Source organism: Lolium rigidum, chromosome 3 (assembly GCF_022539505.1).
Source record: "Lolium rigidum isolate FL_2022 chromosome 3, APGP_CSIRO_Lrig_0.1, whole genome shotgun sequence".
Classification (NCBI taxonomy): Eukaryota; Viridiplantae; Streptophyta; class Magnoliopsida; order Poales; family Poaceae; genus Lolium; species Lolium rigidum.
In genome coordinates, this window is record NC_061510.1 from 47029343 (window position 1) to 47090587 (window position 61245).

A 61245-nucleotide genomic window follows, 5' to 3' on the forward strand; every position below is an offset into this window, starting at 1 on the left:
AAGTAGGCATTGATACATATCAGCCATGCCCCGTCCAATAAATTGATCCGCGTCACAGTAATGAGTAATTATACTGGCGACTACTTTGACAGATCTGTGGCTGAAGAAAGTAGCACACATGCACAATCAATAAACAACAGGTAGGCTGTAGGCATATAATATAGGAAGTTTGGTTCTCTCGGTTGCCTGTAAGCACAGACCAGTATGGCAGTATCAACAATCTTGCTCTTAACATAGCACATTGTCATGTAAACAACAGATACGGGCAGATCGGGCAAGGAATTTGTACCTGTAAAACCTGGCAATTCTCCAATGTGCTCTTCCCACCCTGTCAATTCAAAGGGATCAGTAATATAACTCACTTCACTTGAAACGGGAGAACACGCATGAACGGTAGACCTAGTATGAAGCAAACAGTATTCATGAGCGGGGTCTTCTGGATTTGGAATTGGAATCCGGACCTTGGAGTAGGGGAGGATGTGGTCGTAGTCGTGGCAGAGGCAGCCGGGGCAGCCGACGAGCTTGCGGAAGACGATGTTGCCGAGCGCGTCGCGGCGCCACCTCTCCGGGTCGCGCCCGGGCACCTTCTCCGCCTTCTCCCAGCACTGCTGCTTCACCGCGTACGGGAAGCTCCGGGGCTCCGACGCGGACGGCGGCGGGGCTGTGAGGAGGTCGTCCAGGTCAGCGACGGCGGAGGCAGAGGTGGAGGAGCGGGGGGAGGTCGGCCGGCCCGTTGCGCCGAAGGACTGCGGTGGCGGGTTGTCGGCACGGCGCCGGCGGCGCATCGGCTTCCGGCCCACCATTATCTCCCTATCTCGACGAGTCCCTGTGTGGGTGCGGGGATTTCTGGGGTTTATTTCGTGCTGTTGATTTCTGGGAGACTTCCAGGTGGGGCCTCTCCGTAAAATATGGGAAAAGCTCAGGTAAACAGTTTTTTTTTTTTTGTTCTCTTTGCGAATTCACTTTGGGACACGAGCGATCCGATCTGAGTTCTTCAATCCTGAAGCCAACTCCTAACCCTAAACGGCTAAACCTTTGCGGCTTTGTCCGCCGGCGGCTCCTAACACCAAACGCTAAACCTTTGCGGCTTTGCCCGCCACCGGCTCTCAACCCCGGCCGTAAGCTCGATCGCCTTCTTTCGAGCGCCGACGACATACCGTAGAGATGGCGGGATGGTTGGACGCCTCCTACTTCCATCCACCCCCGGTCGCTACCGCCCCCTCCTGGGTTCTCCTCGACAACAAGGCCCGCTACAGCAACCGTGACAAACTGACAACAACACCACCGCCTACGCCATCACGAGCGCCGGCCACACCATCAAGGTCACCTTCTGCTTCGAATCCCCACCGTCCGTCTCTCACGTGTTCGTTCACTAAACTGACTCGGGGCTTCAAGACTTATGTTCAGTGTGAGCCGAGGTTAGCTCCTCCGCCAAGGATCTCATCCTCCTCTGCTTTAGCACCCAGCAAGAGCCTTGTGACGCCGAGTACTTCGTCTACCACGCCGCCACTAGCTCAGAGCGGTCCGGCGCATGCCGATTACCAAGCAGAGGGCGCTGCATATCAGCTCCAAGATTACACCACCGTCACTCTGCGTCACCCTCTTGCCCTTCGACGGCGGCGGGGCGAGGAGTTCCTCCTTGCATATCTCACCATGGTAAACCACCCAGTGGCCTACGACCTCCACGTCTTCTCGTCCAAGACATATGAGTGTAGGGGAGGCATCATCGCCTGCGACGTGCTCGACGAGGATCCCGCCAGCACCCGATTCATCCCGCTGCCCTAGTCCGATTTCTACAAGCGCCCGGACCGCCGTTCCTGGGCTCACCGGGATGTCGCATGCTAAAACGATGGTATCGTTGTGCTCGTCGACTTCGATCTACATTTCCGCTATGTTGCTCTTGATAGGGACGATGAGAAGAAGCCCGTGATCAAGGGGATCAAGGATCTCGAACACGTGAGCGCCATCCTCGACTCCGAGCTCATCTGCAACATTTTACAGAATATTTCCTAGGACTACTGGTGCACGGGGCAGATTGTTGATGTTGATGACATCACAGTCTACGACCCAAGGCATTGCACGTTGTTGTCTGAGCTGTGGGACGGCGATGCTGGAAGATGGACCTTGAGAAAATTGAAAGCAAAACGCCCAACCCTGAGCATGCAGGGCGACGACGTGGTGTATCTTACCCTCGTGTCTAAAAAGGGACATAATGGTAGACAGAGTGGCAAAGTAGATAAACAGAGGTTGACGATTGGTATTGACCTTGGGAAGAAGACGGTGGAGATGCTTGAACCTTATAATTACGACGGTGATGTCCACCCTTTTACATTGTCTCAACATGTGTACCCGAGCAAAAGATGTGGAACACAGATGGCGACTATAATAAAATCTTATATGCATACGCTGATGTTGTACATGCAGGTTTTTTTTTCGATAAAGGGAATATATTAATATCAAGAAGATACCAATTACACCCAGCCTCTGCAACAACGCACCACCCTAATGGCACTACGGATGCACACAGCCAAAAAAAGGAAAAGAAAACTAAGAAACAAAAGTCCCGCTACGAGTATCTCGGGCCTAACAACAGACAGTACATCCACCGCCAAGACAACACCCGAATTACGGACTCTCCAAAAACGACGCCTCCAAGAAGGGAACGAGTGCTCAAACACCATCGTCGCCCGATCAAAGATCTTAGGTTTTCACCACTGAAGATAGTCCCCGCTCTCAAAACAATGCCTCCACCAAGGCCATTGCCGGGCACAACCGAGTTAAGGCTAGACCTTGGGTTTTCACCACGAAAGGTAGGACTCGCGCTTCACTCGTGTTGTCGCCCCCACATTCATACCGCTGCTTTGTGAAGCCCGGAACACCAAGCCGGTCTCCGAACAGCGCGGAGACTTGAACCTCCCTTAGCTAGTCCTCCTCCGGCCTTCATGAAATTCTCTTCTTCCGACTTTCATCATGGATCCATAGTCACTTGATGTCAACACGGAAAAAGAACTTCGCGCCGCTCCCTCCGGAACCAATCGGTTGGAATAAAAGCATGGGTGCGCACGACCGAATACCTCCGATCCGGCAAACTCCGAGCAAAGCATCTGTTACATTTGCCTGGCGGAGCCTTCCGGAACTCAACCCTGCGGCCGGATCACGAGTCCAGGCCTCCGGTAGGTCCTCCTCTTCACGCAAGAGAGGCCCTAGGACCGCCTCCTTTATAAAGGTCGGACCCCCACGTCGGCGACCATCCCGGGCTGGCCAATCCAGCCCTCCACCGGCGACACCATCGCCGGCTTCCATGCTCCTCCATCTCGCCGCCGGATCGCGGTGATAGATCAAAAGATTCACCACCACCAACCGCAGGCCGACCCTCTCCGGCGCAGAAGAGAGCCACCTCCTCCGTCGAACCCAAGGTTGCTGCCCCGAGCGCCCTCGTGACGCGGAAGAAGCCCGAGATCGCATCCACGACCGACAAGAGGCGGGGGGGGTGGGCATGGCGCAGACCGAGGGCCTGGCCGCCGCCCACCACCAGCCCCTGCCGGTGTGCTGCGGATGGAAGCCTACGGGAGGGGAGGGGGGACCGCAGCGCAAGAGCCGCCGCCGCCCCATCACCATCCGCGCCGGCCGCCGCCACGAGCATCGAGGAAGGGAGAGCCCGTCCGCCGTCCCCCACGCCGGCGAGGAAAGGCCCCCGCCGCCGCCACGCCCCGTGGGTCTTTGCCCTGGCGGCACTACCGGCGGCGGCGGTGGCGGTTAGGGTTGGGGAGGGGTCGGGAGAGGAGGGGATTGGGGAGGGGTCCTGTACATGCAGGTTATGGCTAGGACAGCTGCAAACATCCACTCCTATGGTCACCTAGTGTGCCATAACATTTCAGTCCAAGTTTGAACACATTAGAATCTGGTAATAACACTGACAAAGCTTGTGATATTACATTGTCCTTTTCACTTTTTAAACAAATTATCAAACTTTAAATCTTTGAAATCTTGTTAAAAGCAAAAATGTATATATGCATAATTATTTTTCTATACATAATAATAGTTATCTGGCTCTCTTACTAATGTTTGATACAACTCGTGGAGAGAGTGCATGTTCCGGTGATGAATTTGGCTCATGATATCCACGCGAGGCTACTCTGGAAGCCCCCAAAGCGCTCGAGGCTATCCAAACTTACGTCGAGGGAAAAGTTCCCTCCACAGTTAAGTTAAATCTTGTCAAGCCTTGCAACAGATGCCGAGGTGTTGACATTTAAATATCAAGCTTGCTTATGATTACGCAATATGTATGTACAATAAAATAATTTTAGATGGCTTGTGCTTTTTTCCACCTGTACAGTGTTAGCCCTGTAGGGTCACACGTTTTTTTTTATAAAGGATGCTTTATTACTTTTGGAAAAGCAATTACATCCAGGCTCTGCATAACCAGGATGTACACAGCCGTTCAAAGTAGTCTGGAACCAAAAAAAATAAAAACTAGGCGAAGTACATATCGAAACGATGAATCATAAAACGCCTATGGTGTGGGTGGTGCTGCAATCCGTAGACTATGCTGCCACCCATGTAGGGAAAAAGTATCCCTCGCTGTAGCCTCCAACCGTGTACAGACCTCCGTAAATAGGTCTCGGTTCTCCATCCGTTGAAGAGGTAACCACAAACGGAGAATACCTGTACATCTGTAGATGACCTGCAACAAAGAACAATTTTTATCGTTAAAAATCTTTTCATTTCTACTTAGCCGAGTGCCCGGATAATCGCTAGCGCCCCCACCCTAAGAAGCAACTTAAACCTTGAATCGATACCGTGGAGCCAGTTGCTAAAGACATTGGCTACACTAGTCGGGGGATACAGGGTAGATGCAACTTGGATGACTGACCAAATAGATCTCGCAAAATGGCACTGGAAAAAAAGGTGTTTAATAGTTTCGTCCTGTTGACAAAAAACACACCTAGCGCTTCCATGCCAATTCCGCTTGACAAGATTATCTTTGGTAAGAATAACTCCGCGACGAAGATACCATCCAATTTTTTTTATTTTTAATGGTATTTTCATCTTCCAGATTTTCTTATTATTATCAACCGGTATATCAGAATAAAGAATCGCATTGTATAAAGATTTGACTGAGAAAGAGCCATCTACATGAAGATTCCATCTAAATTCATCCGGTTCAGTTGATAATTGTATATCTCCCAACCGTTGAATTAAAGCATTCCATGCCAAAAGCCTTTGTCCAAGTAAAACCCGTCTGAACGTCACATTCGGGGGGTGAGGTAGCCATTACTGTGGCAATGGTATCACCTTTGCGACGAACAATACTATACAAGGCAGGATACTGCTCACTCAAGGAAGCATTGTCTAACCAGACATCTTCCCAGAATCGTATCTGTTCTCCATTCTTAATAGAGAAAGTACCATGGCGAAAGAATACATTCTTTGTCGCCATGAGACCAGCCCAAAAGTGAGAATCCCCAGGTTTCCAAACCACTTGGGATAGCGCCTTCGAGCCAATATACTTTCTACGAAGGATAGTTTGCCAAATCCCATCCTCAGTAAGAAACTTAAAAAGCCATTTACCCAGCAGAGCTGAGTTCTTGACCTCTAGGTCATGAACTCCCAGACCGCCTTGATCTTTGGGACTACAAACTATGCTCCATTTAACCAGTCGATATTTCTTTTTCTCGCTGTCCCCTTGCCAAAAGAATCTGGATCGATAATAATCGAGTTTATGCAGAATTCCTTTTGGCAGCAGGAAGAATGATAACATATACGGTACCATATTTGTCGATCTTGAATTAATGAGAACCAATCTCCCTCCAAGGGACAACAATTTACCCTTCCAACTACTAAGGCGTTTTTGTAATCTTTCTTCCACAATTTTCCATTCAGCAATTGTAAGTCTCCGATAATGAATCGGAATACCCAAATAGCGAATAGGAAATTGGCATTGCCCGCAACCAAACAACTCTGTATATAGAGTCATATCGTTTTGGGCATCACCGAAACAGAACAATTAACTTTTATGGAAATTGATTTTCAATCCCGACAAATGCTCAAAAGCCGCCAAAATTAATTTGAGATTGCGAGCTTTTTCGAGATCATGATCCATAAAAAGAATTGTATCGTCGGCATATTGAAGGATAGATAAACCCCCATCAACCAAATGTGGGATCACACCTTCAATCTGGCCATCAGACTTGGCCCGCTCTATGAGTATCGCCAACATATCCGCTACAATGTTAAACAACATCGGTGATAACGGATCCCCTTGGTGTAACCCTTTTCGTGTTTGGAAATAGTGGCCCGTATCATCATTAACCCGGATAGCCACACTACCTCCATACACAAAATCATAAATTAGAGCGCGCCACTCTGGAGAAAAACCTTTCATCCTAAGTGTCTGCTGCAGAAAATACCACTTGACCTTGTCATACGCCTTTTCGAAATCTAATTTTAAAATAACCACATTTAATTTCTTAGAATGCATCTCATGTACCGTCTCGTGCAACACTGCCACTCCATCAAGGATATTCCTTCCATCTTGTTCGTTCCTATTTCGGACGTTCTTCTGCCTGGTGGATCTCTGGGTTTTTTAGCCCGAACCTAGTGGCTAAATGTAGTTAGTATCTATAAACAGTGTTCAGTAATGTGATCATCATGGTTCTAATACAATACGATGTGCTGGATCGAGATGCGCTGATCCTGCGGGGATGGACGGATCCACGGCGACCTGGGAGACGCCGCCGGCGCGTCGGCCGCGGCGGAGGCTACTCCTACCGCCCATCTGCCCCGTGTTGACGCCGGTGGTGTCTTCCCTCGGATCTGGTTTGCGTTTTGGAGTGCTAGAGGAGGAGGAAGGTGAGGTTTCGTTGGCGGAGGAGGTGGCGTTATGTGGAATGGATGATGTTCCTCGTGTGCTACCCATTGGCCAAAAGGATGATCGCAGCAATGGCGAGCTGCTCGACGAGTTCTGGTCCAAGATTGGGTTTCCCACGGCGGACTCGCGGTCATGGGAACGCAAGACTACGGTGGCGGGATCGGCTGAAGACCCGGCAGAGGTGAGGCCAAGATCTTTGTCGCCGGAGCGCTCGGAGATGCTCTCGGTTCGTGCGAGACCGGCGTCGGCCTCACCGCCTGGACTCCGGCTGCCCAAACCTCAGATACGGATGAAGGGGTGGAAGGGGCCTCTCCCTCAGAGACGGGTCACGCCGCCGGCGGTCTTCGCGGACTTCGTCGATGCGGCGTGGAGGAGATCGGCTGGTCACGTGCACGTGGATGCCGTCGAGGAGCCGAGGCAGCAGGCCGAGCGGTCCGCGGTGCCGACGCTGGAGACGACGATCGGGGAGCAGACGCGTCCGCGTTTCGAAATCATCGGCACGGGATTAGCGGCTCGTCCGCAGTGGGCCGGGTTCGGCCATGCTGTCCTGGGCCTTCAGCTTGCGACACGGCCCAATCGCCTCTGTGAACGTATGTGTAAGGCTGGACACGATTACGCGATTGATCGATCAACCCATCACGTGATACGTACCTCTTCCACAAGCTCTGCAGATCATCATCGTCACGCCGCCGCCGGACCTCATCACTTCGTCGATCACGTTGCTTCATCGCCGCTTGCGTCTGCGACATCTTCGCGCCCTGACTCTCGTCCCACGTTCCTTCAAGTCCTTGTCGGGAGAAGCTCGGGGGAGGAGATGACCGGGCCCTCGCGCCCGTCTGCGCCGCCTGGTGCGCCGATGGCTGCCCCTTCACCTGTGCCGGCCGCGCCAGGAGCGGGTCCACCCGCGGCTGCGGCTACTGCTGCTACCGGACCCCCGTACTTGGGTCCCCCGGGGTTTCAAGGATGGCCGACGGGGACTCCTATGCCGCATCCTACACCTACTGCTCCTAGGCCGGCTGCGCCGTCTGCGAGACCGCCGTCGGGGTATCGCCCGCCTATGCGTATGCCGGTGCCTCCGATGCAGTTCGTACCGCAGCAACAGTATCATCAGTACCAAGTTCCTTACCAGTACCCGGTGCTTGGGCAACAGAATATGGCTCAGCCGCCCGTGCAACAGGTTATGCATCAACAGCCACCGCCACAACCTGGACAGGTCAAGAAGAGAAGGAAGAAGAAGAGTGCTAACGCCGGGGGGCAGACTGTGACTCCTATGGGGCAACCTGCGCGGCCTATGGGACATACCGTGCCGCCTATGGGGCAGGCCGCGCCGATGCCTATGGGACAGCCGACCTTAGTGGCCAATTCTGAGTCTACTCTGATTCCTTTGCAGGCGCCTATGGTTGTCCCTGTTCCTGAGGCACCAGTGGTGAAGCAGAAGAAGGTGGGACGCTGTTGGAAATGCGCTGTGAATACTCATGCTACGAAAGACTGTAAGGTTCCTCATTACTGTTTGGTTTGCGATTCGGGGGCACACCCGACCATTCGGTGCCCAGTTCTGAAGTTGCCGAGACCCACGAGTTTTTTTGTTGGCTGTGGGAATGACGCCACGCTTGATCTTCAGCTTCCGGACTCAGTTTATAAGCCTCAGGCCATAGCTTCGGGAGCACCTACGGCTTTGGTGCAGGTTTACGGAGAGGGAGCCATCCTCTGCGGAGGATATTCAAAGTCTGATGGCCCGTATGTGTCCAGGCAATCCTACTTGGAAGTGGGCAGCGGTATCTCATGGTGCTAATTCTTTTCTTGTTGGGATCCCTACAGCTGAGGACTTATTGAGGATAGATGGCATGCAGATGAGTGTACCCAAGATTAATGCACAGGCTCTCGTTTCTTCATGGGTACATCAGGATGTTCTTCCGGAGTTTGTGATGAAGCCAGTTTGGGTACATGTAGACGGTGTTCCGGACTCTGTGAGACATTTTCTGGGTCTATGGGCAGTGGGATCTCTTATTGGTACTACTATGGATGTTGATTTGTTTGCCCTCAGGAACCAAGGGCTTATTCGTGTTCTTGTCGCCATGCGAGACCCTACAGTGCTGGAGAAAGATAAAGGCTGCCTTGAGGTCATAGCTTTGCTGCAGCTGAATGGTTATAGGTTTCGCTTTCGTCGAGAGGTAGAGGGGTATAAGGCAGACCCGCGCTTCAGTCCTTTTTTTTGGAAGGACGAAGAGGGGGATGACGGCTCCCACGGCTTTGAGGAGGAGGGATTTCGTGATGACACAGCGGATGCGGCGCCGGAGACAGCTAATATGGATGTTGATGGTCAGGCGCCTTCTCACTCTGCTGGTGTTTCTGCGGTGCCGGTTGCTCAGGTGGCTTTGACACCTTTCAACCATTCACCGCGAGCCGATAGGGGAGGGAGATAGTGGCTCGTGCTAGGACGGTGTCACCTCACTTGGTGGCTTCTCCTCCGGTAGCTGCTCGGTCTTCTTCTCCGTCACGAGTCCGCACCTTCATGCAAGGGCGTACTCGACCCGCTCCTTCACGCTCCGCTACTTCGACTACGCAGCAGGTGACACCGGTTCCGTCTCCTACTTCGACTCAGACGGGATCGGAGCTTCGGCAAGGGGCGACGCTGCCTATGGCGCCGCTGGTTCTCCCATCGTTGACACGGCAGGAGGCCGAGTCGACGGTGTCGCAGCGGTCAGTTACGGGTCTGACCACGCCGACGTTGGGGCTGGCTACACAGCCGCTGCAGCCGGCGTCGCCGGCTTTGCAGCTGCAGCAGCAGCATGCACTGGCCACGGTGGGCATGCAGCAGCAGCCGGGTTCGGCCCGCGCGACGGGGCAGCTACAGCCGGCCTCGCCGAGGGCGCAGGTGCAGCAGCCGGACACGCTGCTCGCGGCGCAGCAGCAGCCGGGCGCGCTGATACGTCTCCGACGTATCGATAATTTCTTATGTTCTATGCCATATTATTGATGATACCTACATGTTTTATGCACACTTTATGTCATATTCGTGCATTTTCTGGAACTAACCTATTAACAAGATGCCGAAGTGCCGGTTCTCGTTTTACTGCTGTTTTTGGTTTCAGAAATCCTAGTAACGAAATATTCTCGGAATTGGACGAAACGAAGACCCGGGGGCCTATTTCGCCACGAACCTTCCGGAAGACCGAAGAGCATACGAAGTGGGGCCACGAGGTGGCCAAACCACATGGCGGCGCGGCCAAGGGGGGCCCGCGCCGCCACGTGGTGTGGGCCCTCGTCGGGCCCCGACTCCGCCCTTCCGCCTACTTAAAGCCTCCGTCGTGAAACCCACGATGCGAAAAACCACGATACGGAAAACCTTCCCGGAGACGCCGCCGCCGCCGATCCCATCTCGGGGGATTACGGAGATCTCCTCCGGCACCCTGCCGGAGAGGGATTCATCTCCCGGAGGACTCTACACCGCCATGGTCGCCTCCGGAGTGATGAGTGAGTAGTTCACCCCTGGACTATGGGTCCATAGCGGTAGCTAGATGGTTGTCTTCTCCTCATTGTGCTTCATTGTTGGATCTTGTGAGCTGCCTAACATGATCAAGATCATCTATCTGTAATACTCTATGTTGTGTTTGTCGGGATCCGATGGATAGAGAATACCATGTTATGTTAATTATCAAGTTATTACATATGTGTTGTTTATGATCTTGCATGCTCTTTGTTACTAGTAGAGGCTCTGGCCAAGTTTTTGCTTTTAACTCCAAGAGGGAGTATTTATGCTCGATAGTGGGTTCATGCCTGCATTGACACCTGGGACGATGATGAGAAAGTTCTAAGGTTGTGTTGTCTTGTTGCCACTAGGGATAAAACATTGGCACTATGTCCGAGGATGTAGTTGTTGATTACATTACGCACCATACTTAATGCAATTGTCCGTTGCTTTGCAACTTAATGCTTGGAAGGGGTTCGGACGATAACTCTGAAGGTGGACTTTTTAGGCATAGATGCGGTTGGATGGCGGTCTATGTACTTTGTCGTAATGCCCAATTAAATCTCACTATACTTATCATGCCATGTATGTGCATTGTTATGCCCTCTCTATTTGTCAATTGCCCGATTGTAATTTGTTCACCCAACATGCTTTTATCTTATGGGAGAGACACCTCTAGTGAGCTGTGGACCCCGGTCCATTCTTTTAATACTTGAAATACAAATCTGCTTGCAATACTTGTTTTCTTGTTTTCTCTGCAAACAATCATCTTCCACACAATACGGTTAACCCTTTGTTACGGCAAGCCGGTGAGATTGACAACCTCACTCTGTTTCGTTGGGGCAAAGTACTTTGGTTGTGTTGTGCGAGGTTCCACGTTGGCGCCGGAATCTGCGGTGTTGCGCCGCACTACATCCCGCCGCCATCAACCTTCAACGTGCTTCTTGACTCCTACTTGGTTCGATTAAACCTTGGTTTCTAAGCGAGGGAAACTTGCCGGCTGTGCGCATCACACCTTCCTCTTGGGGTTCCCAACGGACGTGTCAACTACACGCATCAAGCAAATTTCTGGCGCCGTTGCCGGGGAACGAAAAGCTTCTACACAGGGATTTCCTCCCTCGTCAACCACGCGCAGTTGTGGACAGCAAGCACTTTTCTGGCGCCGTTGCCGGGGAGATCAAGACACGCTGCAAGGGGAGTCTCCACTTCTCAATCTCTTTACTTTGTTTTTGTCTTGCTTTATTTTTATTTACTACTTTGTTTGCTGCACTTATATCAAAACACAAAAAAATTAGTTGCTAGTTTTACTTTATTTACTGTCTTGTTTGCTATATCAAAAACACAAAAAAATTAGTTACTTGCATTTACTTTATCTAATTTGCTTTATTTACTATTGCTAAAATGGCCAACCCTGAAAATACTAAGTTGTGTAACTTCACTAGCACAAATAATAATGATTTCCTATGCACACCTATTGCTCCACCTGCTACTACAGCAGAATTCTTTGAAATTAAACCTGCTTTACTTAATCTTGTCATGAGAGAGCAATTTTACGGTGTTAGTTACGATGATCTCTGCTGCCCATCTCAATAATTTTGTTGAATTATGTGAAATGCAAAAGTATAAAGATGTAGATGGTGACATTATAAAATTAAAATTGTTTCCTTTCTCATTAAGAGGAAGAGCTAAAGATTGGTTGTTATCTCTGCCTAAGAATAGTATTAATTTCTGGACTAAATGCAAGGATGCTTTTATTGGTAGATATTATCCCCCTGCTAAAATTATATCTTTGAGGAGTAGCATAATGAATTTTAAACAATTGGATAATGAACATGTTGCTCAAGCTTGGGAAAGAATGAAATCTTTGGTTAAAAATTGCCCAACCCATGGATGACTACTTGGATGATCATCCAAACCTTCTATGCGGGACTAAATTTTTCTTCGCGGAATTTATTGGATTCAGCTGCTGGAGGTACCTTTATGTCCATCACTCTTGGTGAAGCAACAAAGCTTCTTGATAATATGATGGTTAATTACTCCGAATGGCACACGGAAAGAGCTCCACAAGGTAAGAAGGTAAATTACTGTTGAAGAATCCTCTTCCTTGAGTGATAAGATTGATGCTATTATGTCTATGCTTGCGAATGATAGGACTAATGTTGATCCTAATAATGTTCCATTAGCTTCATTGGTTTCCCAAGAAGAACATGTTGATGTAAACTTCATTAAAAATAATAATTTCAACAACAATGCTTATCGGAACAATTCTAGTAATAACTATAGGCCATATCCTTATAATAATGGTAACGGTTATGCTAATTCTTATGGGAATTCTTACAACAATAATAGGAATACACCCCCTGGACTTGAAGCCATGCTTAAAGAATTTATTAGTACACAAAGCTGCCTTTAACAAATCTGTTGAGGAAAAGCTCAATAAAATTGATATTCTTGTTTCTAGAGTTGATAGTCTTGCCTCCGATGTTGATCTTTTGAAATCGAAAGTTATGCATAATAGGGATATTGAAAATAAAATTGTTACTACAGCAAATGCCATCCAAGTTAGAATTAATGAGAATATAAGATTAATGGCTGAACTGCGTGCTAGGTGGGATAGAGAAGAAAATGAAAAACTAGCTAAAGAGAAAAATGTAGCTAAAGTTTGGACTATTACCACCACTAGCAATGCTAATGATTCATATGTTGCTGCACCTCCTACTATCAATGGTAAAATAATTGGTGTTGGCAATGCTTCTACTCCTAGTGCAAAGCGCGCAAAATTACTCAAGCTGCTAAAGCTGCTTGAAGCTGCTTGTGATAAAGCTGCTGAAATTTTTTCCAACCTTGGGGATGATAATCCCATTGCTTTAGATTGTAATGATTTAGATTTTGATGATTACCACATCTCTGAAGTTATAAAGTTCTTGCAAAAACTTGCTAAAAGTCCCAATGCTAGTGCTATAAACTTGGCTTTCACAAAACATATTACAAATGCTCTCATAAAAGCTAGAGAAGAGAAACTAAAACTTGAAACTTCTATTCCTAGAAAGCTAGAGGATGGTTGGGAGCCCATCATTAAAATGAGAGTCAAAGATTTTGATTGTAATGCTTTATGTGATCTTGGTGCAAGTATTTAGGTTATGCCTAAAAAAGTCTATGATATGCTTGACTTGCCACCATTGAAAAATTGTTATCTGGATGTTAATCTCGCTGATAATGCTAGAAAGAAACCTTTGGGGAAAGTTGATAATGTTCATATTATGGTTAACAATAACCTCGTCCCCGTTGATTTTGTTGTCTTGGATATTGAATGCAATGCATCTTGCCCCATTATATTGGGAAGACCTTTTCTTCGAACCGTTGGTGCCACTATTGATATGAAGGAAGGTAATATTAAATATCAATTTCCTCTTAAGAAAGGTATGGAACATTTCCCTAGAAAGAGAATGAAGTTACCTTATGATTCTATTATTAGAACAAATTATGATGTTGATGCTTCGTCTCTTGATAATACTTGAGATACACTTTCTGCGCCTAGCTGAAAGGCGTTAAAGAAAAGCGCTTATGGGAGACAACCCATGTTTTTACTACAGTACTTTGTTTTATATTTGTGTCTTGGAAGTTGTTTACTACTGTAGCAACCTCTCCTTATCTTAGTTTTGAGTTTTGTTGTGCCAAGTAAAGTCTTTGATAGAAAAGTAAGTACTAGATTTGGATTACTTGCGCAGTTCCAGATTTCTTTGCTTGTCACGAATCTGGGTCTATCTCCCTGTAGGTAGCTCAGAAAATTAAGCCAATTTACGAGCATGATCCTCAGATATGTACGCAACTTTCATTCAATTTGAGCATTTTCGTTTGAGCAAGTCTGGTGGCCTAATAAAATCCATCTTTACGGACTGTTCTGTTTTGACAGATTCTGTCTTTTATTTCGCATTGCCTCTTTTGCTATGTTGGATGAATTACTTTGATCCATTAATGTCCAGTAGCTTTATGCAATGTCCAGAAGTGTTAAGAATGATTGTGTCACCTCTGAACATGTGAATTTTTATTATGCACTAACCCTCTAATGAGTTGTTTCGAGTTTGGTGTGGAGGAAGTTTTCAAGGATCAAGAGAGGAGTATGATGCAATATGATCAAGGAGAGTGAAAGCTCTAAGCTTGGGGATGCCCCGGTGGTTCACCCCTGCATATTATAAGAAGACTCAAGCGTCTAAGCTTGGGGATGCCCAAGGCATCCCCTTCTTCATCGACAACATTATCAGGTTCCTCCCCTGAAACTATATTTTTATTCCGTCACATCTTATGTACTTTGCTTGGAGCATCGGTTTGTTTTTGTTTTTGTTTTGTTTGAATAAAATGGATCCTAGCATTCACTTTGTGGGAGAGAGACACGCTCCGCTGTAGCATATGGACAAATATGTCCTTAGGCTCTACTCATAGTATTCATGGCGAAGTTTCTTCTTCGTTAAATTGTTATATGGTTGGAATTGGAAAATGCTACATGTAGTAACTCTAAAATGTCTTGGATAATTTGATACTTGGCAATTGTTGTGCTCATGTTTAAGCTCTTGCATCATATACTTTGCACCCATTAATGAAGAAATACTTAGAGCTTGCTAATTTGGTTTGCATATTTGGTTTCTCTAGAGTCTAGATAACATCTAGTATTGAGTTTTGAACAACAAGGAAGACGAGTATGGAGTCTTATAATGTTTACCATATGTCTTTTATGTGAGTTTTGCTGTACCGTTCATCCTTGTGTTTGTTTCAAATAACCTTGCTAGCCTAAACCTTGTATCGAGAGGGAATACTTCTCATGCATCCAAAATACTTGAGCCAACCGCTATGCCATTTGTGTCCACCATACCTACCTACTACATGGTATTTCTCCGCCATTCCAAAGTAAATTGCTTGAGTGCTACCTTTAAAATTCCATCATTCACCTTTGCAATATATAGCTCATGGGACAAATAGCTTAAAAACTATTGTGGTATTGAATATGTACTTATGCACTTTATCTCTTATTAAGTTGCTTGTTGTGCGATAACCATGTTTCGGGGACGCCATCAACTATTCTTTGTTGAATATCATGTGAGTTGCTATGCATGTCCGTCTTGTCCGAAGTAAGAGAGATCTACCACCTTTATGGTTGGAGCATGCATATTGTTAGAGAAGAACTTTGGGCCGCTAACTAAAGCCATGATTCATGGTGGAAGTTTCAGTTTTGGACACATATCCTCAATCTCATATGAGAATAATAATTGTTGCCACATGCTTATGCATTAAAGAGGAGTCCATTATCTGTTGTCCATGTTGTCCCGGTATGGATGTCTAAGTTGAGAATAATCAAAAGCGAGAAATCCGAAATGCGAGCTTTCTCCTTAGACCTTTGTACAGGCGGCATGGAGGTACCCCATTGTGACACTTGGTTAAAACATGTGCATTGCAAAGATCCGGTAGTCCAAGCTAATTAGGACAAGGTGCGGGCACTATTAGTATACTATGCATGAGGCTTGCGACTTGTAAGATATAATTTTCATAACTCATATGCTCTATTACTACCGTTGACAAAATTGTTTCATGTTTTCAAAATAAAAGCTCTAGCACAAATATAGCAATCGATGCTTTCCTCTTTGAAGGACCATTCTTTTACTTTTGTGTTGAGTCAGTTCACCTATCTCTCTCCACCTCAAGAAGCAAACACTTGTGTGAACTTTGCATTGATTCCTACATACTTGCATATTGTACTTGTTATATTACTCTATGTTGACAATTATCCATGAGATATACAAGTTACAAGTTGAAAGCAACCGCTGAAACTTAATCTTCCTTTGTGTTGCTTCAATACCTTTACTTTGATTTATTGCTTTATGAGTTAACTCTTATGCAAGACTTAGTAATACTTGTCTTGAAGTACTATTTATGAAAAGTCTTTGCTTTATGATTCAGTTGTTTACTCATGTCATTACCATTGTTTTGATCGCTGCATTCACTACATATGTTTACAAATAGTATGATCAAGGTTATGATGGCATATCACTTCGAAATTATCTTTGTTATCGTTTTACCTGCTCGGGACGAGCGAGAACTAAGCTTGGGGATGCTTGATACGTCTCCGACGTATCGATAATTTCTTATGTTCTATGCCATATTATTGATGATACCTACATGTTTTATGCACACTTTATGTCATATTCGTGCATTTTCCGGAACTAACCTATTAACAAGATGCCGAAGTGCCGGTTCTCGTTTTCTGCTGTTTTTGGTTTCGAAATCCTAGTAACGAAATATTCTCGGAATTGGACGAAACGAAGACCCGGGGGCCTATTTCGCCACGAACCTTCCGGAAGACCGAAGAGCATACGAAGTGGGGCCACGAGGTGGCCAAACCACATGGCGGCGCGGCCAAGGGGGGCCCGCGCCGCCCTGTGGTGTGGGCCCCTCGTCTGGCCCCCGACTCTGCCCTTCCGCCTACTTAAAGCCTCCGTCGCGAAACCCCTGATGCGAAAAACCACGATACGGAAAACCTTCCAGAGACGCCGCCGCCGCCGATCCCATCTCGGGGGATTACGGAGATCTCCTCCGGCACCCTGCCGGAGAGGGGATTCATCTCCCGGAGGACTCTACACCGCCATGGTCGCCTCCGGAGTGATGAGTGAGTAGTTCACCCCTGGACTATGGGTCCATAGCGGTAGCTAGATGGTTGTCTTCTCCTCATTGTGCTTCATTGTTGGATCTTGTGAGCTGCCTAACATGATCAAGATCATCTATCTGTAATACTCTATGTTGTGTTTGTCGGGATCCGATGGATAGAGAATACCATGTTATGTTAATTATCAAGTTATTACATATGTGTTGTTTATGATCTTGCATGCTCTCTGTTACTAGTAGAGGCTGCGGCCAAGTTTTTGCTTTTAACTCCAAGAGGGAGTATTTATGCTCGATAGTGGGTTCATGCCTGCATTGACACCGGGACGAGTGACGGAAAGTTCTAAGGTTGTGTTGTGCTTGTTGCCACTAGGGATAAAACATTGGCGCTATGTCCGAGGATGTAGTTGTTGATTACATTACGCACCATACTTAATGCAATTGTCCGTTGCTTTGCAACTTAATGCTGGAAGGGGTTCGGACGATAACCTGAAGGTGGACTTTTTAGGCATAGATGCGGTTGGATGGCGGTCTATGTACTTTGTCGTAATGCCCAATTAAATCTCACTATACTTATCATGCCATGTATGTGCATTGTTATGCCCTCTCTATTTGTCAATTGCCCGACTGTAATTTGTTCACCCAACATGCTTTTATCTTATGGGAGAGACACCTCTAGTGAACTGTGGACCCCGGTCCATTCTTTTAATACTGAAATACAAATCTGCTGCAATACTTGTTTTACTTTTTTCTCTGCAAACAATCATCTTCCACACAATACGGTTAACCCTTTGTTACAGCAAGCCGGCGAGATTGACAACCTCACTGTTTCGTTGGGGCAAAGTACTTTGGTTGTGTTGTGCGGGTTCCACGTTGGCGCCGGAATCTCCGGTGTTGCGCCGCACTACATCCCGCCGCCATCAACCTTCAACGTGCTTCTTGACTCCTACTGGTTCGATTAAACCTTGGTTTCTAACTGAGGGAAACTTGCCGCTGTGCGCATCACACCTTCCTCTTGGGGTTCCCAACGGACGTGTCAACTACACGCATCATGCGCCGCCATCGGACGCGATGCAGCCGGCCTCGCCGCGTGAGGAGCAGCACCAGCCAGCCCCGACGTCCGCACCACCGCAGCAGTCTTCTTCGACACGCTTGGAGACGACGTCGGAGGAGGGGTCTCCTTGCATGTCGTTGGCTACGCCCACGCCTACAGGGACTTCTCCACCGCGGTCCGGATCGTTGCAGGGGGCTACACCGCCTCCTACCCCTGCATCGATTGACTCGGTGCCCGCCTCCTCAGCGTCTTCTCCGCCCTCGAGTTCACCATCGCCGGTCCCCGCCTTGCAGCAGCCTCGTCCCACTAGTATCCCACCTGTTGTTCAGCCGACGGTGCGGAGGAGTGGGAGGTATGCGCTTGCAGAGGATGGGACCGGGGTCACGGATGAGGATGTCATGCAGAGGGCCATGCGAAGAAAGGCGGAGATTAACCTCGACACGGCAGGTACTAAGCATACGACCAAGTCTTTTACTTCTTTTTCTAATTCGCGTATTTCTTCTAATTTGAGTACCCTTGGGGTCTCTTTGGGTAATACATCCGATGAGATCTCGGTTTCGGTTAATGTGTTGAGACAGACGGAACTTGACCGTCTAACGGTTGTTCCGAACGTCTCCACGGGGCCTGAAACGTCCGTGATAGTAGATGATGAAGAGGATGACATCCTAGATGGTCAGCTTCTCTCGGCTATCATTGGAAATATCTCAGAAGTTGACTTAGAACACTCGGATCTTAGTTCAGTCTATGATCTAAAAGCTTCGGCACGAGGTTCTCGGTCTTCAGCTGGAAAGAAGTCTCGTAGATTTTGCAAGGGTTCTAAATCTAAAATAGTTTCTCAATGAATGTCATGTTTCGGAATAGCAGAGGTCTTGGAGACTTGGCTAAGCATTCTCACATCGCCGACGGTTGTAGAGATTATGATTTAGATTTTATTGCAATATCCGAGACGGGTAGGCGGAATTTCTCACAGAGTTTCCTCGACCGTTTATCAGGCGGGATTAACTTTCAGTGGTTTTCTCGCCCCCCTCGTGGTAGGTCTGGTGGCATTTTACTTGGCGTCCGCATAGACACCATGACTGTTCTAGCTAGTTCTGATGGAGAGTATCACATTAAGCTCGACATCCAGAATAAAGCTGATGGTTTCATGTGGAGTCTGGTTGCCGTGTATGGTGCTGCCCAAGACGCTTTTAAGGCTGACTTTTTACGTGAGTTGGTAAATCTTACTAAAGATAATCCCTATCCGATTTTGATCGGAGGTGATTTCAATTTACTAAGATTTCCTCATGAAAAAAGTAAAGGTCTTTTTGATGGACATTGGCCTTTCTTGTTTAATGCTGTCATTGATAGCCTTGACTTGAGAGAGGTGTTTATGTCCGGTCGACAGTTTACTTGGGCCAACAGTTTGCTCGAACCCACATACGAAAAGCTAGATCGCGTGTTGATGGATACCGAATGGGAAGATAAATACCCTATGGTGTCTGTCCGTGCACTAGAACGTATTGAAAAATTGTCTGACCATGCTCCTATCCTCCTAACTACTGGTAACCCCCGATCTGTTTGTAAGAGGCCGTTCAAATTTGAACTTGGCTGGTTACATAGAGAAGGGTTCCATGAAATGGTTAAGACGGTTTGGGAAAGACCGGTTGGTGGTATCACTCCTATCTTGAGATGGAAAAATAAAATGCGCGCAATGCGCAGACATCTCTCTGGTTGGGCGGCCCATATGGCTGGTATTCTTAAGAAAGAGAAGACTCGCTTATCAACTTTGATTGATGAGCTAGAGGCGCTGGCTGAGGTGAGACCGTTGTCTCCGCATGAGATTGAACTTAAGAATCAGTCCAATGCGCAGATAGCGAGTCTCCTTCGCGAAGAGGAACTCAAATGGTATCAACGTTCCAAAGCCAAGTTCATATTGGAAGGAGACTCAAATACGCGATATTTCCATGGCATAGCCAATGGGAGACATCGGAAAAAACGTATTCACTCTCTTATTCAAGATGAAGGGTTGATTGAAGGCCATGAGCAACTCAAATCTTATATTACAAATTATTATAAAGGCTTGTTTGGTCCTCCGGATGAAAGTTCACTTTCTCTAAACGAGGACTTAACAGCTGATATACCCCAAGTTTATATAGAAGAAAATGGCTTACTCACTGCACCTTATTCCGAGGAAGAAGTGCAGAAGGCTATTTTCCAAATGGAATGCAACAAAGCACCGGGTCCTGATGGCTTTCCGAGCGGAGTTTTATCAAACTTTACGGGACACTATTAAAGTGGATCTTCTAGATTTGTTCCGTGCTCGCATATGGGACAACTATAATTATTTCGTCTAAATTTTGGTGAAGTAATTTTGTTACCGAAAGTTAATGAGGCGGAAAGGATTCAACAATGTAGACCTATTTGCCTCTTAAACGTAAGTTTCAAGATTTTCACGAAAGTGGCCACCATTAGACTAAATACGGTTGCGGATCATGTCGTTCAGCCATCACAAACCGCTTTCATGCAAGGAAGAAATATTCTTGATGGAGTGGCGGTTTTACATGAGACGGTACATGAGATGCATACTAAGAAATTAAATGGGGTTATTTTGAAATTAGATTTTGAAAAGGCTTATGACAAGGTCAAGTGGTCTTTCCTACAACAGACACTCAGGATGAAAGGTTTTTCTCCTGAATGGCGTGCTTTAATAAATGATTTTGTGTATGGAGGTAGTGTGGCAATTCGGGTTAATGATGACACCGACCATTATTTCCAAACACGAAAAGGGTTACGCCAAGGGGATCCGTTATCACCTATGTTATTTAACATTGTGGCGGATATGCTGGCTATACTCATAGAGCGGGCCAAGTCGATGGTCAAATTGAAGGGGTGATTCCACATCTGGTTGATGGTGGTTTATCTATTCTTCAATATGCCGATGATACAATTCTATTTATGGATCATGATCTCGAAAAAGCTCAAAACCTCAAATTAATCTTGGTGGCTTTTGAGCAGTTGTCAGGATTGAAAATTAATTTCCATAAAAGTGAATTGTTCTGTTTCGGTGATGCCCAAGATGATACAGCTCTATATACAGAGTTGTTCGGTTGTGGGCAAGGCCAATTTCCTATTCGCTATTTGGGTATTCCAATTCACTACCGGAGACTCACGATTGCTGAATGGAAAATTGTAGAAGAAAGATTACAGAAACGCCTTAGTAGTTGGAAAGGCAAATTGCTATCCCTGGGAGGAAGATTGGTACTCATTAATTCGGTACTGACAAATATGGTACTGTATATGTTATCATTCTTCCTTTTGCCAAAAGGAATTCTTCATAAACTCGATTATTATCGATCCAGATTCTTTTGGCAAGGTGATAGCGAGAAAAAGAAATATCGACTGGTTAAATGGAGTGTAGTTTGTAGTCCCAAAGATCAAGGCGGGCTTGGAGTTCATGACCTGGAAGTCAAGAACTCAGCCTCGCTGGGTAAATGGCTTTTTAAGCTCCTTACCGAGGATGGGATTTGGCAAACTATTCTTCGGAGAAAGTATATCGGCTCCAAGACGTTATCTCGGGTGGTTTGGAAACCTGGAGATTCACACTTACGGGCTGGTCTAATGGCGACAAAAAATGTCTTTTTCGTCATGGTACTTTCTCAATTAAGAATGGAGCACGAGATACGGTTACGGGAAGATGCTTGGTTAGATAATGCACCTCTAAGTGAACGGTATCCTGCGTTGTATAGTATCGTTCGTCGCAAAGGAGATACCATTGCCACGGTAATGGCTACCTCTCCACCGAATGTGACGTTCCGACGAGTTTTGCTAGGACAAAGGCTAATGGCATGGAATGCTTTAATTCGAGAGGTTGGGGGATGTTAACCTGTCGCTTCGAACCGAGATGAATTTAGGTGGAATTTACATGTAGATGGCTCTTTCTCGGTAAAATCTTTATATAGCGCCATACTTCATTCTGATCTACCAGTTGATAACAATAAGAAAATTTGGAAGATGAAGATACCATTAAAAATAAAAATATTTGGATGGTATCTTCGTCGAGGAGTCATCCTCACCAAAGACAATCTTGTTAAGCGGAATTGGCACGGAAGTACTAGATGTGTTTTTTGTCATCATGATGAAACTATTAAACACCTCTTCTTCCGGTGCTAGTTTGCGAGATCTATTTGGTCTGTCATCCAAGTAGCGTCTACCTTGTATCCTCCCACTAGTGTAGCCAATGTCTTTGGTAATTGGCTTCATGGAATAGATTCAAGGTTCAAGTTGCTTCTTAGGGTGGGGGCGCTGATACGTCTCCGACGTATCGATAATTTCTTATGTTCCATGCCACATTATTGATGATATCTACATGTTTTATGCACACTTTATGTCATATTCGTGCATTTTCTGGAACTAACCTATTAACAAGATGCCGAAGAGCCGATTGCTTGTTTTTGGTTTCAGAAATCCTAGTAACGAAATATTCTCGGAATTGGACGAAATCAACGCCCGGGGTCCTATTTTGCCACGAAGCTTCCGGAAGACCGAAGAGGAGTCGAAGTGGGGCCACGAGGCGCCGCCACCATAGGGCGGCGCGGCCCGAGCCCACGGCCGCGCCGACCTATGGTGTGGGGCCCTCGTGTGGCCCCCCACGTTGCCCTTCCGCCTACTTAAAGCCTCCGTCGCGAAAACCCCGATGCCGAGAGCCACGATACGGAAAACCTTCCGGAGACGCCGCCGCCGCCAATCCCATCTCGGGGGATTCGGAGATCTCCTCCGGCACCCTGCCGGAGAGGGGATTCATCTCCCGGAGGACTCTTCACCGCCATGGTCGCCTCCGGAGTGATGAGTGAGTAGTTCACCCCTGGACTATGGGTCCATAGCAGTAGCTAGATGGTTGTCTTCTCCTCATTGTGCTTCATTGTTGGATCTTGTGAGCTGCCTAACATGATCAAGATCATCTATCCGTAATACTATATGTTGTGTTTGTCGGGATCCGATGGATAGAGAATACCATGTTATGTTAATTATCAAGTTATTACCTATGTGTTGTTTATGATCTTGCATGCTCTCCGTTATTAGTAGAGGCTCGGCCAAGTTTTTGCTCTTAACTCCAAGAGGGAGTATTTATGCTCGATAGTGGGTTCATGCCTACATTGATACCAGGACGATGATGAGAAAGTTCTAAGGTTGTGTTGTCTTTGTTGCCACTAGGGATAAAACATTGATGCTATGTCTAAGGATGTAGTTGTTGATTACATTACGCACCATACTTAATGCAATTGTCACGTTGCTTTGCAACTTAATACTGGAAGGGGTTCGGATGATAACCTCGAAGGTGGACTTTTTAGGCATAGATGCGGTTGGATGGCGGTCTATGTACTTTGTCGTAATGCCCAATTAAATCTCACCGTACTTATCATGACATGTATGTGCATTGTTATGCCCTCTCTATTTGTCAATTGCCCGACTGTAATTTGTTCACCCAACATGCTTTTATCTTATGGGAGAGACACCTCTAGTGAACTGTGGACCCGGTCCATTCTTTTATACTTGAAATACAAATCTGCTTGCAATACTTGTTCTTTCTTGTTTTCTTGCAAACAATCATCTTCCACACAATACGGTTAATCCTTTGTTACAGCAAGCCGGTGAGATTGACAACCTCACTTGTTTTGTTGGGGCAAAGTACTTTGGTTGTGTTGTGCGGGTTCCACGTTGGCGCCGGAATCTCCGGTGTTGCGCCGCACTACATCCCGCCGCCATCAACCTTCAACGTGCTTCTTGACTCCTCTTGGTTCGATTAAACCTTGGTTTCTTGCGAGGGAAACTTGCCGCTGTGCGCATCACACCTTCCTCTTGGGGTTCCCAACGGACGTGTCAATTACACGCATCAAGCAAATTTCTGGCGCCGTTGCCGGGGAGATCAAGACACGCTGCAAGGGGAGTCTCCACTTCCCAACCTCTTTACTTTGTTTTTGTCTTGCTTTATTTACTACTTTGTTTGCTGCACTTATATCAAAACACAAAAAAATTAGTTGCTAGCTTTACTTTATTTACTATCTTGCACTCTATATCAAAAACACAAAAAAATTAGTTACTTGCATTTACCTTACTTGATTCATCATGTTTCCTTTTAATTTTACCACAAAAGACATACCGGTAGGACGCGGGTCTATAATTGGGAGAAACAATATAGAAGAATTTTTCAGTCATGTTAGTACCGTTGAAGAGTTTGAAGATAGACACTTGGTAGAACTTGCTCCTACTTATGAAATTGCTTCTGTCTTGCTTTAGTTCGCATGTTGGAAACTAAATTTGTTAATCTCAATCCTATAATCCAACATATGTTTCTTACACTTGGTGATATGGAAGAGGGTGAAAAGAAAGATTTTGTTTTAGAAACCCTTCTTAGAGAATTTGGTGGTCTAGCAAGAGAGGCTAGAAAGGTCTTTGCTAAATTTAATATGCTTGGTTCTCATACTAATTTTGTTGGTCTCCTTGAAAAAATGGACATGGATAGAATAAGGTACACTAATAATATTAATGATGGTGGGGAGATCAAAGCACCAATACCATGTAAACTCCTAGCTATGAATGATGCACTAGAAAATAACTATGCTTGGCTTGTTCCTGAAAATTTGTTTGATGAGAGCAGCAAGCCCAAGACTAATGAAAAGGGAGCCGCTGAAACTTATGTATCCAACATACTATGCATGATTGAGAAAACTCCCAACACCCAAGGTAATGTAGATGCTTCGTCTCTTGATGTTACTTGATATACACTTTCTGCGCCTAGCTGAAAGGCGTTAAAGAAAAGCGCTTATGGGAGACAACCCATGTTTTTACTACAGTATTTTTGTTTTATATTTGAGTCTTGGAAGTTGTTTACTACTGTAGCAACCTCTCCTTATCTTAGTTTTATGTTTTGTTGTGCCAAGTAAAGTCTTTGATAGTAAAGTAAATACTAGATTTGGATTACTGCGCAGAAACAGATTTCTTTGCTTGTCACGAATCTGGGTCTAATTCTCTGTAGGTAACTCAGAAAATTAAGCCAATTTACGTGAGTGATCCTCAGATATGTACGCAACTTTCATTCAATTTGGGCATTTTCATTTGAGCAAGTCTGGTGCCCTAATAAAATCCATCTTTACGGACTGTTCTGTTTTGACAGATTCTGCCTTTTATTTCGCATTGCCTCTTTTGCTATGTTGGATGAATTTCTTTGATCCATTAATGTCCAGTAGCTTTATGCAATGTCCAGAAGTGTTAAGAATGATTGTGTCACCTCTGAACATGTTAATTTTTATTGTGCACTAACCCTCTAATGAGTTGTTTCGAGTTTGGTGTGGAGGGAGTTTTCAAGGATCAAGAGAGGAGTATGATACAATATGATCAAGGAGAGTGAAAGCTCTAAGCTTGGGGATGCCCCGGTGGTTCACCCCTGCATATTCTAAGAAGACTCAAGCGTCTAAGCTTGGGGATGCCCAAGGCATCCCCTTCTTCATCGACAACATTATCGGGTTCCTCCCCTGAAACTATATTTTTATTCCGTCACATCTTATGCACTTTGCTTGGAGCGTCGGTTTGTTTTTGTTTTTGTTTTGTTTGAATAAAATGGATCCTAGCATTCACTTTGTGGGAGAGAGACACGCTCCTCTGTAGCATATGGACAAGTATGTCCTTAGGCTCTACTCATAGTATTCATGGCGAAGTTTCTTCTTCGTTAAATTGTTATATGGTTGGAATTGGAAAATACTACATGTAGTAATTCTAAAATGTCTTGGATAATTTGATACTTGGCAATTGTTGTGCTCATGTTTAAGCTCTTGCATCATATACTTTGCACCCATTAATGAAGAAACACTTAGAGCTTGCTAATTTGGTTTGCATATTTGGTTTCTCTAGAGTCTAGATAATATCTAGTATTGAGTTTTGAACAACAAGGAAGACGGTGTAGAGTCTTATAATGTTTACAATATGTCTTTTATGTGAGTTTTGCTGCACCGTTCATCCTTGTGTTTGTTTCAAATAACCTTGCTAGCCTAAACCTTGTATCGAGAGGGAATACTTCTCATGCATCCAAAATCCTTGAGCCAACCACTATGCCATTTGTGTCCACCATATCTACCTACTACATGGTATTTCTCCGCCATTCCAAAGTAAATTGCTTGAGTGCTACCTTTAAAATTCCATCATTCACCTTTGCAATATATAGCTCATGGGACAAATAGCTTAAAAACTATTGTGGTATTGAATATGTACTTATGCACTTTATCTCTTATTAAGTTGCTTGTTGTGCGATAACCATGCTTACAGGGACGCCATCAACTACTCTTTGTTGAATATCATGTGAGTTGCTATGCATGTCCGTCTTGTCCGAAGTAAGAGAGATCTACCACCTTAATGGTTGGAGCATGCATATTGTTAGAGAAGAACATTGGGCCGCTAACTAAAGCCATGATTCATGGTGGAAGTTTCAGTTTTGGACATATATCCTCAATCTCATATGAGAATAATAATTGTTGCCACATGCTTATGCATTAAAGAGGAGTCCATTATCTGTTGTCCATGTTGTCCCGGTATGGATGTCTAAGTTGAGAATAATCAAAAGCGAGAAATCCAAAATGCGAGCTTTCTCCTTAGACCTTTGTACATGCGGCATGGAGGTACCCCATTGTGACACTTGGTTAAAACATATGTATTGCAATGATCCGGTAGTCCAAGCTAATTAGGACAAGGTGCGGGCACTATTAGTATACTATGCATGAGGCTTGCAACTTGTAAGATATAATTTTCATAACTCATATGCTTTATTACTACCGTTGACAAAATTGTTTCATGTTTTCAAAATAAAAGCTCTAGCACAAATATAGCAATCGATGCTTTCCTCTTTGAAGGACCATTCTCTTTACTTTTATGTTGAGTCGGTTCACCTATCTCTCTCCACCTCAAGAAGCAAACACTTGTGTGAAGCTGTGCATTGATTCCTACATACTTGCATATTGCACTTGTTATATTACTCTATGTTGACAATTATCCATGAGATATACATGTTACAAGTTGAAAGCAACCGCTGAAACTTAATCTTCCTTTGTGTTGCTTCAATACCTTTACTTTGATTTATTGCTTTATGAGTTAACTCTTATGCAAGACTTATTGAAGTACTATTCATGAAAAGTCTTTGCTTTATGATTCACTTGTTTACTCATGTCATTACCATTGTTTTGATCGCTGCATTCATTACATATGTTTACAAATAGTATGATCAAGGTTATGATGGCATGTCACTTCAGAAATTATCTTTGTTATCGTTTTACCTGCTCGGGACGAGCGAGAACTAAGCTTGGGGATGCTGATACGTCTCCGACGTATCGATAATTTCTTATGTTCCATGCCACATTATTGATGATATCTACATGTTTTATGCACACTTTATGTCATATTCGTGCATTTTACGGAACTAACCTATTAACAAGATGCCGAAGAGCCGATTCTTTGTTTTCTGCTGTTTTTGGTTTCAGAAATCCTAGTAACGAAATATTCTCGGAATTGGACGAAATCAACGCCCGGGGTCCTATTTTGCCACGAAGCTTCCGGAAGACCGAAGAGGAGTCGAAGTGGGGCCACGAGGCGCCGCCACCATAGGGCGGCGCGGCCTAGGCCCTGGCCGCGCCGACCTATGGTGTGGGGCCCTCGTGTGGCCCCCACGTTGCCCTTCCGCCTACTTAAAGCCTCCGTCGCGAAAACCCCGGTACCGAGAGCCACGATACGGAAAACCTTCCGGAGACGCCGCCGCCGCCAATCCCATCTCGGGGGATTACGGAGATCTCCTCCGGCACCTGCCGGAGAGGGGATTCATCTCCCGGAGGATTCTTCACCGCCATGGTCGCCTCCGGAGTGATGAGTGAGTAGTTCACCCCTGGACTATGGGTCCATAGCGGTAGCTAGATGGTTGTCTTCTCCTCATTGTGCTTCATTGTTGGATCTTGTGAGCTGCCTAACATGATCAAGATCATCTATCTGTAATACTATATGTTGTGTTTGTCGGGATCCGATGGATAGAGAATACCATGTTATGTTAATTATCAAGTTATTACCTATGTGTTGTTTATGATCTTGCATGCTCTCCGTTATTAGTAGAGGCTCTGGCCAAGTTTTTGCTCTTAACTCCAAGAGGGAGTATTTATGCTCGATAGTGGGTTCATGCCTACATTGATACCGGGACGAGTGACGGAAAGTTCTAAGGTTGTGTTGTCGTTGTTGCCACTAGGGATAAAACATTGATGCTATGTCTAAGGATGTAGTTGTTGATTACATTACGCACCATACTTAATGCAATTGTCTGTTGCTTTGCAACTTAATACTTGGAAGGGGTTCGGATGATAACCTGAAGGTGGACTTTTTAGGCATAGATGCGGTTGGATGGCGGTCTATGTACTTTGTCGTAATGCCCAATTAAATCTCATTGTACTTATCATGACATGTATGTGCATTGTTATGCCCTCTCTATTTGTCAATTGCCCGACTGTAATTTGTTCACCCAACATGCTTTTATCTTATGGGAGAGACACCTCTAGTGAACTGTGGACCCCGGTCCATTCTTTTATACTTGAAATACAAATCTGCTGCAATACTTGTTCTTTCTTGTTTTCTTGCAAACAATCATCTTCCACACAATACGGTTAATCCTTTGTTACGAGCAAGCCGGTGAGATTGACAACCTCCACTGTTTCGTTGGGGCAAAGTACTTTGGTTGTGTTGTGCAGGTTCCACGTTGGCGCCGGAATCTGCGGTGTTGCGCCGCACTACATCCCGCCGCCATCAACCTTCAACGTGCTTCTTGACTCCTACTGGTTCGATTAAACTTTGGTTTTTTACTGAGGGAAACTTGCCGCTGTGCGCATCACACCTTCCTCTTGGGGTTCCCAACGGACGTGTCAATTACACGCATCAGGCGCTAGCAGTTATCTGGGCGCTTTGGCTGAGTAGAAATGACAAGATTTTTAATGACAAAAACTTCTCCTTGTTGCAGGTCATCTACAGATGTACAGGGATTCTTCGTTCATGGTTACCTCTTCAGCGCATGGAGAACCGAGACCTATTTACGGAGGTCTGTACACGATTGGAGGCTACGGCGAGGGATACTTTTTCCCTACATGGGTGGCAGCATAGTCTACGGATTGAAGCCCCACCCACACCTTAGGCGTTATATGATTCATCGTTCCGATATGTATTTCGCCTAGATATTTTTTAGTTTGGCATCTTTTTTGGACTCGAGACTCAAAAACGGCTGTGTGCATCCTGGTTATGCAGAGGCTGGATGTAATTGCTTCCTCAAAAGTAATAAAGCATCCTTTATCAAAAAAAAAAGTAATGTGATCATGGTCTGCTAAAAAAAAGTAATGAGATAGTTGTATGCAGGCAGTACTTGGTGTTGAAGAAAATTCACTGGGAATACGTATTTCGCTGGAGACTATTTGGATCTGAAATTAACCCTAAACCTTGAACCCCTCAAAGGGGCGGAACGACCCATGGAAACTTTATGCTTGTGCCTCAGACCTGATAGTCGAGGATATGAGTTGAAGTTTTGGACTCTTGATATCATACAGTAAAGATTTATTGTTCCACTGAGCATTTTGAGAAGATTTTCAGTGCACCTGCAGATAGCCAGATAGGCCTGCCACTTTCAACTTTGAGGCTGCCAGGATTAGGCGCCACAACCTCAATTACCTAACTGCAGATTTCATGGGGAAGAAATCTTGGGCGCTCATCTGGTTCAGATAGTTGCACACTCCTGATTTTCAAGTCTAATAATAATTAAATCAAGAAACAAACTCTCGAGTTCCTAGTTGTTATGATATAATGATGGTTGAGTATGAATTTTTAGGTGGTGACATTTAGAAAGTTACTATTATCTATGGGAAGCACAATTCTGAGATTTAGGTCTCTTTGATCATACCCGTTTGTGCCTTCAGATATTTTCTTCCCGAACTGTGTGTGCTTTTACTTTAGTATAGAAGTCTAATGCATACTGTTATTTCTTGAAATAATGGTACATGGGAAGGCTCAATTGTTCTTGTTGTAAATGTCTTTGTCAGGATTTTCTTGTATCGGCCATAACTGTCCAGAATGGGGCATTGATCCAAGGTCTGATTGAGATATCAAACTCTTCTGTCCTGCTAAACCAGAGACTGTATAAAGCGAACATTGTAATGTGAGGTAAAACTGAAGACTCTACCAAAGGATAGAACACCAGATGTGAGCTGATGGAACGCACTTGCAGAATGCAATACAACCTCTCGTTTTGGATACTTTGGAAAATAGTGGTGTGTTGACTTTTGCATTGCTAGCTAACATACACTCTGCATATAAGCAAATTTTCAGTAGCAAACATGAGGCTGTCTAGCTAGTAGCTATACATACACTCCCATATTGCGGTATCGAAATTTTAGTAGCAAACACGAGGTTGCCAATTGCTACCTCACCAATTGTAAGTTGGTACACCAGAATTTACATACACCATGAGTGTTGTGGGTATACTTTATGGGTGTACCATCGACAGTGGCTGATCCGGTAAGTCCGGGTGGCCACAGATGGTGATGGTAGCATACGGTCCATCGGGCGACGCAGTTGCTATAGATCAGGATGGTGGAAGTCCAGCCTAGGAACAAGGAGCTGGATTCAACCGACCTTTCCTGGAAGTCGGATCCGGCCTAGCCCATCAGGGGAAGGCAGATCGGCGTATTAGGGGTAGGCGGATCCTTGATGTGCATGGCAATATAATGTTCCGTAGTTAGGCAACTTGTATTTCGGGTAGGACTCTCCGTAGAAATCTTAGATCCGTACGCCTTTATAAACCGGATCCTGGGAGCCCTAGAGGCATAACCACAACTCATTATAACAATACGAAAAGCGCCCAGGTAATTCCAGACAAGCAGCAGTAGACCTGTCCTCGAGCAGGTGTTCCGAAGCTGGGTAAATCGCGTACCACCGTCCCGAGGACTCTCCGTCCAATGGCCCCTAATTCTTCTCCCCTCCGTGAGGATCCCTCCTACGGAGTACCGTCAAATAGGCAACAACAATATGGATGTTGCAGATGTTAGAAGTTGCACTAAAATTACTGTCGCACTTATTTATGTGCTTTTCATTAAAGCTAGCCCATTTTATTTCCATATCCTTGGTGTGGTGCCCATCGAATGCAGCATCTACCAACCTTTCCTCATGCAAATAAAATAGATATCATCAGGTTTTCCAATGTTGCCTTCTTTCTCAAATGAAACTAGACCATGATAGCGCGTGTTGCTGCGCCCGTCACCATTTTGATGATAAAATGAACATTTTTTCGTAACAGGGAGACACAAACATAGAAGTTAAATTTGCATCAAATGATTTCATGGTTCTGCAATGTAGAAAATTAAAAGACCGAATGACTTGAAAATAAACACCAAGTAGTCAATTATATGAGAAAATTCTTCTAAGAAAAGATAATATCTCTTCTTCATGAAACTTTACACGCACGTAAACAATTGATTTGTTACAATCCTCAGATTTTTTAGATACTGTAAACATTTTTGCAAACTTCATTTTTAAACCAGGAGCATGTTCTTCCGGGAGACATTTCACCTCAACATGCTCTTCATCCGCCACAACTTGTGCACCATAGAGGATACAAAAGCATTACAAACATGAAAGATACCAAGGAGCGCTCATAATTTAAGAATAGCGCACGGAACTACATGGATATAATGAAAATTAATTAACTTCAGAAACATATCGATGTAAGTATTTGAGGAATTAATGTATAAGCCATTAATTCCATGACAAATGGGCTCATTCAGTATAAAAATAACATGAATTTTTTGCACTGAATATTTACTCCGCTATCCACGAGAAGTGCAACCTCAGTTTGGTTAAACTATGCAACATGCAATATAGATAAATGTTCATTAGATGGAGATTTGCTCATTTTTAGTTGATATGTATGTGCCGAGCAGAACAAGCTTCTGTAGTACAATAAATGATATACCCGACAAAGGTAGTTACAATTGAACAATCATGTTCTCATGCATAGGTCTTCTTACATTATAGAGAGACATGCATTTGTATCTTGGAAGCAAAAAAAAATTCAGAAATTAGACAAACTGATTTGGTCAAGCGTATGTTTGGATATTTCATTGATCAGCAGATACAACATTTCAAGATTAGTGTATATGTGGTGTATATCAATCATCCTAGTGCATGGTTGTGCTAGCCTCATCCTAGTGATGTTGCCTGTGTATAACTATACAATAATAAGAAAATGTTTATGCGAATGGTGCACTTGCGTGTGAATATAACTTAGCAGGGGGTAATAGAATACCAAATACCAAATGTAGCAAAGTAAATCCTTGGGTGTTGTTGTTGTTGTTAGAATGTACTGCCTGCCCAATGTTAATTGTAAGAATCAAGTCAATAATACAAAATGAGACGAAAGATAGAAAAGGTGCATGACTAAGAAGTTTTTTTTTTGCAGCTTTAATATCTCCATTTTTTTTTTTGCTTCTCTCAGTCCCTATAAACAAGCAAAGGAAACTCATAAGTTTACCAGATAGAAATATTTCAGGTACCTGATGGGTTGGATAAATCAATCGAAAAGGAGAACTATTGGGTTGTTTCTAAGCTTACCTTCCCAAAAACTTCACATAAGGATTCTTATCGCATACGTTGTTTCTCATCAAGCCAGATTTGAGAATGAGCCGGAACAGCAACATGAAACACACAAATAGATGAGAAGATCAGTTATCATTAAAGTTTGTGCCTAATGCACATACATAATCTTCCTAACACAAATGTTTAAAAGTTGTGTCAGCAACACAATGACCAAAATATGCTATATATCTTGTGGAACAAAGTCACATATGTAATCTTCCTATTAGAAACGTGAATAGTTTGGGGAGTAAGCTACTGACTAAAATATGCTATAAAGATAACTTGACAGGATACTATGAAGATTAGTAGACATGCATATGCCAATACGTTTGACATTCCTCTTAAAAATGTACAAAAGTGAAGTTCACCAAACTTTGGATTGCTAGTGGAAGTAGCTGAAGCCTTCTTGGTGCTTAATTCAGCGAATGTTTGTTGCTAGCAGATTTATTTGGCTTTGATTTTAATTTGAAGTCAATGAAGTGACACCAATATTCTTCTGCATAGGATAATTAGGCTGAGACATACCTACCAAAATTGATTTAATTAACTGTATCATCATCTACCTTCATAGGTACAGCTTCTGATTTAACTAACCGTATGTCATCTACCTTCTCAGGTGTAGGTTCTGGTGTTGGTTACTTACATATGTAGAAAGCCGTATTAGGCTGGTAGTGTCTCCATGGTTGTAGCTGCACTTTGAACCATTGACCTTTCATGGGCGATGAAGCATCATCTTTATCCAAATTGAGCCATGAAAAGGAGTCACATTATCGACACCCCACATCATGCAGGGAAATATTATATATATTGCAATATTTTTTTGATTATATGGAAACCACAGATATTTAAATACAAAAAATAGGTTGCAGCAATTGGGCTAGATACCTGGAAGATTTGTTGAAGCACTCATACCATACAGACCTTGGCGTCCGTGTATGTCCCGAGCTGTCGTGCTGAGGCAGGGTCTGTAAACAACCGAGCAAAGTGTTCAATAAATATAGCTAGAGCACAGATGATCCCTACATACGTACCTCTTCCGCTCTGTATTCACGGCAACCAGAGCAAGAAGTATCAACATACTTAGAGGGAGGAAACGCACACGGCAGTGGAACATGGGGAAGGTGCAGCGACAGACAGAAAAGTGCGCTTCACTCATGGAACGGCGGCGACATCTCCATGCCCTTCTAAATCTTACATGATCCTGATCCCCATCAGATCAGTGGTGATCGGTACCTGCAGGGAAATAGCACAACCGGAATTTATGGAACACAGAAGCGTGGCCGCCGTTCGTCTTGGATGGAAGTGCGCTAGTGGACGCAAATTATAGGCGCCGCCGCCGAACAAGTTCTTGTCGCGGTGGGCACCGCCGCTCGATGTAGCATTTCCGTGCGCACTAGGGTTCGATTCCGCAGCCTACTGCCACTGCATATCTCCATATCTCCCTCCCACATCAGTGGGTAGCGCGTCCAGGTTTCTCCCTGATTGAGAAGGGATTGCAGAAGACGGCGTGATCTTGAGGGTGAGATGTGCGAGGGGCGGATATGAGGGATGAATGAGAGAAGAATTGTAGACGCATGGAATGCTTTTTTTTTCACTTTTCCTAAATTTCAGCTAGCTGATTATACAATTCGGCATCAGTCAGATCCGTGGCCGTTCAATCGGAATCTAGCGTGAATCGCAACGCGCACAGCGCGTGGTTGTTTGTTTCAGCCGTCGGGTCGGTTCTTCTCTGGTTTTTTCATACGAGACACTAGAAACTGGTTCCGATTTGTATTTGGGCGGGTTTTTTTTGGCTTTTAATTCCCCCACTCGTTGTGTGTGTCTGCTGTCCACCAAAAGACAAAAAGCTAGGGAAGGGCGGAGAGAACGCCGCGCCGGGGAGACCGACGGATCGAGGAGGCGGGGAAAGTTTCCGGCACCGAAGGTACATTCCTAGTTTCCCGACAATTCGCCGTCCTCAGTTTCCTGGTGAGTTCTTTTGCTCTGCCATATAGTCGTTCCGTGCCACTATAGTTTTACTAGAGCTTTTGATTGCATACAGGGAGGTTTGATTTTGGGCGTCTAGATCTGTGAGAGCTAAATGGGATTTGATTCTGGTCGTAATTTCTCTTTTGCGAGGTGCGAGGCAAGCGGGGAGATTATTTTGGGTGAATTTTTCCATTTGCTGATTCATGGCTGTAAGTCAAATCCAGTTTTGGGGATCACATATCGGGCAGATTTTCCTAAGTTTCGTTGGTGATTTTTGTGTTGTTCTAGCAGTAAGTACAGACTCTGATGTGTAATATGTTGCTACTCCTACTTCATTTGATGTCACACTGAATCCCCTAAATCCTTCAATTCGTGGGTATTCTATCTTGTTGCATCATGAACTAAAGAATCCCTTATTCAAATGGCAATGATCAGTGAGGAAACATGTTCATATGTGCTACAAGAATATGCTAGCAGTGGGCAAGTGTTCCAAGGTTCTGAGAGTGCATTGCATGATTTTGTTTGAACTGCTGATTCAGTATTCGTATATATAAAGGTAGATTTAATCCCCTTAAGGTTTATTCATTGTTCTGGTACAATCTTGCATGTATGGGCGGAGGATTTTGTTTTCTCTCATTAGATCATGGATATCCATCACTAGACCTAGGATGGAGTTCATGTTTCAGTGCTCACCCACACCACCGTTTTTGTGTTTTATACTGTTCAGTGTGGCCTGTATGAATATGGAGAAGAGGAATACGATCCGTGACAGATAAGGCCTGGTTTAATGGTAACTATTTTGTGATTTTGATAGATGAATGTAATGGTTGCTGTCACATGGACCATTGCTTCTTCTTGTTGTTCTATATTTCCAGGTAGTGTAATTTGTTTGTCATGTTCTTTATGTCTGAATGTGTGCACGAAATGCCCTTCTTGTATATAGTTGATGACATGGTGAAATACATGATCTATATCTATTCGTGTTTCCTTTTTGTCTAGCTTACTAATGTGTTTAAGAATTTACATGTTCACATTCTTCTAGCATTTGTTGTCGTTTTCATAGGCCTCGTATCATCAATAATTCAGGGCATTGAAGCACCATCACGTTTAAGATCACATAGGGACGTGTCTGACTCTGCCTATTCCAATGTCGAGAGCCGCGAGCAAATCAGCACATCAAGTGACAAAGTATCAATTTCTGTTTTTTATACATTACTTAGTTGTAAATTTCCTTTGTCACTAATATATTGAGATGTATCGTAGGTTCCTAAGGATTTCCAAGAGGATCATGCAGATCCCTCGAGGATTTCCTCATTATGCGCAGTTTCTTCGCTCTCTCAGTCTTGTAGCTCTTATTTATTCAGTCCTATCAGTCTCTCATTCTAGTAGCTCAGTCTTTCAGTATATCTCTTATTTCTTCAGTTTATCTCAGTCTCAGTCATATTTTTTTATTTCAACCGTCTCTCAGTAAAGTTTTTAGTTTTCAATTTCATTCTCTCTTTCTCCGAATCTTCATTTTTCAATCTCATTCTTTCAGTTCCATTCTTTACTTTTCACATCTCATTGTGCTTCTTCCGTCCACATCTATGTTCAGTCTTTATTTTTTCTCGGCCTTTTTCTCTGATTTCCTCATTATGCTCAGTTTGTCTCACATGTTATTCTGCTTCTTCTGTCCTTATTATGCTCAGTTTCTTAGTCTTGTACCTCAGTCTCTTATTTTATTTCTTATGCTTAGTTTCAGTGAGTATTCTCTTTCTCTATCTCTTATTTGCTCATTCGGATTTTCTTCATTTTTCATTCCTCTCTTTATTTTTTCCATTCGATCTTAATTAGCTCAATCCTTAAATTCACTTCGGTCAATCAGTCTCTCATTCTAGCAGCTCAGTTGCTTAGTTTATCTCATAGTTCTTCAATTTATTTCAGTCTCAGTCTTCATATTGGCTTCAATTTTTTATCAGGGTCAGCCTTTCTGAATTTATCATTCCACTGGCCAAGTATGTTATATCTGTTTAATACACACGTGCCATTCTTCAGTTTCAAGGTTCAGTTTCCTAGTCTCTCTTATCTTTCAAGTTTTACTTTCTCCATCACTCAATTCAATTTTCATTTTTTTAATTATGCTTCATCCTTATTTATGTTCATTCCTTATTTTTTTCTCTGGTCTTTCCTAATTCTGTTTAGTATCAGTGCCATTCTTCAGTCTCTCTCTCTTATCTTTCAGTCCTTTCTCTCTCCAATCTTCATTGTCTTTCTTCCAGTTTCATTGTCATTGTTCATTGACAGCTTCCATGAGGGTATCCGTTTAATTTCTCTGACGCAGAGCATTTCTTGTTCCATTCTTATCCTATTTTCTTAGTTTATCTCATTGCCTCTATCTCATCATTATCTTAGTCATTTGTTGATTGGAAGTATAAGATTTAGACTTCTGGATTTTGTTATATCAATCATACAAAGATGGCTAGAGGATGTTTCTGTGACCTTATTGCGCTGGTCAGTCTAATTAGTACTCTCCTTAAGGTGGTATGTGATGCTTAAGTTGCTACAAGCACATTATTTTGGTTGAAGTTTGTGAGTTGTAATGGTTAGATTGGTATGTTAGATTAATGTTGTTAGATACCATGTTGCCTTGTCATAAAAGTAAGGAATATTTACGGACAACATCCTACATTACATGCCATAATGAACTATTGCAAACTAATATGTTTGTCGATGTAGTGTATGTTAAAGAATGTAAGCTGCAAAAGGAAACTTACCTTTCTTATTGGAAACAAAGGCAACCTCGAGTGTTTTCAAGGTTGTTGTTTTTAGATGTGTGCTCGGGCTCCTAGCTCTGTCTTTTTGCTCAAAAGCATGATACACTGGACAACCGCTTAAATGCATACTCTATATCAGTTGAAGTATCTTGCGCATGTCAAGCATGTCTTTGTCGCAGGGCTAAGCAACGCTAATTGCAGTGATGCAGTACATGGCTCAGTTTTTTGAGTGGTGAAGAAGCTAGGACATATCAGTCATGACAGGTACGCCACACTACTCAGTTACTCTGTTTTCTTAGTTTCTCTTAGGGCTAGCGCTAATTGCATAGTTCTAGTCTCTTAGTCACCTAAGACTGATTATGGCCTCTAATTTTATCAGTTCTATCAGTGCTGTTAGTTTTAGTATAATTTTCTAAGTTCTCATGTACTGTAATTTATAATTTATCAGTTATTTCTTTAGTATTCTCTCTTTCTTTTAGGTGTAAATAAGTTTTAGTCTTCTAGTCTTAGTGATCTTTATTATCCAGTGTATATTTAGTACATGTCTAGCTGCCCCTTCTCAATAGTTAACCCACTTAAATATTTCTTCAACCTAGTACATATCAGAGGTAAGATGACTAGGCAAGGGGTTTTCCTTCACTAAAGGCTGGTTTTTTTCTATAGTTGCTAATACCATTGACCATTTCTGTGCAGATCAAGAAATGAGAGAGAGAGGCTAAATGATCAAGACAGATGCTGAGAAGAGGTAGTGAAAAGGAGAAGGGATGTGAGCTGGCATGAGAGTGTATGAGATCCAAGAGTTTGCCCATCTGCTACTGCCTTCATTTTGATAAAGGATTCCTCATTTCTCTCCATCATGCATCCCTTGATTATGTGGATCTCTCTCTCTCTACGTTCTGATCATTTTGTCTCATTTCCTGTGGGGTGGCCGTCCATCACTGGGATTCAGGCGTCTTTATGTGAGGAGGAAGAAGCAAGAATGCTGACGTGGAGACAGTTATACCTATTCGTGTGAAATAGTAAAATGTAACAATAACTGGCCAGTTTGTTTTCATTACCAGAGCTGCAAAGGAGGCTCAATTAATTAAGATCTGGGTTTAGTCACGGTTAAAAAACCTGGGAAAAAAACTGGACTCAATGGTAATGGGAATGAAGAGATTGTTTTTTTTTCTAATGTCCGAACTGACCAAATGAATATTGAAGCGGGCGGAGGAATGAGTTAATGAATACTACTGAAGGCAAAATCTGACTTATACCCAATTGCAATTTCAGCTAGATGATGGTTAGACACTCCCTTTTTTTTTGAGGAAAAGACGCATGGAATGCTTGGGATGGACCTCCATCACACAATCTGTGGGCCAATTTAACGGATTTCACAGTTCGTCGGCCCGATTAACCAGAGAACCCCGAATTCAGGCAGCAGAGTAGCAGCCCTGTAATGTGGGCTGCCCATATTCAACGCCAATCGTGGCCATAGCAGGTTCTAGCAACGTTTCGGTGACTACGAGAGATCTCGAGCGTCAAAGAGTTGGATCCAACGATGGTGGACGCCAAATCGCTGTGAGACGCTGTAGGTGGTTCCATTATACTGTTAACTAATATGCAGGCCCAGATGAATGAGCACGAGGTGCTGCAGTTGGCATGATATTCATATCTGTATGACTTTTAGGAGCGTAAGGGCATGTACAATGGTAGAGAAGATTCACCTTCTCTTAGCATTCCATGTTATTTAGAGAAAACACTAAATATAAGTGGTACAATACATTATCTTTTATCGTCATCTTTAGCAATTAATGAGAATCAATTAGTTTTAATGGGAAATTAGTTTGATATAACGGAAGACACCTAGTTCAATGGAGAAATAGTCTTCTCTTATTTTTTTAAGAGATCATCCCTTAGCTACGGAAAGGCAATATTTTTTGTTTATTCTCTCTTCTCCAACTAATCAAAAATCAAACGTGACAGCTGTAAGAGAAGGCTTACATCACCCGGTTGTACATATCCTAAGAGTGGTACGGAGATGAGGAGTAAGGAGGTGACATGTTTTGACTGCTCATGTGGTTTGTTTCTGTTCTTTCCTTATCTTCTGTTGCATTACTTGAGGCCATCCTTAGACCTAAACTCTGCTCATTAGAACTCTTATCATTCTTTGTCAAACGTTCAGCTTGTTGCTTGTTGGGTAGTGTATATATGAATCTGATTCATTAGCGCCAGTATTTTTCTCAGCCCAGAAGTTCCCACGGCTTGCAAAAGTTGGGCAGCAGGCAGCAGCTCTAGCAGCAATGCCTCTTTGCAGACTATGCTCTTTCGTGTGTTGCAGATGTTGCATTCTTGAATTCCACGTCCGAGTTGGAACCACTAGCTTGTAGTGATCTCACCTGGTAGGGTGGCGATCCATGTGCTTATCTATGCTAGTCCTTGTATCAATTGCTAGAATACACGGTTTAAGATGTAATGTGAAGAAAGAAATGTCAATATATTACACCATATGATCCAGAAAGTTACATAATGAAACTTTAAAAGTTACATAGCACAAGGCTAGCTCAATATAAGAGTTTACAACGAATAAATAAATACAACATGAAGCCATTCGTCTTCATGTGCCACATGTCAGCATGCTGAGGATATACTTATAACGTTATTCAAACCTTACTCATCATCGAAACCAGCAATATAAAATGTTGCAGCCACAAAGGACCAATACATTTGAATTGTATTAGCAAGATGTGACTCTTTTGTGGATACAAATTGAACCTAACATTTACATGCATACTCGCTTGGTGAAGTTTAGACTCATTTTGCAAAAAGAAAGTTTTATCCTAACTAGTCCAAAAAAGATATCTTTTTAGAAATAATATTAAGGACACACTGGGTTGCCGAGGTGCTCCTAAATAATTCTAAGGACCATTAGATCACCCAAGTGTCTATAAGGACCGACATACTGACTAAACCCCCATGCACTGATCTCACGGTTTATCCGGCTCTGGATACATGGTGGCTTAGCTTCGTATGCTCCTAAGTCCTAACCCATTGTTGAACCCATCAACTTTGATTTAGAAATTGGGATGAAAGAGATCTTCCAGAAAGCTCCAAGTAGAGTCGCTCGTAGTTGTCCATCACCGGAGACATGGCTAAGTACTTTTTTTTTTACACTCTTTAGAGGTTGTACATCTTTACCCACATGACTCAGTGAGACCATTGATCCGTGATGCTCATTTTGCTCGAATGGTCGGGAGAAGACTAAGATGAGGACTTTGAAAAACGAAACCTTAAGCCTGAGTTCTGGAATTGGGCGGGTCAATTAAGGTTCCGAAACTAACTTAACCAAGATAGAATACATATGACTTGTGTTTATACATTGGAAGCTACTCATCTAGAACCTATCTAATCTCTTTGAGTCCTGGGTGGCAATCCCCACCATATTCTCCACTATGATGACCATGAAAACACATTCCACCTATGTGATTCATTCATTAAGTTGTTTTTAATAAAACATACTTTTTCTCCTTTTCTCATAACAAGTGAATTTCCAACCTTCGTATCTTCATCCATGACTAAGCAAAACTACTAAGATGGCGACAAAGGGAAGTACTAGAGTAAAAACTGTGACTATCATAATAGGATTCGCATAACGTATCACATAACAACTTTGCTTGAAGACAACCTACACATTCAATTTCTACTAAGTAAAACTACATGCGTAGAAAAATAGGTAGGACATCACGAGTGACACTTTCCTTTTTGGTAGTTGACAATCGTTCTCTTTCTCTCAACAATAAACCTAGCTCTCTGTACAAGCTATAAGAATAAATAACACAGCATAAACACATATTTCAACAACTTAATCAAACAAGGCAAACAAAGAGTTGATTTGTTATTCATTTTTTTACTCTTTATATATCTTAGTGATCAATGGATAAGAAGGTTGTGGCATGAGGCTGGTTTGATATGGCTGGAGAAGTAGAATGGATAAGTGAAAAACTAAGAAAGAAATAGATGTTGTAAAGGAGTTGATAGGCTACACATGGATATGATTTTAATGGGTAAGTCTCAAATGGTGTATCTACAATAATATCGAATAGAGTGTCACAACACTTAACAAAATAGCACAAGACAACACATAAGCTTGGCTTGAGAAGTTAGATATATGATTAGTTAGATTAATTGTAAGGCTTGAGGTTTATCTATCTCATCTTATTGTTCTTCTCCTGAACTCTCTTCTCTTGAACTTCTTGTATTGACTTCTTTTCTTGAATCTTTTGTCTTGCTCTTCATATTTCTCCTCCGGTCTTGATCATTTTTTCTTGCTCCCAGAATGCCTTGTCCTTCTCCTTCATTTGGGCGCGTAGCTCATCAATGCTAAGTACTTCATTTGTCCTAGCTATTGATATCAAGGTCTCTACTAAGAATTTTCTAAGTCCTATAAATATTGCCACATGGGCTTTGATACTATCTAGTGATAACTTATTTTACTCAAATAACTAAAATGTAATTTGAGTAACTTAAAACTAGTGAAATAGGATTGAGATTGCATGATCTTTGTATAGTGTAAGAAAATGATTATAAGGTGCTGGTAGATAGGCAAATGTTTGTAAGGTCACCTTGGTAATAGGAATTATGCCCAAATTAATTATGGAATTAATTCTATAGTGAATATGCTCAAATCCTCATATTTAAATTTGAATATTTGCAAACTTGTCTAAAAAAATTAGGCAGTGATGCTTAATACTACTAGACAGAGGACATCAAGATATTTCATTTGCAAAAAGAATCACTTGAATTGGATTTGTGGAATTTGAACAATATCAAATATACACAAATCTACATATTTAAATTTGAATATTTTGAACTTGCCCACAAGTCAAATTTTATCGCACCACTGTTTTAACTTTTTTTTTATTCCAGGGACATATTATTTGTAAGAACTAAAGATATTGGTTTCCAAATTTTATACCAATTTTTGTTTATTTCTAAATTATCAGGGACATTTTCCACATGGCAGATGTAGTGGCAGTATGAGTGGGTCCTACAACAAGATCAACCACAAGAGTCAATCTATTCATCAACAATTAGGTAATAATATTGAAATCCATGTTCAACAAATGTTTTGGTCGAATATTCCTCATATTAGAAAGGTCCTCACATTTAAGCGTTCAATGTCAAGTTTTCCTTGGTGTAAGAATTGTGAACAAGGGCCTTCATATCATGCTTGATCAGTTTCGAGATTATTTTTTAAAATCCGACAACGAGACCATTCGTTCCAGCAGATTTGTTACGAGCCATTCCAGATGCCCCCAACTTAATTTGTTCCATTGAAAAATAGGTCATGGATCGAGCAATCTCATGTTTAATATGAGGGATATCTTCCAAGTTTAGATGAATGTTAGAAACTTGCAGTTGCCCGAAATATTCTTGGTGGACTTTGTTAATGTGTTTTTCAAGGTTTTTCTGCCCAAAAAAATTTCCACCACCATGATCTAGTGAAACAATTGTATTTCTTCGATGACTACCATTTGCCTTTGCATAAAAATATTTAGCGCTAGCCTCATCCTCTTTTAAATTCAAATCCTTTGCTCGTTGAACTCATTTTAGCTACTCTTGTTTAGTTAGTCTAGCCAATTGGTCTCCTAGACATTTTGTCTCCTCAAGCATCGCACCTTGTGATATTCATCCTTACTTTGCATCATCTTCTTGTTTCCGCACAAGGACATCGTTTCTCATGATCTCTTTTGTCTTTTGCCCGAAAACCCTCATTGGAGCAAACATATGTTGCAGAAGTGACCACCCCATCAATTTTGCTCTTTTTTCATATTTTTTCCTGACATCAAAACCAATATTTCCACCTTAGCTAGTCGAAAAGTCCAAAGCTTTTGTTTCTGCATTTAAATTCCATCCCAATCTGAGGCACCCAGCTAGGTGTCGTAGTTGTCCTGTTCAAAACATGGGTGCCTCAATTTAATTGTGCAAGTGCCCTACAAACAAAATGTATCGATGTGTAAAAATGTTAATATCACAAAAAAAGTATGTCTTTTACAATCTAGACGTGTATAACAGATCTAGCAATCAATGCCTAGACTGAAAGTAAATTTAACTCGTACAAATTACGTAGACTCATATTTTGAATTTGCAATCTGTAACTGATAATACCTTGGGAATCACACGATAAGGAAACGCAGAGTCAGGGATGTGTGCTGTGTCGCTGTCCACGGCGAGGCGTTGAGGATGGGCGCCGTGTTTTTTTTTTTTTTTTTTTGAGATCAAGTTCATTACACTGGGAGAGACCCCAGCCAAGTTTCGGACAATTTATTTCTGCAGCCCTCTCTTGCTAACCGATGTGCAACCTCATTGCAGAGTTTTGTGCGACTATAATTATCAACGGGGCACCTGATTACAATTTGGTTGGTTCAAATTTATTCTACATGGCACGCAGACGTGAGAAATGTATCACATACATAACTTTAAGCCTTAACTCTCGTATTGCCCAATACATTGTGCTTGTTGTATTAACAATTGACTGAACCTATTTGCTATACTACAAGGTATTATCTGTACATGACGAGAAAACGCTATATGAGCGTGACCTTATAACCATGTTCATAGCTTCATGGGTGGGAAAGAGGCATCTTGTGGGTCTGAATATGTTTGATATTGCAAAACCAATCCCATGCTTCCTTCTCATCAGCACTATCACAACTCAAAATAACACTAACCAAACTGGCACTTGTATTATCCATACCAAAACGCATATGTACCTTAACTTTCTCTACACAATGACAGATGGTAGATACAGCATAGAGAGTCTGCAATACATTGTCATAGGCATGAAACCTTAGCTGGCTAGTACCTACCTCTAACTCCTTAGTTCGTCTTTCTACAATCAAGAATCACGCGACAAATACAAATAAATCAACAAATAGCTACAACGAAAAGACAAATCCCATCAACCTCTACTCTACTCCACTCCACTCTACTTGAAGAAGATGCCCTTTTTTCTTCCTTTACTCTTCTCCACCGCCTGCCAAAAAAAAAAACATACACGTCTTCATTTCAATTCCACATTGTACATGTAGCACAGTACAACAAACATAGATTGCTACACCATCCATCATGTCCCTTCATTAACAATAGCATAGCAGGTACAGATCCAAACCACATGAAACAGGTCCGGAGTACATACCTTCATTCTGAACAGCCGCAGTATTAGAACAATGCTATCTCGTGATCTGGAAAATTTGAAAAGCCAATACTTAGCACCTAAACTCCATACAATTTGCATATATTATGCATTAGTCACTGCAGAATTTAAAATAGTGGCTTGGTCTCAAAACTCACGGGGAACTCTCTGCAGGCTTGAGATTATACTCGGCACCATCAGCGGACTGGATCAAAAATTCAATAGGACGCCCATACGGGATATTGATCTGTAAATGCACCCAGCACAGGATTAGTTGCCACCTCTACATACTAAAATGGCAATGTGCAGAATTAAAGTCATCATTTGAGAAACAACAAGTACGAAAAAGGAGACAATGGACCAGTCACCATTATTTAATTCAGGAAACCTACTAAACGTAGAAGTACTTTTTGTGGAAAGTATGGTAACTAAAATTCCATGCAGGGAATGCTAATACTCCCTCCGTCCCATGAAACATGTCGGAGGTTTGTCAAAATTCAGATGTCTCTAGATACTATTTAGGATCTAGATACATCCAAATTTAGAAAAAAAACTCAGACAAGTTCAATGGGACGGAGGGAGTACTTGGTTATTTGCTAAGATGCTGTTAATGATATTTTAGAATATTTATCGCAAAAATCGTGCACAATAATTTATAGCGCTTTTTTGTTACCGGGCAGAGTATAATCAGAAGCTATAAAAGAGTAAATTTAAGGAAATGAATAATTTGGAACCATACAGCGGTAGCTTGCTGGAATTTCTCTGTAACAACAACACCACGCTGTCCGTTACACTTAATGCTGTAACCTTCCCTCTTTATTGCCAATACTGCAGGTTCCCACATGTCTATAAATCTAACCTGCAAAATCATTTCTCAATGGTTATACGAAATAAGAAAAATGCAGCAAGAATGCTTTGAGCCTTGGCACACCACTAGAAAAAGATAAAGAGAACATACGGGTAGAAGAACTTCGTAAGACACATGCCCAATTGAAAGAATTTTCCTGATAAGCTCCTTCATTTCAGGATCTGCATAGATAATGATTCTGTATTCAGCAACATGGTTCTTCCAATATTCTTCTTTTGCGGTACTTAAGAAGAACAAGCACAGAACTAGCATTATTCTAGGAATTCTTAGGGGGCCCATGGAGCTCATACACTTCATCAATTAAAACAGAACAGCGGATGCCCATTTTTTTACGAAGATACAGATATCTTCTCAACAAACTCACCGCAAGTAATTTTTCTCTTCTCATTAGCATAAACCTTCACGATCTCCCCCTACAAACGAAAAATAAATGCTTCAGATAAAGTTAAATAACATGAGTGTCCTACTGCAAAGTTACAATGATCAACATTTTTGTAGTTTCCAAACAAACAACTACGTCTAGATGCCTCCCAAATTTATTAAAGGATACAGAGAAAAACCTAACCAAACGCATATATGGTAGATATGATTCTCAGCCTATAGTCTCCTCTGTGAATAAAACCAGACCAAGTTATTGGTTCCAACTTGACAAAATTCCAATAATGAATGATCAGACGAAAGGATTTACCTTCCGTTTCCGGTCATCTAGAGGCTGGACCTCTATGGCTAGTAAAGAGTCCACATCATCAGCAGTAACTAAATATGTGGGCTGTTTTGCACCTAAATAAGGCAACTGAAATGTTAATTAAATTTCTCATAGTACACCAAATAAAATAAAAGCCTCCTGGCAATAGGGGTGAAAACATAATACCTTCTATGTAATTTACTGACCCGTCTTCCAAATGGCGGACCCACTGTATGCACAATTTTTTTGCAAACATTGAAATTGTAATGACGTGAGAACGAGTTCAAAAGGACAGGTAGATCAGAAGTTGGAGCACATCTACAAAGCGCACCTCAAAATTACAGCTTGTGGTCCCGTTGATAGAATACCCACTTGCTTGAATTTCTTTTCCAGGAAAAGCGTCACCTGTGATTCTTAGCCCATCTATGGCTGGCAGTGGGTCATCCTCTGCAGCTGCACATTCATGAAACATGATGTTACCATCAGAACCAAAGAATACGGAGAAGGAAATTGCATAAATCAAAATATGCAAGACCTTCAGAGAAAGAAGAATTAGGCTCCTCGAGGACAGTAGGAAGATAAGGGTAAGGCAGGTTTCCTTCTTCAAGGCCAGATGCCAAATCAGGTGGGCCTTCAGGACCCCATTCTGTAGGAGGTTCTTGTGAAATTTGGGTTTCAGCTCCCTCTGGACTTTCTGACACATCACTCCTAACAAGGTCCTTGAATGATGGGTTTTGATCCTTTGATTCAAAATTAAATCGTACAGCACGAGAATCACGCTCAGCTCCTTGCGCTTGAACATCCTTGGTATCTTGGCTGCTGTATAAATAAGAAAACAAATGCACATCCAGTATAACAACCAACTTTGCCTTTCTGTATAACTGAAGTTGTTTGACTAACAAAATCATTTTGCTAATGGTCCCACACACAAGTTAAACTGTACAAAAAAAGAACCAGAAATCGAAAAGAATGGCACGCTTTGCCTTGGTGCATTGTGGGCCATGGTTAAATTGGTGTTTCAAGGACACAAAGCTCTCCATTATTGGTAAAGAAGCGGGCTTAAATGATCCAGACTCTATGCTTTCGCTTCCAGTTGCCAATGTTATAAACACAATTAATTTCAGGTATAAATGATTCTAGATACTACAGCAAATATCTGCTGTTTGGGGCTCACAAAACCGTGGTTTCACACAGGGATCATGCTTAGCAAAAGGTCCTATAAGTGAAATAAAAGTGGTGTGGATAATACAGGTTTAAAAGAACAAACTAACAAAGATAGTCTTAAAAGAAGGAGCATACGGATAGAAAAGGCTATCAATAACTTAGGAAGTCGACATTTTGAGCTCTTAATAGAACAACAGTAACCTGCTTGGAGGAGAGGCCATTCCAACATTGCCATGCTCTGTATTTGTTGAAGCAACCTCGGTTGGGATGACCTGATTGTTCTCATTCGCCAACAAGTCCCAATCACGTCTAGTTCGGACGGGAGAAGAAATTGGGGATTGTACATGAGAATATGCTTGCTGGGGCACAATGTCAAGGCTGGGTTGGCTCTGGAAATGTGTAGTGTTAGAATATGCATGCACTCAACAAGTAAAGGACAAAGCAGTATAGAGTCGTACAGAAGCAACCAACGCATTTCCAGGAGGATGAGAAGGTGACTGTCCAGGACCACTTGTATTATTTGAAGATTCAACACGCCAAGGAGTAATCTGGTACTGAGATTCCTTCAGTTTCTCCTGCACCATCCAAGTTTGCACACAAGGCAACTTCAAAGTTCTGTGAGAAAATATCAGCAATAAGCTGTGAAGCATAACAAGTCCACTACTGGCCAGGATGTAGGTTCGTGCTAGCTACTGTGTAAGGAGCAAAGTCCAACCAAAGCTCAACGTGACTCACCTCTGTAATAATGAGTTTCTCTTGCAAATGTGTAAATAAAACCTGCAAGGAAAATAGTACAGTCTCAACACCAAGTTACGTATTATAGACTTAGCTTCAACCAAGCAAGGAACAAAACAAGCCATATAAGTTGTTTGCAAGAGAAATGTTCATCTCCAATTCTCCATAGATTATTCCATGCGAATGTCTCAATGACCAAAAGTACATCAATAATATTATAGTGATGATAAAACAAATAAAAACTAAAGGAATGTTTAGCTACCCATTAAGACGTTTGGTTGGAGCATATCTACATTTTTACTTAAGCAGAGTCTTAAACCTCTATGTTAGAAATCATAGATGTTTCCTGTCTCCTAAATGATCTGTCTAGTTGACATCACATCACAAATTTGAATCGATGTTTGGTTGTAGCATTTCTAATTTTTACTTAAGCAGAGTATAAAACCTCTATGTTAGAAATCATAGATGTTCTGTCTCCTAAATCATCTGTCTAGTTGACATCACATCACAAATTTGAATCCTTATTGGGAAGGTTGTTTAGCTCACTCTTAGTACACCCAAGAATTTATAAAAATTTCTAGTCCAGGCTGTAGAGGCTTATTTGGTGCAAACATACAGTTTAATCAAGTCCAAACAAGCACAAAATATCATGGCACGTATGAGAAGTGGAACATACCTTCAGACTGCTAACGATTGATTGCGCATCAAGAACAGAAGGTTGAAGGTTATACTCTGACAGAAGAGGCAACAAAGAAGATACAAAAGTTGACCTCTCTTGATGTGCTGCCTAGGGAGTACGAAAGGAAGAACTAAGCATTTATCACCAAAAGTAGATAAAAGACAGTTCAAGAAGATGCGCCATATACGATAACCTTCTAAAATAAATGACTAAGAGAGTAAGAGACTAAAGCCCCAATTATCCTATTTTTGGGGTGGTTCTTACCACATAGGTTCCAATATTACTTTGTTATACACATAAGCCATAAAAAGACACCGACCCTCGTTGGAAGTTTTGTGGAGCAGAAAGGAAGTTCAGTTTTATCAATGCTTCATTCACATAATAAAACTAGAGAAATATTTTAAAGACATGCATTCAAATGGTTCCAAAAGTAAGGTTGATAAAGCACATCAGTACATGAAAATGCTAATTGGCTCTCTGAAGTTTTAGCAATAAGAATAACAGCGAACAAGGTTTTACCTGTAAGGCGTACGTCAGACGTATGTTCTCTTCAATGATGTCCTGTCTGTAGGATAAAGCTTTCGAAGCAGCATCAACTAAATCTTGTTGCTGCTGATCAAATGCCTGAAAATAGTGCGTTATAGAATAGTCCGGTCTACTCCAAAGATGGTATTTCAACCTTATATAAGCTAAAGATACTTACCATTCGCATATACGCAATACGTTTTTCCAAAACATGTTTCTCGTTAAGTATCTTGGCCTCCTATCAGGAAAGACAACCTATCATACAACAGAAACAGAGAAGTGGAAGGGGGAAGAAGATAATGTTTCTTTTGTACGCATAATTACCTTCACCGAGTAGTCAGCAAGATGTCTTCTTAAATGTGCGATCTCTTCTTCATGTTCTTTAACCTTTGCAAGAAGATCCTGTGGAAGTAACTATCTTCATCAGGCCATGAGATCACATATGTGCCAGTATGGAGCAAGCGAAATATATGTACATACCTGTTTCCAGATAATGTTTGAGCTCATCTCCATACCTTGTTGAGCCAAGTTGAGTCTAGAATCATACTCTCCTTCTCTCTGGCGCCTGCATAGCAATGGTCTTTTCTGTATCACAGTTGTACAAATAAAGGATGCAAAGTGATGGGAAATGTTTCAGTGGCGTTAACCTGTGGAGGTACATACCTAGCAGGCGAGAGAGAACGCGACGGCGGAGTAGAGAACTGGGACCGCACGCCAGCCTCAGCAGTAGCCTGGTCCCCTGGCAGCTTTCTCAGCATCTCGTTAGAGTGGTTGGCGTCGAGATACTTCTGATTCATGGCATCCTGCAACACCTGGTCTCCAGCTCCATTCTTGAACGATTTCGGGTCCTCCACCTTGTTCCCGACTGCATCAGCTGAATAAGAGTTTCTGTAGGCCTCGATGGCGCGGTCCTGATCCAGCGCAGTGAAAGAGGTCTGGTTTGTAGCCTCTGACCGCTGTAGCAGATAGAGGTAGAAGGCGGCTCAAAGCTAGGTCCCAGTGGAACGAAAATGTGAAAGAAGTAGCACTGAAATTGGGCTATCTGACAATCTGAGCATAAGAGGGGAAAATATACTATGCCAGCAGTAATCATACACAATCAGAGGCGATATGGATGCATAACTGAATATATACCATCTCATTTTTCATGTAGTACAGATGAAGATTGGAATGTCATGAGTTGTGTGATAAGGTAGCAATACCAGTGAGGTTTGCACATGATGTATCAATTGCAAGGATTTATGCAAGTATTCATCAGCAGAGGCTGTGTTAGCCAACAGTACACTGAGATTTGGTGGATCGGGGAGGGAATCATTTTTTCAGTGTAATAAGCAGGCGGTGGCGGCATCGAGAATGGAATGCGTGGTGGAGTTGGACTTACGATTGCGTCGAGCTCCCGGGTCTTGCGCATCAGCTCCTCCTTCAGGCGGCCGTTCTCCTCCAGCTGCGCGTGAGAGGGACACACAGGTAGTCGTATCAATAACATCACAGAGGCCTCACTCGCAATCAGGGGGCGGACCAAGAGAAATGGAAATGGGGCCTGGAGGAATCGCTGACCTGCTGGCGGATGGTGGTCTCGGCATCCTCGACGGCGCGCATGACCTGGAAGAGGTTGCTGGTGCCGGCGGCGTCGTCGGGGCCGGGGTCGGAGACGCCCACGACGGCCAGCCTCCGGCCGAGCTCGTCGGGGTCGGCCATAGCAGCGATGCGGGGATGGCTGGGATGGGAGGTGGAACCCTAGGTCTCCAGGGGAGTGGCAGTGGGAGTGGGAGTGGGAGTGGGATGGATTCGCCGGGAGTGGTGGCCGGCGCTCCAAGACGACACAAGAATGGCTCTACGTCTCTACGGCTGGAAATGCTTTTCCTCCCGTTAATTCATCGCCAGATCTAACAAACGATCTATAGTACTATGATTGACAAAAGAAAGATTTATTAGTGTTGGTACTACCTTTTTCTAGGTAATATAATAAAGATTTATTAGTGTTAAAACGATTTAAATTCAAAATATGTCATGTGAAGCTCATACAACGGATGAGCAGCCGCGACATGGTGGGTTTCAAGAACCGTTCTAAGGATAGGGGCACACGATAAGTCGTGGCTTTGTTTAAATAAAAATAAGTCGTGGCCATTTTTTGTCCGTAAACGGCCCTGTATTCACTTTTCACCTGCCGAAAACTCGTCCGAGCTAGCAGACCCCGTATCCCCACCCCGTAAAACAGAATCCTACGGAATATTTTGTTTTCAACGGCGGCGCGGGAAAACGGTTGGGAATTCTGAAATGTCTGCGCGCCCTAGCTGAAATAGGATGAGAGGTTGGCCTTGTATTCAGCCTCCTGCCTCGCAAGTAACGGGCGAAGAGCCGCTCCATAGCCAAAACTGTAAAAAATCGACGCGAGGACCTGTTTTACGGGGTCTGCTAGACGGTCTGGTAGAGCCCTACCCCGTATATCGGCGGTTATTTTACGGGGTTGGGCCTTTTGAGGGGTCTGTTAGACATGCTCTTACAACATCTCTACTATGGAGTAGATCTCATATTTTGAATTGAAAGGATAGGGGCACATCTACTAGTGTCGATACTTGGATATACCGTAGCTTGGATATATGTTTCCCAGTGCGGTGTAAGTTGCGGCAGAGGGATCTGTTATACCGTAGTTCGTGTCGGTACCTTAAATTAGAATTTACGGCATATAGAAAACATGTTTCCGATGATCAAATCAAACATGCGTAATACAAAAGGTATCAGTTTAAAACATGTCCAAACAATACACAACAAATAACAACCCCTCGATCAAATGGCAATGTGTGCACCAAAGCCATCAACAGCAACATCTTCAACAGTGCCATCGGTTGTAACACTATCATTGAGCATTGCGAGCTCCATCATCGGCCAATCGGTGATCACCGGCAACACCATTACACCAACATCAACACCATCACCATCATCAATAGCATCACCACCAAGAACACCAAAATGATCTCCACCACAGGCCATATGTTCTTGCCTTCTCCATTCCATGATCTCCATTTTTTGCATCTCTCTAAACTCCCTTCCAAGAGCACCCAACCCGCTAGGATCCATCATCATGATCTGGATGTAAGACTCTCTACCATCGGCCTTTACCTTCTCCGCAGTGGCCCTCGCCGAGCGAGCTTTCGATTTTCGGCTTACTGGATAGCCTCCCACTTAGCTTATTTAAGTTCTTGTTTCTTCTCGATCATGGCCAATTTTGAATCCATGTGCTTGGCCATTGTGGTTTCTTTTGACTTTCGTAGCTTTTCGATGTGATCTTTCAGGCTAGCGACCTCGGCTTTCTTATTTTTATTGTCCTTCTCCATCCTCCTTCCACTCGGCTTTCCCTTGTTTCTCCCACCTTGCCCTTCATCACTATCTTCCGGATCATCCATTATAACTAAACTTCCACTTCTCACTATGCTCACACTGCAAAAATTCCACCCATACCCGACGGATTTTTTTGGACGACACAAGATGTAGTCGCCTGCAAAAGATTTTGGCCGGTGGATGAGCATTCTCGGCGGCTGTTAAGGCTGGCACACATATATTCGCCATGGTAACACCCATACCAATAGATATATATGTCGTGGTAGGTACTGAGATGGACCGGCGTTTCTTAATGTCGTAGTAGCTGAACTCGGGCATATCTTATGTCGTTGTGGATTGGAGTTGATGTTTACCACGGAGAGATTAGTCATCTCATTTACTTCTAAAATCCTGTTTGTTTCCATGCTTATGATTTGTTGTTTCTCTAATTAAAGCATTCATGTATTCCGTTTGTCCTCATCCTTGCCATATGCTTCATCAAGTTTGTATATGTTGTTAGCCTGCAGTTTGATCTATTTTTTGGTTGAAGCACTTGATGAATTTGTCTGTCATTTTGTCTATTTGTTAACATCCAACTTATTATCTCTGTTTGTAGGCTTCATCATGTGTCGTTGTTGTTGTTGCGCTTCACTTGTTGCTCCAGCACCTTTCTTTTTTTAATTCGCAACAATTTTTGTTAAATCCTATTCTCCCCATCTAGTCGTTATATCATGATCTTTGAAGAACCTCAAAAGAAAACGAGATTCTCACACAAATGCCAAGTACATATAAGTCATAGACACCAAGTATTACATCATGTCGCTACTATCTTTTTTTAAGTATAAGTCGTGTTACGTTATGTGATGGTTACTATGTTTTTATGAAAGTTAAACTCACATTGCACCCTCATAACACATGTTTATCTTTACCAACATTGAGGTCATTTGCCTCTTACTATCCAAATCAAATGAGAAGAATGATCAAGATTTTTTCCATATAAAGCAAGATAACTAAAATCACATGTTCATATAATATTTTAGCATCACTGTCTTTCAAAACGATTATTTATAAAACGTTTCAGCAAGCTTAATTAGCATCACTGTCTTTCAAAACGATTATTTATAGACGTTTCAGCAAGCTTAATTAGCTTATCCTCAGGTATCTTAGTTGCTCAGACAACCCCAGGTCTCCTCTGCCTAATCTCCGTGGTACAGGCTCTGTCCAACAGCTGAGGTGTTGAAGCACCTGAATCAAGTTACAATCATACCAATACCGAATACACAAATTGAACATGCCATTTCTGCCTGGATATACTACATTACTAGGCAACATCATTCCTTGTTTCGCAAGCAATTTGTTTTCCCACATAAATCGTTTCGTTATCTAAACAGACCAGCATATGAAGAGTCAGGACGACAAATATATTACATTTTTTTTGGTGAACTTGAGCAAACCGAACAAGCCTAGACTAAATTTGCTAAGATGTTCTCTGCCGTGACACGCAAATGGAGGCAGCAGTAGCAGTTCTTTAGGCCTTGATACAGCACTGGAAATAGCTCAGGAACCTCTTCCTCCCCTGCATCAACAGTTCCTTGTAGGTCAGTACATGTAGGCATCAATCAGGTTATAAAACAAAAGCGCATAATCAAGTTGCAATTTCATATACAAGGCAGCAAGTACATGTAGGTGTCAATCAGGTTACAAAACAAAAGAGCAATACCAAGCTTCAATTTCATATCAAAGGCGCTAAGTAGCATGCTGTATGCAACAGAGACACTGCGACAGCCCCCAGGATTGCAATTCTGAATGTTATTTTGCCAACTATGTAGCTGAAGGAATTGCCTGTCTTATTTTGGTGGTAATCAATTTCTCCATTGTCATAAGCAACAGCCTAAGGAAGGTATAAATTATACTAAGATGCCACCGAACTTATGTCAACCCTGTCTTGCCAGTTCTCATCATATCTGCAGCCTTTAGGCTGCTTATGATATCATTATTAGTTTCTTTTAATCATCTTTCATCAGCTAGGATTCCTAACATGCTATAATCGTCTTTCGTTAGGTAGTATTCCTAACATGATTATTTGGATACCTCATGGACAATGACACATTACATACTATCAGTTGTCATTTTATCAGTAGAGCCCTTCATAAAGATATGGAGTGTATGATTAAGAAAATAAGATGATTTCCTTGCCAATCAGCTGACAGTTGCGACAAAGCACTACATGCACAAGGTTGGAATGGCCGGTGCTATGGCTCAGGCTGGACCAACCTGTACAGGTTGAACCGACTCCACTGTCGATGCAGATAGACAGACAGGGACATAAACTTGTATCAGGGCCAACCATAATCATCTAAACATGATTATCAGGAAGTACTACTCGGCTGTCACAAAGGCGGTTCCACTTTTCGGTGCATGTACTTCTTTTCTTTACTTTATTTATCACAACAAGTTGTGCACTTACTACTAGAACTCAAGAAGAGTCACCAGGCAAATGTAGAGCTGCAGATGAACATGTACACCTGTTTGTTCGTCCTTTTCCTAGCCCTTCTTTGAGTTACTTAGCACAGGAAAACATGTGTTTAGTTAACATAGGATTCAAATGCTCTGTTCCACCGTCCACGGTCAAATTAGCCGTTCCTTTGGAATACGAGTTTGACCTAGCAAAACCCCATGGCTGCTAACAGTTTTTATACTAGTAGTAGTAGTACTCTAATGTGGACGGTCAAACGAATCGAAACAGAGAAAAGTTGTGGACATGGGAATCCTACTTTTGACCGTTAAGCGGCATCAAATGGATGATGACTTGTCAAACTACAAGCCGACTATAGTAAGCAGGGAAAGCATACCGTGGGGGAGTCGTCGCGGCCGTGGAGGGGCTGGCGGCGGTGGTCGTTGGCCGTACCGCCGAGCTTGGTGGGCGCCTTGGCGGGCTTCTGCTGCTGGTGCTGGTGCTGGTGCTGTTGGTGGTGGGCGAGGATGTCGTCGTCGCCGCCCAGGCTGGCGCGGGAGAGCTCCTTCTTGTTCTGCTTGCGCATCTCCCGGATCTTAGAGAAGTCCATGGAGTAGTCCGGCATGGCGCCGTTCTTCATGTCCCAGTCCCCGAACGCCGGCACCGTCATCCACGCCTGACCCTGCACAGCACAGCCCGCGCATCCAAATCGTTAACCTCTTGCGCAGCAAACAGATCGTGGAAAAGGAATCCATGGCCAGCATGATCGATCTGGGAAATATTCGATCGGGAGACGGGAATCGTGCTTTTCTTACCTCCTTGTGGTTCTCCATGGATGATCTCTCTCGCAGACACGCGCACCACTGATGTTTTCTTCAGGCTCTGCTTGAGCTGTGGGCTGTGGAGCAGATTCAGGAGCGAGCTAGAGCAAGCACAGTGCAGTGCGGAGAGGTACAAATGTGTGTGGACAGTGACTGGACAGAAGAAGCAGATCGGCAGAGCTGTACTTATATAGGGTTGATGCCGACGAATTTTCTATCTTCCAGTCCACACCCAGCTGGTGGAGTAGTAACTAGCTAACGGCGGGCGCCCACCCCTGCCTGCCAAATCTCAGGGGTTTCCCTAACCACTATCCTAATCAATCCCAATCTGCCTATGATTTTGGCTCTGAGACGCTGTGGTACCGTTGCTGTGGACGCGTCTACAGGCTACAGCTGGTGACATTAACGTGTGTCGTTGTGTGTGCGCTTCTCTGGGCCCGCCGCCCAGCCACGTCCAGACGTCCGTGATCCGTCCACTAGCTGCTGACTAGCTCAAATTTTTCACACGGCTTTCTCTTGGGCGGATAAGCTTCTTTCCCAGCCGGGGAGCAGAAAAGGCGGCGAGAAAGACCGGCGACTCCGTGTGTACAGCTCACCGGAGATTGAAGCCCAGCGCACGACGGCATGAGTGTCACACATCGGCTAGGGTTTAATGAGCTGGCAGATTCTGGATTGGGGGTTTTGGAATTCCTAGGCATGAATACAAAACACTTTGGAGTCATCATGCAACAGCTGCCGACACCTGCCTGTGGTTGAGGCGTTTCTGATAGATTTTATTATCAAGACTTCACGGGCAGGGCATTCGGTTGCTTTGTTGGTTGGGAGCACAAAGATGTTCACAGCCCAGCTCTGATTATGGGGTCTGAAATAGCTCTACTCCTATCCGATCCGATTTAACTGTCGCATGCTTATGCATGAACTTTAAATAGGTTGTGCTAGCACGTAGATTTTCTTCGTGTCTACCTTGTGCAACGACGCGACGCCGACAAGTTATGGAACAGAGAGAGTATATCCGAATTCAACCTAAATGAGCTGTTCTGGATTCCAAATGTGTGGCTGCGGGATTACGTACACTAATCAGTCGAGTTAGATACAACCGCTGAATCTGATTCTGATGGTCCGATTATAGTCACGAACGGTTCTTCAAAGCAGCAGCACAATCCACATTACGTACTAAACCAATAAGATCTTCACGCCTACGCAAGATCATATTTTCTGTTCTGGTTAATTAGGTTCCAGCTAGCAGATCAAAGAGAAAAATCTGCTCCAATTTTCTTTTTATTGATTTGGTTGGGGTGCGCCGGGTCCAGGCAGCAGTGCAAAGCCTGGGCGACACTCGAGGGCCCCAGTAGCAAGCTACTGTGGTGGACCCTCCCCCACAAAAAATAAATTTAATATCGTTGTGGACACATGGTCCACATATCAGATATTAAACTGATAAGAACAGATACTACACTTGATCTTAGCCAAAAGGCCGAGAAAGGTATGCTTCTCACAGCCGGCCAGGGTCTGCTTATATAGCGAGTCTTCGCCTCCTGTGCGGCTTCGCTGCGCGAGGTGGGACTAAACGCGAGCACGCGCCCGCTCGGTTGCTTAGTTTGAGCGGCTCTGGCCGGTGTGTTTGGGCTGCAACCGATCAAAGGCCCAATACAGATAGCCTGCTGAATCTCGTAACGTGGACGTCAAAGCCCTGATGCATGCACGGCTTCACGGATTTCACTCGTCCAATGATGACAAAACAAAATCACGGGTTCATGGATTGGATGTCTTGTGTTTTCTCTCTTCCATTCAATCCAAAATATTTCAACCACGCTGTATGTACGTCACCGTTTTCATACCAGAAGAGATAAACAGCTGGAGTCAGGGCCATACACCGGATAATGTTCTTATCTAAACACCAATGATGCTGGATTATGGAAGCTTGTGATTTTTTTTCTGTCTCGTAGCCGGCAACGACAGGGAGTTGTCAAGGTATTAAATAGCACTTTCTCCGTCCTAAATTAAGTGACTTGGTTTTTTTTAGATACGGAGGTATTTGTAACTAAAATGAATCTAGATACATGGTTGTACACATTTGTATGCGAAGTCGAGTAACTTATGAATGGAGGGAGTACCTAGAGGTTGGGTGGTTAGGAGGGTGGTTGTACCCCCAGCCCACCAGAGTTCAAATCCCAGATTTGACATCTGTGTGTCTCATTAAGGCGGAATATTCATTCAGTGGGAGGCGACGTTCCCGTCGACAACGAGGCGCCAGTGGTGACTTCGTCAATTTCAAGATCCCCGCCGGCTCAGTCTTTCGGAGGTGCTCATAGGGGTAGGGTGTGCGTGTGTGCGTTCATGGGTGTGAGTGTATGCGCGTGTGTGTGAGTCTGCGTTGTACTGTGTTTCTCAAAAAAAAAAAGAATGGAGGGAGTACCTCTGTACATTATATCTTAAATTTGACTAAATTTAGAGATATGTAGACACTCTTTAGTGTATAGATATATCTAAATTTGTACAACTCTAAAAGAATCCTTTTATAGATGGAAAGAGTGTTATTTTCCTCTTTTTTTGGTTGAAATAGTGAAGTGCTCAACTTGAAATAGTGAACAACGTCTCGGTTTTTGGCAAAGGCGGGGCAAAGGCATGGGATAGAATAGGGGTGGATGGACGGCGGGGAGGCAAAAGGAGTTATTGTTACGCTATGAGTGGTGTTATTAGAAGAGTAGATGTCACGGCTCCAGCAAATGAGAATATGACACATGTGGATAGGGACGAGGGGTGGGAAGGGTCTGGAAAATCGGTCTCGTGTTCTGATCACTTGACTACACTCTACAAGGTACTCGATCCTCTGTTTTTTTTCTTGATTGCTACTAGGTATGCCTTGTGGAATGGGGTTTTCAGCGGTTGCATGGTAGCGACTATAATGAGGCATTTTCTCATGTGCCTAGGACGATCATTAATCACACGTACTCTTCTTGCTAAATCTCATATTCGCTAGTGGTATGTTCATGAGCTTGATGTTAAAATGCATTTATTAATGGTGAGTTGTACTCACCACATGAATATTCAGTTTTAAAGGGCATTAATTGTCATCTCCGTCATTGTCTTTATGGTTGTAAACAAACCTCTCAAGTCTGGTTTGGCGCTTCACATAGGTGATCACTGCTGCTGGTTTTTCAGTGATTGATCATGATAATGTGCTATACTCCCTCCGTCCTCAAATAAGTGGACATCTAGCCTCTAAACTTTGTCCACAAAAGAGTGTACTCCTATCTTCCCAATGCAATTTAATTGCTTCTCTCTCATCGCACGGAAATCAAACCCAATAATATTGAGCACATATTCTTCTTGTTTTTTACATGCACTTAGCTTATTGGAGGTGAAAGAATTAAAGAGGAGAGATGCATGTTCCCAATGTACTTTTCACTCCACCTTATAATTTATATTGAAAATCCCGCAGGTACACTTATTTGTGGACGGAGGGAGTATGTCAACCCTAAACTCCCGCGAACTCCTCTTTTTCTGTATCATTTAATTATGTATGTTGATGACATGATCGTCACTATACATGATTGTATACTGCCTTTGTGAAGGATCGTCTTTGTCAACACTTTCTTATGGCCAATCTTAGCCCTGCCTCCTAAATTTTTATTATTGAGGTTTATTATACCTCGGGTTGCTTCCTCATGTTCCAAAAGAAGTGTACATGTGTTGTTCTTATACGTGTTGCTCTTACCGATGAGTGAATAGTTTAGCCTCCAATAAATCTCATTTTCCACCTAAGAGCTTATAGCGATTCTCATTCTGGTTTGCTAGCTATGGTCATCCTGCCACGAGTCTTGTATACCTAGTTGTCACTCACCTGGGAATATCCTATCTTGTTTCCTAAATTTGGTTCGGACTATCTCTACTCCTGCTCGAATAGGCAGTGTTTAAAATCTTAATGAAAGTTGACACATTTATCTTATTTTTTCTATGGTTGCATAAACTCCGTAAGTATGAATTCTACAAAGTAGAAACTTGTAAAAAATTACATTACAATAAGTAAAGAAGCAAAGTAAGGGGAGTACAAACATGAGGATGTATCTCGAGATTCAAATAGTTGACGTTATCCTATGTCCTCGTCGGAGAAGGAAACAAATTTCCAGGTCACCAAAACCACCCTACTTCTCCTTATGCTAGTACACTTTAGCCATGCACAACCATTAAGAAGGGATCTTCACACGATGTAGGCAGTGTAGGATAACGTTGCATAGAAAACAAAAAATTTCCTACCGCGAACACGCAATCCAAGCCAAGATGCAATCTAGAAGATGGTAGCAACGAGGGGGTATCGAGTCTCACCCTTGAAGAGATTCCAAAGCCTACAAGATGAGGCTCTTGTTGCTGCGGTAGACGTTCACTTGCCGCTTGCAAAAGCGCGTAGAAGATCTTGATCACGATCGCTTCAGGTGCCACGAGCGGGCGGCACCTCCGTACTCGATCACACGTTCGGTTGTTGATGAAGACGACGTCCACCTCCCGTTCCAGCGGGCAGCGGAAGTAGTAGCTCCTCTTGAATCCGACGAGCACGACGGCGTGGTGTCGGTGGTGGTGGAGAAATCCGGCGGAGCTTCGCTTAAGCGTGCGGGATGTGGTGGAGGAGAGAGACCGCTAGGGTTTGGGGAGAGAGGGGGGTTGGGCGCCGGTCCTCTAAGGGGTGCGGCCAAGGCTGAGGCTTGAAGTGATCAGCCCCCTCTCCTATGCCCCTCATTATATAGGTGGAAGCCCCAAGAGTTCTAGCCCAAGTCTTCGAATAAGACCCCAACACTAAAACCTCCCATATGTGGGAAACCTACTCAAGGAGGGAGTCCTACCCAAGGTGGGACTCCCACCTTTCCTTGAGGTGGGTTGGCCGGCCACCCTAGAGGAGTCCACCTTGGACTCCTCCCTTCTAGGGTTGGCTGGCCATGCAAGGTGGAGTCTCTCCGGGACTCTACTTTCCATGGTGATTTCTTCAGGACTTTTCTAGAACCTTCTAGAACACGCCATAAATGCACTTAGGATCATTTCCAAACTTGGAATATGACTTCCTATATATGAATCTTATTCTCCGGACCATTCCGGAACTCCTCGTGATGTCCGGGATCTCATCCGGGACTCAGAACAAATATTCGAACTCCATTCCATATTCAAGTTCTACCATTTCAACATCAAACCTTAAGTGTGTCACCCTACGGTTCGCGAACTATGCGGACATGGTTGAGTACTCACTCCGACCAATAACCAATAGCGGGATGCTGGAGATCCATAATGGCTCCCACATATTCAACGATGACTTCGGTGATCGAATGAACCATTCACATACAATACCAATTCCCTTTGTCACGCGATATTTTACTTGTCCAGAGGTTTGATCTTTGGTATCAC

General features: G+C 43.4%; 3 protein-coding genes, 1 long non-coding RNA gene and 1 other non-coding gene across 6 annotated transcripts in view; 1 reads left to right on the forward strand and 4 right to left on the reverse strand.

Moving 5' to 3' along the window:
- LOC124695937 overlaps window positions 1-813 on the reverse strand; it is a 1264-nt gene extending 451 nt beyond the window's left edge. Inside the window, exons 1-2 of the mRNA XM_047228738.1 lie at window positions 462-813; window positions 290-328 (exon numbers count right to left, since the gene is read on the reverse strand). Of these exons, the coding sequence (XP_047084694.1) occupies window positions 290-328; window positions 462-803 (381 nt within the window). The 5' untranslated portion in view covers window positions 804-813. The remainder of the gene's footprint in view (window positions 1-289; window positions 329-461) is intronic.
- Window positions 814-34541: 33728 nt separating this feature from the next.
- Window positions 34542-38265, forward strand: LOC124701544. The gene is made up of 3 exons (XR_007002091.1): window positions 34542-35865; window positions 37610-37694; window positions 38124-38265. It is a non-coding gene; the product is annotated as an uncharacterized LOC124701544 (long non-coding RNA).
- A 5865-nt stretch (window positions 38266-44130) lies between these two features.
- Window positions 44131-51114, reverse strand: LOC124701545. Of its 2 annotated transcripts, none has more exons than XM_047233626.1 (21): window positions 50818-51114; window positions 50642-50704; window positions 49924-50216; window positions 49741-49825; window positions 49585-49662; window positions 49439-49498; window positions 49255-49359; window positions 48733-48843; window positions 48057-48098; window positions 47780-47896; window positions 47523-47710; window positions 46693-46973; window positions 46489-46610; window positions 46344-46386; window positions 46161-46252; window positions 45837-45885; window positions 45563-45633; window positions 45344-45463; window positions 44763-44851; window positions 44608-44653; window positions 44131-44445 (listed from the first exon to the last, which is right to left on the reverse strand). In XM_047233626.1, the coding sequence occupies exons 1-21, from the start codon at window positions 50956-50958 to the stop codon at window positions 44398-44400; spliced, it is 2244 nt and encodes a 747-aa protein (XP_047089582.1). In that variant the 5' UTR covers window positions 50959-51114; the 3' UTR covers window positions 44131-44397. The 2 variants fall into 2 exon arrangements, with proteins under 2 accessions (XP_047089582.1, XP_047089581.1); XM_047233625.1 differs by having other exon boundaries at window positions 46693-46976.
- A 2741-nt stretch (window positions 51115-53855) lies between these two features.
- LOC124701546 lies at window positions 53856-56092 on the reverse strand. The gene is made up of 3 exons (XM_047233627.1): window positions 55849-56092; window positions 55431-55715; window positions 53856-54154 (listed from the first exon to the last, which is right to left on the reverse strand). The coding sequence occupies exons 1-3, from the start codon at window positions 55864-55866 to the stop codon at window positions 54107-54109; spliced, it is 351 nt and encodes a 116-aa protein (XP_047089583.1). The 5' UTR covers window positions 55867-56092; the 3' UTR covers window positions 53856-54106.
- Window positions 56093-57144: 1052 nt separating this feature from the next.
- LOC124705096 lies at window positions 57145-57341 on the reverse strand. The gene has a single exon (XR_007003938.1). It is a non-coding gene; the product is annotated as a U2 spliceosomal RNA (small nuclear RNA).
- Between the last annotated feature and the right edge of the window lie 3904 nt (window positions 57342-61245).

Coding starts and splice junctions, on each gene's coding strand:
- LOC124701545 (XM_047233625.1), bottom strand. CDS start 50,958: ATGGCCGACCCCGACGAGCTCGGCCGGAGGCTGGCCGTCGTGGGCGTC. Junction 45,886..46,160: donor TAGATGACCGGAAACGGAAG/GTAAATCCTTTC, acceptor TTTCGTTTGTAG/GGGGAGATCGTGAAGGTTTA. Junction 45,634..45,836: donor GAAGAGAAAAATTACTTGCG/GTGAGTTTGTTG, acceptor TTATCTATGCAG/ATCCTGAAATGAAGGAGCTT.
- LOC124701546 (XM_047233627.1), bottom strand. Junction 54,155..55,430: donor GCCGCGACGACTCCCCCACG/GTATGCTTTCCC, acceptor CTGTTGATGCAG/GGGAGGAAGAGGTTCCTGAG.